Genomic DNA, 72089 nt, shown 5'->3' with positions numbered 1-72089 from the left:
GAAGGGAAGATAAAGAGTTTTCCAGACAAACAAAGGTTAAAGGAGTTCATCATCACTAAATAAGCCTTACAAGAAAGGTTGAAAAGAATTCATTGAGGGGAAATAAGCCATAATCAGAAGTAAGAAAATGATGAAAGGAAAAAGATTCATAAGTTAATGCAAACATAATAAAAGTAGTAGTTTAGTAACATAAAAACAGTATGAAGGTTAAAATACAAAGGGAGTAAAATCAATTATATCTATAAAAATCAGCCAAGGGATTTACAAAATAAGAATATATAAAGTATGACATTATATACATAAAATGTGAGGGGGGAATAAAAATTCAGTACTTTTGGAATGGGTTTGAACCTCAGCAGCCATCAACTTAATATAGACTGCTAATATGCATAAGGTGATATTTATAAACCTAAAGGTACCCACAAATCAAAAACCTGTAAGAGATACACAAAAATAAGGGAGAAAGGAATCCAAGCATACCACTAAAGAAAGCCATCAAACCACAAAGGAAGAGAGCAAGAGAAGAAAGGGACAGAGAACTACAAAAACAACCCTAGAAAAGTAACAATGGCAATAATTACTTGGAATGTAAGTGGACTAAATATTGTAATCAAAAGACAGAATGACTGAAAGTATAAAAAGCCAAACTTATCTATATGCTCCCTTTAAGAGAATTACTTGAGACACAAAGACACATGCAGATTGAAAGTGAAGGACGGGGAAAATATTTACCATGCAAATGGAAGCAAAAAGAAAGCTGGGGTAGCAATACTTATATTGGACAAAATAGACTTCAAAGCAAAGACTGTAACAAGAAACAATGAAGGACATTACATAATGATAAAGGAATCAATACAACATGGAAACAAACATTGTAAGCAATACAATAATAGCAGGGGACTTTAATACCCACTTACATCAATGGATAGATCATCAAGACAAAAAATCAAAAGAAACAGTGGCTTTGAATGATACACTGGACCAGAGAGATTTATTATTTTTTTAAATTTAAGTTTGAGTTGGTTAACATACAGTGCAATGTTGGTTTCTGGAGTAGAATTCAGTGATTCATCACTTATGTACAACATCCAGTGCTCATCACAAAAAGTCCCCTCTTTAATACCCATCATCCATGTAGCCCCTTCCCTCCCCCTTCCCGACCTCCATCCATCAACACTCAGTTTGTTTTCTATGGACCAGATCTATTTTACAGATACATTCAAAATATTCTGTGCAAAACAATGGAATACATATTATTTTCTCTTTTTTTGTTCTTATTTTTTATTTTTTGTAATTTAATTTAATTTTATTATGTTATGTTAGTCATCATACGATAAGTTATTAGTTTTTGATGTAGTGATCGATGCTTCATTGTTTTCGAATAATTTTATTATGTTATGCTAGTCACCATATGATAAATTATTAGTTTTTGATGTAATGATCGACTCTTCATTGTTTTCAAATAACACCCAGTGCTCCATGCAGTACGTGCACTCCTTAGTACTTATCACCAGGCTAACCCATCCCCTCACTTTCCTCCCCTCTAAAACCTTCAGTTTGTTTCTCGGAGTCCACAGTCTCTCATGGTTCATCTCTCCCTCTGATTCCCCCCCTTTATTTTTCCCTTCCTTCTCCTAATGTCTTCCATGCTATTCCTTATGTTCCACAAATAAGTGAAACCATATGATAATTGACTTTCTCTGCTTGACTTATTTCACTTAGCATAATCTCCTCCAGTCCCATCCATGTTGATGTGAAAGTTGGGTATTCATCCTTTCTGATGGCTGAGTAATATTCCATTGTATATATGGACCACATCTTCTTTATCCATTCATCTGTTAAAGGGCATCTTGGCTCTTTCCACAGTTTGGCTATTGCTTTCAAGTGCACATGAAACATTCTCCAGATTAGAGCACACATTAGTCCACAAAGCAAGTCTTGATAAATTTTAAAAGACTGAAATCATATCACACATGTATTCTGACCATAATGGTATAAAATTAGAAATCAATCACACACACACACACACACACACACACACACACACACACACACACCTGGAAAGAACACAAATACATGGCCGCTAAATGACATGGTACTACACAATGAATGGATCAACCAAAAAATCAAAAAATCAAACAGGAAATCAAAAAATACAAGGAGATAAATGAAAATGAAAAGACAATGTTCCAACATGTTTCAGATGCAGCAAAAGCTATTTTAAGATGTAAGATTATAGTGGCATGATATATCCAAAGTACTGAATGGGAAAAATCTGTAGGCAATACTCTATCCAGCAAGGCTATCATTCAGAACAGAAGAAGAGATGAAGACTTTCCTCGACAAACAAAAACTAAAGGAGTTGGGGAGGGAGGCAAGATGGAGGAAGAGTAGGAGAACACATGTCACCTGGTCCCCCGAATTTAGACAGATTAGAACCTTTAAAATTTGTTCCAGTGAGAGACATCCGAGCCTGAAAGGTGCTCAGGTGGTGAAGTGGGGCAGAATCCTAGATGGGACAGTGTGGTCTCAGAATTGCTGGGGTCACAAGAAGAATGAGGATACCTGAGCTGGCAGAGTTCCCAAGCATTGGAGCAGGGAAACCTTGAGGAGGCTCTCAGCTTGGGTCACCATAAACCACAAACAGCAGCATGATCAGGCAACAGCTCTCTGGGGGAGGGGTGCTGCAAAGGACAGAAAAGCAATGGCCCTCTGCCTTCACCTGGAAGGGGCAGCACTGGAGTGCACACAACTGGCAAGCAGTATGGGGGCCCTGCAAAGGACAGAAATGCAGGAACCCTCTACCTTCCCCTGGGAGCATCAGTGCAGGAGTCTGGAGAGTTTGGTACACACAAAAGTGAAGACTGCTTGTCCTGGAGGGTTTACTGAAGAGAGGGGACCACTGTCTCTTGGCTCTGGGGTGCAAATCGGGGTGTGGCCATTTTTTTTTTACTATTGTACTTATTTTGTTTTTTTTTTAATTTTTTATTGTTATGTTAATCACCATACATTACATCATTAGTTTTTGATGTAGTGTTTCATGATTCATCGTTTGTGCATAGGGGTGTGGCCATTTTTGTTTTCATCCTCTAGAGAGGCACAGAAGGCATGCAGGGAACAAAAGCCACATAGAGCAACCTGTAGTAGCTCACACTGAGCCAGGCCCCCTGACAAGGGCTGATGCAATGACACCCAGGCAAAGACATATGAGAATAAGTGATAGCAGGCCCCTCCCCCACAAGACCAGCTGAAACAACAGGGGAAACCAAGTTTAGAGCATACAGGACTGCAAAACTCCAGGGCTAGGGGAAAATAATATATATAATTTGAGGGTTTTTTCCTCATGATTCATTTATCTTTCAGTTTAAAATTTTCTTTTTCTTTTATTTATTTTCAACTAGTTTCTTATTTTATCACTCTTTGTTTTCAAGTCGTTTTGTTAACTAACATTTTTCACATTTACATTTCATAGACACATTCTTTGTTTTTGGCTTCCTTTCATTGCATTCGATTATATTTTTGTATGTATATATGTTTTGCTTTCTTTACAATTTTTGGATTTAATGTCTTCTAACAAACACACCAAAATACACCCAGGACCAAGTGGATCGCCCTGTTTGTCCACCTGGAAGATGATATTCTCTCTTTCCACCCCCACACCAACTTCTTTTTTTTAAATTTCTGGCTTCTGTGGATTTGTCTACTGTGTATTTCACTTGGGTTGTGGATGATATTTTGATTTTGTTCTCTCATCATCCATTCTTCTCTAGGCAAAAATGTCTAGAAGGAGGAATTCACAACAAAAGAATGAACATAAAAGACACTAGAGAATCTCTTAGTGCAAAAAAGAAATCTAAAGAAGTTGAAATTAAAAATGCTCTAACTATGAAGCAGTGTAAATTGGATGCTCTAACAGCTGAGGTAAATGTGGCAGAAGACAGAGTAAGTGACATAGAACACAAGTTGATGGAAAGGAAGGAAGGTGAGAAGAGAGAAGAACAACTAATGTACCATGAGGAGGGGCTTTGAGAAATCAGCAATGTCATAAAATGAAACAATATTAGAATTATTGGAGTCCTTGAGGGAGAAGAAAGAGAGAGACGTCTAGAAGGTATATTTGAGCAAATCATAGCTGAGAACTTCCTTAATTTGGGGAAGGAAACAGGCATCAAGTCCAAGAGGTAGAAAGGATCCCTCTCAAAATCAATAAAAACAGATCAACACCTCAACATATAATAGTGAAGCCTGCAAATTTCAGAGATAAAGAGGAAATCCTGAAAGCAACTTGTGACAAGAGGTTTTTAACCTACAATGCTAGAAACATTAGGATGGCAACAGACCTATCCACAGATACCTAGCAGTCCAGAAAGGGCTGGCATGTTACATTCAGGGTACTAAATGAGAAAAACATGCAGCCAAGAATACTTTATCCAGCAAGCTGTCATTCAGAATGGAAAGAAAGGTAAAGAGCTTTGAGGACAGATGGAAATTGAAAGAATATGTGACCAATAAACCAGCCCTGCAAGAAATATTAAGGGGGATCCAGTAAGCGAAGAGAGCTCAAAAGTAACATAAACCAGGAAGAAACAGAAACAGTCTACAGAAACAGGGACTTTACAGGTAATAAACTGGCACTAAGTTCATAACTTTCAACAGTTATTCTGAATGTAAATGAGCTAAATGTTCCAACCAAAAGACACAGGGTATCAAACTGGATAAAAAAGCAAGACCCATCCAAATGCTGTCTAAAAGAGACTCACTTTAGACCTAAAAACACCTCCAGATTGAAAGTAAGGGGGTGGAGAACCATTTGTCATATGAATGGACCTCAAAAGATAGCTGGGGTAGCGATCCTCATAACAGACAAATTAGATTTTATTTTTATATTTTAAACCAAAGATTGTAGTAAGGGATGAAGAGGGACACTATATCAAACTTAAAGGGTCTATTCAACAAGAAGATCTAATAATAATAAATATGTATGTTTCTAACTTGGGAGCAGCCATGTATATCATCCAATTAATATGCAAATTAAAGAAACACATTGATAACAATAAAATAATAGTAGGGGACTTCAACATCCCACTCACAACAATGGGCAGATCATCTAAGCAGAAGATCAACAAGGAAACAAGGGCTTTGAATGACACACTGGACTAGAAGGACTTCACAGATATATACAGAGCATTTCATCCTAAAGCAACAGAATACATATTCTTCTTGAATGCACATGGAACATTCTCCACAATAAATCAAAAACTGGGTCAAAAATCAGGTCTTAACTGATACCAAAAGATGGGGATCATACCCTGCATATTTTCAGACCATAGTGCTTTGAAACTTGAACCCAATCACAAGAGAAAATTTGGAAGGAACTCAAACACTTGGAGGTTAAGGAGCATCCTATTAAAGAATGAATGGGTCAACCAGGAAATTAAAGAAGAATTTTTAAAAGTCATATGAATTGATGAAAATAAATCACAGTTGTTCAAAATGTTTGGGATACAGAAAAGGCGGTCCTAAGAAGAAAGTACAGAGCAATACAAGTCTCTATCAAAAAATTGGAAAAGACTCAAATACATAAGCTAAACATTCACCCGAAGGAACTGGAAAAAGAACAGCAAATAAAGCAGGAGAAAAGAAATAATAAAGATTAGAGCAGAAATCAATGAAATAGAAACCAAAAGAACAGGAGAATAGATCAACAAAACTAGAAGCTGGTTTGTTGAAGGAATTAATAAGATCTATAAACCCATAGCCAGACTTATAAAAAAGAAAACAGAAAGGACCCAAATTAATACAATCATGAATGGAAGAGGAGAGATCATGACCAACACAAAGGAAATACAAACAATTTTAAGAACATATGATAACCAACTATATGCCAACAAAGTAGGCAATCTGGATGTAATGGATGCATTCGTAGAGATGTCTAAACTACCAAAACTGAACCAGGACAAATAGAAAACATGAACAGACCCATAACCAGGAAATTAATGGAAAGAGAAAATCTGGCAGAGGGCGGAGCAAGATGGCAGAGGAGTAGGAGACCTAGATTTCATCTGGTCTCAGGAATTCAGCTGAATAGGGATCAAACCATTCTGAACACCTACGAACTCAACAGGAGATCGGAGAGGAGAGTAGCAACAACTCTCTGAACAGAGAAGTGACCACTTACTGGAAGGTACGACGTGCGAAGTAAATCCGAGGCGATATTCGGGAGGATAGACGGCGGGGGAGGGGGCCTCCATTGGCTGCTTCTGGCAAGTGATAGAGCTGCGGAGCACAAAATCGGGAACTGTTAGAAGCCGGGTCCGCTGAGGGACATCGCTGCAGTGGCTAAGCGGGGGGTGGAATCCTCCCGGGACAGTGTGGTCTCAGGACCCTTGGGGTCACAGAAAGACTGGGGGTGCCTGAGTGTGGCAGAGCTCCCAGGTATCGGAGCAGGGAGGCCGCCTGCAGAGACGGAGCCGAGGCGCGGGCTCTCAGCTCGGGGTTGCCATAAACTGTGATCCGCGGCCCAGTCGGGCCACTGCTCCTCCAGCAGGGACCCAACAAGCGGCAGATCCGGGGAGACTCCCTTTCCTCCCCTGGGAAGAGCGGTGCGGGAACGCACCACAGGGATCTGCTGGGTTTGGAGACTCTACATGGGGCGGGTGCCAGAAATAGAAACGCTTGGTCACAGGCCAGGTGAGCACGGAGTGCGGCTGGAGACCGGGGACACGGGAGTGACTGCTTTTCCCTGGAGGCGCACTGAGGAGCGGGACCCCAAGTTCTCAGCTCCTCCGGGTGGAGATTGGGAGGCCACCATTTTCGCCCTGGTCCTCCGAAGCTGTACCGAGAGCTTGCAGGGAACAAAATCTCCTGAGAGCAAACCTGAGCAGATTGCTTAGCCCAGATGGACAAGGGCGGGGCAATTCAGCCCCTGGCAAAGACATTTGGGAACCACGGCAACAGGCCCCTCCCCCAGAAGATCAGCACGAACAGCCAGCAAGCCAAGACCAAGTTTACCGATCAAGGAGAACGAGAGAACTCCAGCGCTAGGGGAATACTGCACATAGAATTCATGGCTTTTTTTTTTACCATGATTCATTAGTTCACCAAAGCTAATTTTTTTAACTGTTTTTTTTTTATTTTTCTTTTTCCCTTTTTCAACCAACATCTTATAAATCCCTTTTTTAAAAAAAATTGTTTTATTTTTCATTTTTAGAGTCATATTTTATCCCTTCATAGTAGTTACCCTTATTTTTGGCATATATTTATGAGTTGTTCTCTCCTTAAAATTTTGAGATACAGTTTCTTCTAACAGATCAGAATATACCCTAAATCACTAGTGTATGGCTTTGTTCTAGTCTCCTGCCTGACCACATTCTCTCCCTTTTTTCTTTTTTTTATCTTCTTTCTTTTTTCAAACAACTTATCAATTCCTTTTATAAAATCTTTTATAATTTTCATCTTTACAGTCATCTTCCATCCCTTCATTGTATCGACCCTTATTTTGTACATATATGTCTTACTTCCTTTAAAATTTTAGGAGGCACTTTCTTCTAAAAGACCAAAATACTCCCAAAATCTAGTGTGTGGCACTGATCTATGCACTAGCCTGATGATATTCGATCATATTCTTTTTTTGTATTGTTCTGTTTTAGTTTTTATCTTTTTTTTCTTTTTTCTTTCTTTTTCTCTTTCTTTTTCCTTTCTTTCCCTTTCTTTTCCCCTGGTTTCAGGTCTTTTCTGATTTGTATACAGTATATTTGCTGGGGACGTTGTTAACCTGTTAGCATTTTGTTCTCTCATTCATCTATTCTCCTCTGGACAAAATGACAAGACGAAAGAAATCACCTCAGCAAAAAGAACAAGAGGTAGTACCGTCAGCCAGGGACCTACTCAATACGGACATTAGTACGATGTTGGACCTAGAGTTCAGAATCATGACTTTAAAGATACTAGCTGGGCTTGAAAAAAGCGTGGAAGTTATTAGAGAAACCCTTTCTGGAGAAATAAAAGAACTAAAATCTAACCAAGTCGAAATCAAAAAGGCTATTAATGAGGTGCAATCAAAAATGGGGGCACGAACTGCTAGGATAAATGAGGCAGAAGAGAGAATCAGCGATATAGAAGACCAAATGACGGAAAATAAAGAGGCTGAGAAAAAGAGAGAGAAACAACTACAGGATCACGAGGGCAGAATTCGAGAGATAAGTGATATGATAAGACGAAACAACATTAGAATAATTGGGATCCCAGAAGAAGAAGAGAGAGAGGGGCAGAAGGTATATTGGAGCAAATAATAGCAGAGAACTTCCCTAATGTGAAGAAGGAAACAGGTATCAAAATCCAGGAGGCACAGAGAATCCCTCTCAAAATCAATAATAATAGGTCAACACCCCGACATCTAATAGTAAAACTTACGAGTCTCAGAGGCAAAGAGAAAATCCTGAAAGCAGCTCGGGAGAAGAGATATGTAACCTACAATGGTAGAAATATTAGATTGACAACAGACCTATCCACAGAGACGTGGCAGGCCAGAAAGGACTGGCAAGATATCTTCAGAGCAATAAACGAGAAAAATATGCAGCCAAGAATACTATATCCAGCTAGGCTGTCATTGAAAATAGAAGGAGAGATAAAAACCTTCCAGGACAAACAAAAACTAAAGGAATTTGCAAACACGAAAGCAGCCCTCCAAGAAATATTGAAAGGGGTCCTCTAAGTAAAGAGAGAGCCTAAAAGCATCATATCAGAAAGGAACAGAGACAATATACAGTCACAGTCACCTTAAAGGCAATACAATGCACTAAATTCATACCTTTCAATAGTTACCCTGAATGTAAATGGGCTAAATGCCCCAAACAAAAGACACAGGCTATCAGATTGGATTAAAAAAACAAGACCCATCAATATGCTGTCTGCAAGAGACTCATTTTAGACCCAAAGTCACGCCCAGATTGAAAGTGAGGGGGTGGAAAACCATTTACCATGCTAATGGACACCAAAAGAAAGCTGGGTGGCAATCCTTATATCAGACAAATTAGATTTTAAAACAAAGACTGTAATAAGAGATGAGGAAGGACACTATATCCTACTTAAAGGGTCTATCCAACAAGAAGATCTAACAATTGTAAATATCTATGCCCCTAACATGGGAGCAGCCAATTATATAAGGCAATTAATAACAAAAGCGAAGAAACACATTGACGACAATACAATAATAGTGGGGGACTTTAACACCCCCCTGACTGAAATGGACAGATCATCTAAGCAAAAGATCAACAAGGAAATAAAGGCTTTAAATGACACACTGGACCAAATGGACTTCACAGACATATTCAGAACATTCCATCCCAAAGCAACGGAATACACATTCTTCTCTAGTGCCCATGGAACATTCTCCAGAATTGATCACATCCTAGGTCACAAATGAGATCTCAACTGGTACCAAAAGATTGGGATCATTCCCTGCATGTTTTCAGACCACAATGGTTTGAAACTAGAACTCAATCACAAGAGGAAAGTCGGAAAGAACTCAAATACATGGAGGCTAAAGATCATCTTATTAAAGAATGAATGGGCCATCCAGGAAATTAAAGAAGAATTTAAAAAATTCATGGAAACCAATGAAATTGAAAACACACCTGTTCAAAATCTTTGGGATACAGCAAAGGCAGTCCTGAGAAGAAAGTATATAGCAATACAAGCCTTTCTCAAGAAACAAGAAAGGTCTCAAATACACAACCTAAGCCTACACCTAAAGGAGCTGGAGAAAGAACAGCAAATAAAGCCTAAACCCAGCAGGAGAAGAGAAATAATAAAGATCAGAGCAGAAATCAATGAACTAGAAACCAAAAGAACAGTAGAACAGATCAACGAAACTAGGAGCTTGTTCTTTGAAAGAATTAACAAGATTGATAAACCCCTGGCCAGACTTATCAAAAAGAAAAGAGAAATGACCCAAATCAACAAAATCATGAAGGAAAGAGGAGAGATCACAACCAACACCAAAGAAATACAAACAATTATAAGAACATATTATGAGCAACTCTATGCCAGCAAATTAGATAACCTGGAAGAAATGGGTGCATTCCTAGAGATGTATCAACTACCAAAATTGAACCAGGAAGAAATAGAAAACCTGAACAGACCTATAGCCACTAAGGAAATTGAAGCAGTCATCAAAAATCTCCCAAGAAACAAAAGCCCAGGGCCAGATGGCTTCCCAGGGGAGTTCTATCAGACATTTAAAGAAGAATTAATACTTATTCTCCTGAAACTGTTCCAAAAAATAGAAATGGAAGGAAAACTTCCAAACTCATTTTATGAGGCCACCATTACCTTGATCCCAAAACCAAAGACCCCATCAAAAAGGAGAATTACAGACCAATATCCTTGATGAACATGGATGCAAAAATTCTCACCAAAATACTAGCCAATAGGGTCCAACAGTACATTAAAAGGATTATTCACCATGACCAAGTGGGATTTATCCCTGGGCTGCAAGGCTGGTTCAACATCCTCAGAACAATCAACATGATACAATACATTAACAAAAGAAAGAACAAGAATCATATGATCCTCTCAATAGATGCAGAAAAAGCATTTGACAAAGTACAGCATCCTTTCTTGATCAAAACTCTTCAGAGTATAGGGATAGAGGGTACATACCTCAATATCATAAAAGCCATCTATGAAAAACCTATAGCGAATATCATTCTCAATGGAGAAAAGCTGAGCGCTTTTCCCCTAAGGTCAGGAATGCGGCAGGGTTGTCCACTATCACCACTGCTATTCAACATAGTATTAGAAGTCCTAGTCACAGCAATCAGACAACAAAAAGAAATCAAAGGCATCCAAATCGGCAAAGAGGAAGTCAAACTCTCACTCTTTGCAGATGATATGATACTGCATGTGGAAAACCCAAAAGGCTCCACCCCAAAACTGCTAGAACTCATACAGGAATTCAGGAAGGTAGCAGGATATAAAATCAATGCACAGAAATCAGTGGCATTCCTATATTCCTAAGACAGAAGAGAGACAAATCAAAGAGTCGATCCTATTTACAATTGCACCCAAAACCATAAGATACCTAGGAATAAATCTAACCAAAGAGGCAAATGATCTGTACTCAGAAAACTGTAAAATACTCATGAAAGAAATTGAAGAAGACACAAAGAAATGGAAAAATGTTCCATGCTCATGGATTGGGAGAACCAACATTGTGAAGATGTCAATGCTACCTAGAGCAATCTACACATTCAATGCAATCCCCATCAAAATACCATCCACTTTTTTCAAAGAAATGGAACAAATAATCCTAAAACTTGTATGGAACCAGAAGAGACCCCGAATAGCCAGAGGAATATTGAAAAAGAAAAGCAAAGCTGGCGGCATCACAATTCTGGACTTCCAGCTCTATTACAAAGCTGTCATCATCAAGACAGTATGGTACTGGCACAAAAACAGACACATAGATCAATGGAACAGAATGGAGAGCCCAGAAATGGACCCTCAACTCTATGGTCAACTTATCTGACAGAGCAGGAAAGAATGTCCAATGGCAAAAAGACAGTCTCTTCAACAAATGGTGTTGGGAAAATTGGACAGCCACCTGCAGAAGAATGAAACTGGACCATTTCCTTACACCACACACAAAAATAGTCTCCAAATGGTTGAAAGACCTAAACGTGAGACAGGATTCCATCAAAATCCTAAAGGAGAACACAGGCAGCAACCTCTTCGACCTCAGTCACAGGAACTTCTTCCTAGAAACATCGCCAAAGGCAAGGGAAGCAAGGGCAAAAATGAACTATTGGGATTTCATCAAGATAAAAAGCTTTTGCACAGCAAGAGAAACAGTCCACAAAACCAAAAGACAACTGACAGAATGGGAGAAAATATTTGCAAATGACATATCAGATAAGGGGTAGTATCCAAAATCTATAAAGAACTTATCAAACGCAACACCCAAAGAACAAATAATCCAATCAAGAAATGGGCAGAAGACATGAACAGACAGTTTTCCAAAGAAGACATCCAAATGGCCAACAGAAACATGAAAAAGTGCTCAACATCGCTCGGCATCAGGGAAATCCAAATCAAAACCTCCATGAGGTACCACCTCACACCAGTCAGAATGGCTAAAATGAACAAGTCAGGAAACGACAGATGTTGGCGGGGATGAGGAGAAAGGGGAACCCTCCTACACTGTTAGTGGGAATGCAGGCTGGGGCAACCCCTCTGGAAAACAGTATGGAGGTTCCTCAAACAGTTGAAAATAGAGGTACCCTAAAATCCAGCAATTGCACTACTGGGTTTTTACCACAAAGATACAAATGTAGGGATCTGAAGGGGTACGTGCACCCCAATGTTTATAGCAGCAATTTCCACAATAGCCAAACTGTGGAAAGAGCCAAGATGTCCATCGACAGATGAATGGATAAAGAAGAAGTGGTATATATACACAATGGAATATTATGCAGCCATCAAAAGGAATGAGATCTTGCCATTTGCAACGACGTGGTTGGAACTGGAGGGTGTTATGCTGAGTGAAATAAGTCAATCAGAGAAAGACATGTATCATATGACCTCACTGATATGAGGAATTCTTAATCTCAGGAAACAAACTGAGTGTTGCTGGAGTGGTGGGGGTGGGAGAGATGGGGTGGCTGGGTGATAGACATTGGGGAGGGTATGTGCTATGGTGAGCGCTGTGAATTGTGCAAGACTGTTGAGTCGCAGATCTGTACTTCTGCGACAAATAATGCAACATATGTTAAGAAAAAAGTAAAAGAAGAAAATAGCAGGGTGGGAAGAATGAGGGGTAGTAAGTCAGAGGGTGAGAGGAACAATGAGAGACGATGGACTCTGAAAAACAAACTGAGGGTTCTAGAGGGGAGGAGGGTGGGGGGATGGGTTAGCGTGGTGATGGGTATTCAAGGGGGCACGTTCTGCATGGAGCACTGGGTGTTATGCACAATGAATCATGGAACACTTCATCAAAAACTAATGATGTAATATATGGTGATTAACATAACAATAAAAATTAAAATGTTAAAAAAAAAAGAGAAAATCTGGCAAACAAGAGGACTGGGTAGATGGCTTCCCAGGCGAATTTTACCAAACATTTAGAGAAGAAATAATGCCTATTCTTCAGAAGCTGTTTCAAAAAATAGAAATGGAAGGAAACCTTCTATACTTGTTCTATGAGCAATACCTTAACCCTAAAACCAGACAAAGATCCATCAAAAGGAAAATTACAGACCTATATCCCTGATGAACATGGATGTCAAAATTCTCACCAAGATAATAGCCAATAGGATCCAATGGTACATTAAAAGGATTATTCACCTCATCCAAGTGGGATTTATTCCTGGGATGCGAGGGTGGTTCAACATTTGCAAATCAATCAACGTGATACATCACATTAATAAAAGAAAGGATAAGAACCATATGATCCTCTCAATTGATGCAGAAAAAGCATTTGACAAAATACAGCATCCTTTCTTGATTAAACTTCTTCAAAGTATAGGGATAGAGGGACTATACCTCAATATCATAAAAGCCATCCATGAAAATCCCACAGCAAATATCATTCTCATTGGGGAAAAAGTTAGAGCTTTTCCCTTAAGGTCAGGAACACAACAGGAATGTCCACTCTCACCTCTGTTGTTCAACATAGTACTAGTAGTCCTAGCCTCAGCAATCAGACAAGAAAAAGAAACAAAAGGCCTTCAAATTGGCAAAGAAGAAGTCAAACTCTCTCTTTGCCAATGAAATGATACTTTATGTAGAAAACCCAAAAAACTCCACCCCAAAATTGCTAGAACTCATACAGCAATTCAGCAATGTAGCAGGATACAAAATCAATGCACAGAAATTAATTGCATCTTTAATTACATTAACACTGATACTAAAGAAAAAGACATTAAGGAATCAGTCCCATTTACAGTTGAACCAAAAATCATAAGTACCTAGGAATAAATCTAAAAAGGTAAAGGGTCTGTACTCTAAAAACTAGAGAACACTATGAAACAAATTGAGGAAGACAAAAAGAGATGGAAAAACATTCCATGCTCATGGATTGGAAGAATAAATATTGTAAAAATGTCTATGCTGCCCAGAGCAGTCTACACATTCGACACAATCCTTTTTAAAATACCATAGACATTTTTCACAGAGCTGGAACAAATAATCCTAAAATATATATGGAACAAAAAATACCCCAAATAGCCAGAGGAATGTTAAAAGAGAAAGCCAATGCTGGCGACATCACAATTCCGGACTTCAAGCTGTATTACAAAGCTGTAATCATCAAGACAGTATGATACTGGCACAAAAACAGACACACATATCAGTGGGACAGAATAGAGAACCCAGAAATGGATCTTTAGCTCTATGGTCAACAAATCTTTGACACAGCAGAAACGAATATCCAATGGAATAAAGATAGTGTCTTCAATAAATCATGCTGGGAAATTGGACAGCCACATGCAGAAGAATGAAACTGGACAATTCTTTTACACCATACACAAAAATAGACTCAAAATGGATAAAAGACCTAAATGTGAGATAGGAATCCATCACAATCCTAGAGAACACAGGCAGAAACCTCTTTGACCTCGGCCACAGCAACTTCTTGCTAGACATGTCTCCAGAGGCACAGGAAAGAAAAGCAAAACGAAATATGGCAACTTCATCAGGATGAAATGCTTTTGCTCAACAAAGGAAACAATCAAGAAAACTAAAAGGCAACCTACAGAAGGGAGAAAATATTCACAAGTGACATATCAGATAAAGGGCTATTATCCGAAATCTATAAAGAACTTATGAAACTGAACACCCCCAAAATAATAAATTCAGTCATGAAATGGGACTAAGACATGAGCAGACATTTCTCAAGAGAAGACATGCAAATGGCTAAGAGATGCATGAAAATATGCTCAACATCACTTGGCATCAGGAAAATACAGATCAAATCTATAATGAGATACTACTTCACATCTGTCCGCTAGAGTTGCTAGAGTTGACACCTCCAGAAAGAACAGATGTTGGCGAGGACGCAGAGGATGGGGAACCCTCTTACACTGTTAGTAGGAATGCAAACTGGTTGAGCCACTCTGGAAGACAGTATGGAGGTTCCTTAAAAATTAAAAATAGAACTACCCTATGACACAGCATTTGCGGTACTAGGTACTTATCCAAAGGGTATATAATGATTTGAAGGGGCACACAAATCACAATGTTTATAGCAGCAATGTCTACACTAGTCAAAACATGGAAAGAACTCAGTTATCCATCAACAGATGAATGGATATAATGTGGTATATATATATGCAATGAAATATTACTCATCATCAAAAAGAATGAAATCTTGTTATTTGCAACAATGTGGATGGAACTATGCTATGTGAAATAAGCCAATCAGAGAAACACAAATACCATATGATTTTATGCATATGTGGAATTTAAGAAAAAAAAGAGATGAATGGAGGGGAAGGAAAGAATAAAATGAAATAAGTTAAAAACAGAGAGGAAGGTAAACCATATGAGACTCTTAACTATAGGGAACAAACTGAGGGCTGTTGGAGGGGAGGTGGGTGGGAAGATGGAATAAATGGGCAATGGGCATTAAGGAGGTCACTTGATGTAATAAGCATTGGGTGTTATATGCAAGTGATGAATCATTAATTCTACCCCTGAAAGTAATCATATACTATGTATTAATTAAATTGAATTTAAATTAAAGAAATCAATATAAGATTAAAAGTGCAAAAAACTAGATTGGAAACAGGCTTGATGCAATGAAGAGCAGGCTGGAAGAAGGAAAGTAATTAATTAATGACCTGGAAGACAAATAATAGAAAGAAATGAAGCTGAACAAAATAGAGAAAGAAGAACCATGCAAGAGGAGAATAGACTGAGTTCCCTCAGGGCGTCATCAAATGTAATAACATCCATATTATAGGAGTCCCAGAAGAAGAAGAGATATGGGGGCAGAAAACTTATTTGCAGAAGTAAAAGCTAAAAACTTCCCAAATCTGGGGAAGGAAACAGATATCCTGATCTAGGAGGTACAGAGAATGCCCATTAAAATCAAAAGCAAGTCAACACCAGTCATATTTTAATTAAATTTGCAAAATACAGTGATACAGAGTAAAAAAATCTTAAAAGTTGCAAGACAAAAGATGTCTTTCACATACAAGGGAAAACCCATAAGGCCAACTGGAGATCTTTCAACAGAAACTGGTAAGCCAGATGGGAGTGGCATGATATATTCAAACTGCTAAATGGGAATATATGCAGCCAAGAATACTTTATACAGCAAGGCTATCATTCAGAATAGAAGGAGAAATAAAGAATTTCCCATACAAACAAAATCTAAGGTGGTTCATGACCACTAAGCCAGCCCTACAAGAAATATTAAAGGGGACTTTTTGAGTGCAAAGGAGAGACCAAAGCTGAGAAAGACAAGAAAGGATTAGAGAAAATCTCCAGGAACAACAAATAATAAAATGACAATAAATATATATTGACTAATAATTACTTTGAACATAAGTGGATTAAATGCTCCAATTTAAGAGACATAGGGTATCAGAATGGATAAAAAACAAGAACCATTGATATGCCACCTAGGAGAGACACATTTTAGACCTAATGATACCTGCATTTTGAAAGTGAGTGTGTGTGTGGGGGATAAACATTTATCATGCAAATGAATGTCAAAGAAAGGTAGAGTAGCAATACTTATACTGATCAAACTAAACTTTAAAACAAAAACTGTAAGAAGAAAAAGAGGACACTATATAATAATAATAAAGGGGGCAATGCAATAAGAAGACCTAAAAATTATAAATATCTTTCCACCCAACATGGGAGCACCCAACTATATAAAACAATTAATACAATTAATAAAGAACATAAAGGAACATAAATGATAATAATAGTAGGGGACTTTAACACCCCACTTACATCAATGGACAAATCATTTAAACAAAATCAACAAACAATGGCTTTGAATGACACACTGGACCAAATGGGCTTAACAGATATATTCAGAATATTCCTTCCTAAAACAGCTGCATACATGTTCTTTTCAAGTTCACATGGGACATTGTGCAGAATAGATCACACATTAGGTCATAAAACAGGCCTCATGAAATACAAAAACATTGAAGTCATGCTATGCATCTTTTCTGACCATAATGCTAGAAAGCAGAAGTCAACCACAAGAAAAATCAGGAAAGGCCACAAATGCAAGGAATTTAAACAACATGCTATTCAACAACGAATGGAAATCAAAGAAGAAATAAAAAAGTACATGGAAACGAATGAAAATGAAAACATTACACTCTAGAACCTTTGGGATCCAGCAAAAATGACCCTATGAGGGAAGTATATAGCAATATAAGCGTGAGCCAAGAAGTAAGAACAATCTCAAATAAACAACCAAACATTACACCTAAAGGAGCTCGAAAAGAACACCAAATGAAGCCTAAACCCAGCGTAGGAAAGGAAATAATAAATGAGCAGAAATAAATGATATAGAAACTAAAAACAAAACAAAAACAAAAACGATAGATCAATGAAGCCAGGAGCTGATTCTTTGAACAAAAAATAATAAAACTGATAAACCTCAAGGTAGACTTATCAAACAGAAAAGTGACAGGGCACAAATAAATAAGATCACAAATGAGAGAAGAGAAATAACATCCAACACCATAGAAATACAAAAAATTATAAGAGAATATTATGTATAACCCTATGACACGTAATTGGACCATCTAGAAGAGATGGATAAATTCCTAGAAATGTATAAACTACCAAAACTGAAAGAGGATCAATAGAAAACTTGAACAGACTGATAACCAGCAAATAAATTGAAGCAGTAATCAAAAAAAAATGTTCCAACAAAGTCCAGGGCCAGATGGCTTCACAGGTGAATTCTACCAAACACTTAAAGAAAAGTTAATACCAATTCTTTCCAAACTATTCCAAAAAATAGACTAGGAAGGAAAATTTCCATTTTTCAAATTTCCATTAATTCCATGAGGCCAGCATTACCCTGATACAAAAAGCAGATAAAGACTCCACTAAAAAAGAGAACTACAGGCAAATATCCTTGATGAACATGGATTCAAAAATTCTCAGTAAAATACTAGCATGCTGAATTCAACAATACATTTAAAAAATTGTCACAGGAGGGAGGCAAGATGGTCGAGTAGTAGGGGACCCCCTTTCAACTGTTGCCCTGAATTTAGCTGGATATCTATCAAACCATTTTGAACACCCATGAAATCAGCCTGAGGATGTAAGAATATATATCTGTATATCTACAAGCAGAAAAGCAACTATCTTTTGCAAGGTAGGACGTGCAGAGTTGTGAATCTGTGGGGAGATATCAGAACATAAACAGAAGGGGGAAGAAGCCTCCTAATAGCTGGCTCGTGGAAAGTGATATAACACTGGAGTGCAAAATCAGAACCCTTAGAAATCTGCTCTAGTGAGAGACATCCCTCTCTGAAAGGGGCTCTGGAAATGAAAAGGCAGATTTCTAGGTGGGGCATTGTGGTCTTGGGATCCGAAGAGTCACTGAGTGAATGGGGGTGCCTGAACCACTAGAGTGTCTAAACAGTGGAGTGCAGAAGCAGGTTATGGTCAGCAAGCCCAGGAGTGGACTCTCAACTAGGGTCAACATAAACCACGAGGCAGGCCCCTCAGGAATCACTCCTTTACCTCTTTGGTTAGGTTTATTCCTATGTATCTCATGTTTTTTGATGTTATTGCAAATGGAATCGATTCTCTAATTTCTCTTTCTACAGTTACATTGTTAGTGCATATAAAAGCAACTGATTTTTGTGCATTGATTTTGTATCCTGCCACATTACTGAATTTCTGTAGGAGTTCTAGTAATTTGAGGGTGGAGTCTTCTGGGTTTTCCACATAAAGTATGTGTCATCTATGACATCTATGAAGAGAGTTTGACTTCTTTGCCAATTTGAATGCCTTCTTTTCTTTTTTGTTGTCTGATTTCTGATGCTAGGACTTCTAGTAATATGTTGAACAACAGTGGTGAGAGTGGGCATCCTTGTCGTGTTCCTGATCTTAAGGGAAAGGCTCTCTGCTTTTCCCCATTGAAAATGATATTCGCTGTAGGCTTTTCATAGATGGTTTTTATAAAATTGATGAATGTTGACTCTATCCCTACACTCTGAAAAATTTTAAACAGTAAAGGATGCTGTATTTTGTCAAATGCTTTTTCTGCATCAATTGAGAGGATCATCTGGTTCTTGTCTCTAATTAATATGTTCTATCACATTGATTGATTTGTGAATGTTAAACCATCCTTGCATACCAGGAATAAATCCCAGCCAGCCAAGATGGATGCTTTTAATGTGCTGTTGGATCCTATTGGCTAGGATCTTGTTGAGAATTTTGGCATCCCTATTCATCAGGGAAATTGGTCTGTAATTCTCCTTTTTGATGGGATCTTTGCGTGGTTTTGGGATCAAGGTAGAGCTGGGCTCATAGAATGAGTTTGGAAGTTTTCCTTCTATTTATATTTTTTGAAACAGCTTTAGGAGAATAGGTATTATTTCTTTTTTAAATGTTTGATAGAATTCCCCTGGGAAGCCATCTGACCTTGGACTCTTGTTTTTTGGGAGGTTTTTGATTGACACTTCAATTTTGTTACTGGTTATTGGTCTATTCAGATTGTCTATTTCTTCCTGTTTCAGTCTTGGTAGTTTATAAGTTTCCCAGAAGGCATCCCATTTCTTCCAGGTTGCTTAATTTATTGGCATATAGTTGCTGATAATAATTTCTATAATTGTTTCTATTACCTTGGTGTTAGTCGTGATATCTCCCATTTCATTCATAATTTTATTAATTTGGGTCCTTTCTCTTTTCTTTTGGATAAATCTGGCCAGAGGTTTATTGATCTCATTAATCCTTTCAAGAACCAGCTTCTAGTTTCATTGATCTGCTCTACTGTTTTTGTTTCCATTTCATTGATCTCTGCTCTAATCTTTATTATTTCTCTTCTCCTGCTTGGTTTAGGTTTTATTTGCTGTACTTTCTCCAGTTCTTTTAGGTGTAAGGTTAGGTTGTCCATTCGGGATTTTTCCACTTTTTTGAGAGAGACTTGGATGACTATGTATTTCCCCTTTAGGACTGCCTTTGCCATATCCCATAGGTTTTGGACCAACGTGTTTTTGTTCTCATTCATTTCCATGAATTGTTTAAGTTCCTTTTTAATTTCCTGGTTGACCCAAACATTCCTTAGTGCAATGGTCTTTAGCTTCCAAGTGTTTGAATTCCTTCCAAATTTTCTTCTTGTGATTGAGTTCCAGTTTCAAAGCATTGTGGTCTGAAAATATGCAGGGAATAATCTCAATCTTTGAGTATTGGTTGAGACCTGATTTGTGACCCAGTATGTGGTCTATTCTGGAGAAAGTTCCATGTGCATTCGAGAAGAATGAGTATTCCATTGTTTTAGGGTGGAATGTTCTGTATATCTATGAAGTCCATCTGGTCCAGTGTGTCATTCAAAGCTCATTTCTTTGTTGATTTGCTTAGATGATCTATTGCTGAGTGTGGAGTGTTGAGGTCTCCTATTAAAGTATTATTATCAATATGATTCTTTATTTTGGTTAACAGTGGGCTTATGTAGTTGGCTGCTCTCATGTTGGGGGCATAGATATTTACAACCGTTAGCTCTTCTTGTTGGATAGACCCTTAAGAATGATATAGTGTCCCTCTGTATCTCTTACTACAGTCTTAGCTTAAAATCTAATTTGTCTGATACTAGAATTGATACCCCAGCTTTCTTCTGAGGTCTGTTGGCATGAAAAATGGTTCTCCATCCCCTCACTTTCAGTCTGGATGTAACTTTAGGTTCAAGATTAGTCTCTTGGTGACAGCCAAGATGGGTCCTTTTTATCCAATCTGCAACTCTGTGCCGTTTCATGGGAGCATTTAGGCCATTCACGTTGAGAGTTACTATTAAAAGATATGATTTTAGTGCCATCATGTTGCCTGTGAAGTCCCTGTTTCTATAGATTGTCTCTGCACATTTCTGGTCTACATTACTCTTGGGGTCTTTCTTCTTTTATAGAAACTCCCCTTAATATTTCTTGCAGGGTCGGCTTGGTGGTCACATATTCTTTCAGGTTCTGCCGGTCCTGGAGGCTCCTTCTCTCTCCATCCATTCTGAATGACAGTCTTTCTGTATAAAGTATCCTTGGCTGCCTGTTATTCTCATTCCATACCCTGAATGTCTTGCCAGCCCTTTCTGGCTTGCCAGGTCTCTGTGGATGGGTCTGACATTATTCTGATGTTTTTCCCTCTGTAGGTAAGAAATCTCTTCCCCCTAGCTGCTTTCAGGATTGCTTACTTGGTTCTAAGATTTGCAGGTTTACTATTATATGTCAGGGTACTGGTCTGTTCTCATTGATCTTGGGATCTATTCTCATTGATCTTGGGATCTATTCTCATTGATCTCTGCCCATTAGACAAGAATGCTTTTTTCCTTTCCCGTATTAGGGAAGTTCTCAGCTATGATTTGCTCAAATATATCTTCTAGACCTCTCTCTCCACCCCCTCAGGGATCCCAATAATTCTGACATTGGAACGTTTCATGGCGTCATTAATTTCTCTCAGTCTAGTATCTTGGGCTTTAAGCCTTTCTCCCCCAGGCCTCCTTGGTTTCCTTCGTTTCTATCATCTTATCTTCTAGCTCACTAATTCATTTTTCTGCCTTGTTTACCCTGGCTGTTAGGGTATCCAGTTTAGACTGCTTCATTCATAGCACTTTTAAGTTCTGCCTGATTATATCTCATTTCTGCCCTTAGAGATTCTATATTGGCGCTAATATTTTTCTCAAGCCTAGATACCAACTTCATAATTGCTACTCTGAAGTCTGACATCTTGCTTATATCCATATCCATTAGGTCTGTGGCAGAGGCCACAGTCTCTGATTCTTTTCTTTGTTGGGAGTTCCTCCTCTTAGTCATTCTGTTAGGGGGTGGTTGAAGGAATGTACAGAGTCCAAAGTATTAACCACGACCCAAGTAAGATGCACTCGTTTTATAGAGAACCTAGGGTTGTTGTCCTCTTGTTCTTCCAGCCTGTCTTCTGGGGGAGGGGCCTGCCACACTCTTACTTATGCAATCCTGCTGAGCAGAATTGCCCTGCCCTTGTTGGGGGCAGGGTGGGTGGTGGGTTCAGTGGAAACCAGTTTTTTTGAGTTTTGTTCTCTGGGGGCTTTCTGTGTCTCTTCCCACTGCACCCAAACCTCTGACCCAGAGCAGAGAAATCATAGTCTGCTCTTCACTGAGCTCTTCAGGACACACAGTCTCTGTTGCTAAAAACCGCAGCCTCCCCAGTGTTGTGCCTCACAGCAATTCTCCCAGAGGTTGATCCCAGGGCTGGGTGTATCTCTGCCCTTTGTGCTTCCAAAACTGCGAGCTGCCCCTGGTTCAAACACATGCACCCACAGCTCCTGGATCCTGTCTGGGGCTGCACTAAAGTCTTTTCCCTGCCGCTATCGCTTTGTGGTCTGTGCCTGGTCCCCAGCGCAGGACGCTTTTGTGCTCTGGTATTATATCACCTTCCTGATACCAGCTTATGGTGGCTCCCTCCCCCTTCTGTTTATCTTCCAATATCTGCCCACAGAATCATGGCTTTGCCCTTCCTACCTCATGACCGCCAGAGATTTTCTGCTTGTAGAGATCCAGATATATATATTCTTACATCTCAGGCTGATTTTGTGGGTGTTCAGAATGGGTTGGTAGATATCCAGCTAAATTGGAGACTGGTTGAAATAGGATTCCTTACTCCTCTATCTTCCATGCTCTTCCTAAAACACGTCTTGAAAAATATTTTAATACTACTTGACTAGCATAATGAAGGCATGTCCCATTAGGTGTAATGGAATATATAAATTAACTATTTCTGGACTACAGAGAAAGACGACTTACATCTCATAAATCCTATCTCTTTTCCCTCAACTTTTTATTCATTCCTTCCCCAATTGCATCCTGGAAGAGACTTTTCAACACATCTCAGGCCTACATTAGTGCCACAGCTTCCCCAACTGCCACCAGTCAGCCCAGACAGTTTAGGTTAACTTTCTTTCAAAATCCCTTTCACATAATTCCCCTTTTCAAAAGCTTATAATGCTTTCCTATTTCTTACCACATTATATCTAAACTCTTCTACCTAACATTAAGGCTATAATCTGGCTCCATCTTTCCTATCCAACTTTAATCTGTAATATTTCCCAACCAGCAGATCCTCTCCCCCTAGGATAACTGTGAAATTCATTTGCTCTTAGGGAAAAGCTGAAGAAACAAGGAAAAGAAAAACAGACACTGAAATCCCTAACAGCAAACGTTTATTTATAGTTGAAGTAAAGTAATATTTTTAATGCATGCTGAGAAAACAGTAATATTCCAAACTTACAGGTTACTATCTGATAGGGAATACAAGATGATGTTGGGAAAGGCTTTGGCATACACAACTATTAGAACCAGATTATCAGAACACACACTATTAGAATCTTATCAGAACACTTACATATCACATAATTCTATGCACATCAAGTCCATGAACAGCTCATCTTCTAACTTCTTACTGGCTATTTTAGTAAACAGCATTCAAGGTTAAACATTAAGACTAGAGAGTAGGAAGGAAATATAGAAGTGGTAAGCATCACATTTCAGAGCCTACATATATGAATACCTTAAGGTTAATTAAGACAGTATTTCAAAATTTTTTGAAACAACACTTGGCAATGTTTAGCGCATGAGAAGACACTGCTTTGGTCCATCCACCCTTTCCAGCTTTTCAAAGTGTTTTCTGGCATTGCGGATGTTGATCAGAGTAGCTGCAGAAGCTGAGGGTAGGGGTGGAGGAAATAGCCAACAGAATAAGTACAGGCAGCCAAAGGAATGTATGACTAATAAAAACAAATAAACAAAAGAGAGCCAAATCTCTCAACATATGTCACAGAGAACATACAGGAATAGGAAGTCCCAAGTTAACCGGGACTTAATTTTTCTGAATAAGTAGATTTGTTTATATTCTAAATACTACATTTCCAAAATAAAATTTCAAAATCTTTTGGTTTGGTTTACTTTTAGAATAAAACCCATTATCTTATGTTGTATTTTAATATTAACCGAAGGTAGGAAAAGCGAGTGGATCAGAGATAACTTAAACTTCTGCGAACATCCTAAAAATACTCAACTAATGAATCAATGAACGTTATATCAAAAACTAATTAGCCAAGGTATACTATACCTTAGCTATTACAAAAAAGAAAAGAAATACTGCTAGAACCTTTATTACAGTGGTTATGATGGATATGGCTATTATGGCATGGAAATACCAAACACCTACTTCCCTTTATGCCCATAACACAAATATGGGAATATGGTACTTAGGAATATACATTAAAATGGTTTAACATTTAGTAGTTCAGAATTTAGATTGATCAGTCTTTTTAAAATTGTTTACTATATGAAGCATTAAATCATACATTTGGATTCTCTTTTCTTCAAAATCCCTAGATTTAGTAACTTGATTTTTGAAATACCATGAAGAAAAAACAAAATACCCTACTCTAAATTATTTTTAAGCTTCAAAATGTAAGTCTATGAAACAAAAAAACTATTTACCACTAGTATGAAAATAGCCTTTTCATTGTGGTCAATAATACATAACAAAAAATTACCATTTTAACCACTTCAAAATATATAAGTCAGTGGCATTAAGTATATTCATACTGCTATGCAGCCATCCCCACTACAAAATTTTTTTTATTACCTAATAAAGTACTACCTCTAGGGCAATTAGTTTAAAGAATGTGCCTTTAAACCTATGTCAGCTAAGTTTAAACTTACGAATGGATGGATCAGACATCACCACCATCACATAAGTGTTGGATGTAAAGATGTCAATGAAAGCAGCAAAGTTAGAATTCCTGACTTCCATGCTCTGAAAAGAAGCAGCTAGTTTGCTATAGGAGAAATGAGAAAAAGAAGTAAAGAATATAAAATAATATCAATATAAAACATTCTTACCTTTTATGCTAAACCTTTTATACCATTATACCTTGATTCATCACTTCATTAAGACAGTTAATCACTAACCTCCCTTTGTTTTCCAAGGAAACTCTAATGCTGAATTTAGTATATTTTGTAAAGTGACTTAGAAAGTGCAGTAGGACTTGATATTGACTGTGAAATGGGCTTAGACCAAGATCCATGTTAAAATATCATGTTACAAAAGATTTCTCAAATATTTAAGAAGCTTAAGTTGAAATTTTCCTTTCATTGTGATTAATAAGTGTATTTTTTGAATGTCAGTTATATTGAAATTCAAGAAATGATCCCATTTCTTCAAAAACAAACAAGGTAATTACATTTGTACATCATTTGCTATTTCTTCCTAAAAATGTAGGCATAAACATGCCAGTAAGTCTCAGAGAGTACAAAGGCATAAAAAGAGTAAACTTATACCTGTACTTATACCTATTCTATTGTCTGGGCATCAAAATTTTACTAGGATAAGAATTTTGCTGATTAGATCTTTACTAAATTATAATGTTCTACCATTCTTTCTTCCTACATTCACAATGTTATGATTCAAACTGTATTTTATCAAAGGTGAGACAACATGATTAGGCATTTCTAGAATCTATTCTGTACTATTCCTGAATCATTACATTGTTATTTTAATTACTATAGTTTTATAGTAAATCTTTTATTTGTTAGGGTAAATTCTCCTTTCTTCTTTTTCAAAACTCTCTTGGACATTTTCTGTTTATTTCTTCCTAAATAGTATCAAGTATCTCGAAAGGCTTTTTTGCTTATTTTGCACATGCTTCTTCTCTATCAGTTGAATTTGCATTAAAGGACAATGACTTTCACCTTAGTCAACTCTAGGTTCCCTTAGAGGTTAGCTTTCTTTTTGATTAAACGAACTTTTATGAATACAGAAGTGCAGTCTACTATAGTTATTTGAACCCCTCAAAAATGACAATAATTTCTTTCTAGACATAAATAAATCACACAGATCTCTTACCTGCAGCTCAGCTTAAACTGCTTAATAATGTTGCTGATTTTCTCAAATCTGTGGGCATCACGCTGCTTTTTACACTGATAGTGAGAAATCACCTATGAAAAAGAGCAATGCCTTTAAATATGCAAGGTAGTCATATCACCCTCTGCTACTTACTCCTCAAGGCAGACCTCTGTCAGTCTCTTGGTCACCCTATTTTCAGGGTAGACTTGGCACCTGGTTTATTGTTTCTTTTTTCCCATATCATGCCAATGTTCTGCATAATTTCAACATCCCTATGGATAACCCATATAGTAGTGTTTGGTTATAATTTTATTAGAGCATTAAAGTATTATCTATTTTGGTTCAGTGCTGTTCTTCCTCACTTAATTTAATCATTAAATGTTCATCTTATTTCAATATTTCACAGTATGTTTTTTGATTAAATAAGTACAAATTAAAAAGAAAAAAATATAAAATTTTTAACTGTTCTTCACAAGTACCTAATGTATTGATTTTTTTTAAAAGATTTTATTTATTTATTTGACAGAGAGAGAGCACAAGTAGGCAGAGTGGCAGGCAGAGGGAGAGGGAGAAGCAGGCTCTCCGCTGAGCAGGGAGCCGGATGTGGGGCTTGATCCCAGAACACCAGGATCATGACCTCAGCCGAAGGCAGCTGCTTAACTGACTGAGCCACCCAGGCGCACCTAATGTATTGATTTTAATGAAGGCTATAACTAAGTGGCTTTTGGTATTACATTTAAAAATCTTTTAAGATTTTATTTGAGAGAGAATGAGAGACAGAGAGCACGAGAGGGAAGAGGGTCAGAAGGAGGAGTAGACCCCCCACTGAGCAGGGAGCCCGATGTGGGACTCGATCTCAGGACTCCAGGATCATGACCTGAGCCGAAGGCAGTCGCTTAACCAACTGAGCCACCCAGGTGCCCCTACATTTAAAAATCTTAAGTATGCAGTGAAGCATGCCCCTCCCTGTCCCCACCTCTTTCTTATCAGCGCCCTCTCTATGCTCCTAGCTGAGTGTCCCATGGGGTCTGAAGCATTTACTTTGAAACATAGTGTTCAAAGCAGGACCATAAAGCATAAAGCAGGATTTTTTCCATAGCCGCCTGCATAGGCAGCTAGTAATAATGGAATAAGACCATGGTTCTATTTTGTTGGTTTTCAGAACCAACAAAATGACTGATTAAGAGGAATGGGCAGGGGCATTCATATTGCACTGCTACAGGTCTAATTCTTGGACTGACACAAGACAGACAAGAGTGAAAACATTTGCCAAGAATGTTTTCATTAATTAAGAATGAATGTCAGAGGTTCACTCATATGTGGAGGACCATAGGGGAAGGGAGGGAAATCTGAAGGGTGAGAAATCAGAGAGGGAGATGAACCATGAGAGACTATGGACCCTGGGAAACAAACTGAGGGTTTCAGAGGGGAGGGGGTGGAGGATGGGGTAACAGGGTGATGGGTATTAAGGAAGGCATGTGTTGTGATGAGCATTGGGTGTTATATGCAACTAATGAGTCATTGAACACTACATCAAAAACTAATGACATATTATACAGTGGTTAACTGAATATATATATATATATATATATATATATAAAATATATGAATGAATGAATGTCGGAGGTTCAAAGATAATTAGATACCACTGTAGTTCTACCACAAATGATGATGACTGATGATGCAGCAGCCTTATAACCATGATCTGTGAGGTAGCTTCCAGGAAACCAAAGTCTTTGGGTTCCAAAGGGAACCTTTGGGTTCAGAGGTTACAAAGCTGCAATTTAAAGGAATTGATGGAAGGGTACCACCCTTCCTAGAGCCTGTGGCTTAATCTGACTCAACACTGGAAACCTTACCCAGCCTGGACATGGACAGCATTGACATGGAAAGTTCTTTCCCGATTCTGTGCATGGTGGTGCATGGCTGTTCTTATTCAGTGAAGTAATTTGCCTGGTTAATTCCTATAATGAACAAGACTCTGGCATGCTCACTAGTTACATGACTCCCAAGCTAGGAGCACCCAAATACATAAAGCAGTTAATAACAAACATAAAAGAACTAAGCAATAATAATACAATAATAGTAGGGGATTTTATATCACACTTACATCAATGGACAGATGATCTAAACAGAAAATTGACAAGGAAACAATGACTTTCAAAGACATAATGGAACAGATGGATTTAATAGATGTATTCAGAACATTCCATCCCAAAACAACAGAATACACATTCTTCTCAAGTACAAACAAAACAATCTCCAGAAGAGATCACATATTAGCCCACAAAACAAACCTCAATAAATTCAAGAATATCAAAATCACACCATGCATATTTTCTCACCACAATGCTATGAAATTAGAAATCAACCAAAAGAAAAAAAATGGGAAAGACCACAAATATATGGAGGATAAATAACACACTACTAAACAATGAATGGGTCAACCAAGAAATCAAAGAATAAAAAGTACATGGAAACAAATGAAAATGAAAACAATGGTCCAAAACCTCTGGGATGCAGCAAAACCAGTTCTAAGAGGGAAGTTTACGGCATTACAAGACTATCTCAAGAAGCAAGAAAAATCTAAAATAAACAAGCTAACCCTACACCTAAAGGAGGTAGAAAAAGAACAACGGACAAAACCTAAGCCAGCAGAAGGAAGGAAATAATAAAAATTAGAGCAGAAAGAAATGATAAAGAAATTTAAAAACAAAAGAACAGATCAATGAAACCAGGAGCTGGTTCTTTGAAAAGTTAATAACATTGACAAACCTCTAAGCTGGATGTATTAAAAAAAAAAAAAAGAGAGAAAGGACCAAAATAAATAAAATCATAAATGAGAGAGGAGAAATAACAACCAACCATACAAGCAATCATAAGAGAGTATTATGAAAAACTATATGCCAACAAATTGGACAATCTAGAAGAAATGGATAAATCCCTAGAAACATATAAACTATCAACACTGAAACAGGAAGAAATAGAAACCTTGAACACACTGATAACCAGCAAAGAAATTGAATCAGAAATCAAAAATCTCCCAATAACAAAAGTCCAGGGCCAGATGGCTTCACAGGTGAATTCCACTAAACACTTAAAGAAGAGTTAATGCCTATTCTCACAATATTCCAAAATTAGAAAAGGAAGGAAAACTTCCATATTCATTCTAGGAGGCCAGTATTACCTGATAGTGAAACCATATAAAGACACCAATAAAAAAGAGAACTACAGGTCAATATCCCTGATGAACACAAATATAAAAATTACCAACAAATTACCAGCAAACAGAATTCAACAATGCATTAAAAAAAAACATTCACCGTGATCAAATGGGATTTATTCCTGGGTTACAAGAACAGTTCAATATTTGCAAATCAATCAACATGATACATCACATCAGTAAGAGAAGGGGTAAGAACTATATGATCATTTCAATAGATGCACACAAAGCATCTGACAAAGTACAACATCCATTCATTATCAAAATCCTCAACAAAAGTGTTTTTTAAAAAAATTTATTATGTTATGTTAGTCACCATACATTACAACATTAGTTTTTGATGTAGTGTTCCATGATTCATTGCTTGCGTATAACACCCAGTGCTCCATGTGCCCTCCTTAATACCCATCACCGGGCTGACCCATTCCCCAACCCCAATCCCCTCGAAAACCCTCATTTTGTTTCTCAGAGACCATAGTCTCTCATGGTTCATCCCCCCCTCCGATTTCCCCCTCTTCATTTTTTACTTCCTACTATCTTCTTTTTTTTTTTTTTAACATATAATATATTACTTGTTTCAGAGGTACAGGTCTGTGAATCATTAGTCTTACACAATTCACAGCACTCACCATAGCAATACACTACCCAATGTCCATCACCCAGCCACCCCATCCCTCTCACCCCCCACCACTTCAGCAACCCTCAGTTTGTTTCCTGAGATTAAGAGTCTCCTATGGTTTGTCTCCCTCTCTGGTTTCATCTTGATTCATTTTTTCCTCCCTTCCCCATGGTCCTCTGTCTTGTTTCTCAAATTCCTCATATCAGTGAGATCATATGATATCTTTCTCTGACTTATTTCACTTAGCATAATACCCCCTAGTTCCATTCATGTCATTGCAAATGGCAAGATTTCGGGGTTTTTTGACGGCTGCAGAATATTCCATTACACACACACACACACACACACACACACACACACACACACACAATCTCACATCTTTATCCATTCATCTGTTGATGGACTTTTGGCTCTTTCCATAGTTTGGATTTGTGGACACTGCTGCTATAAACATTAGGGTGCATGTACCCCATTGATCACTACATTTGTATCTTTGGGGTAAATACCCAGTAGTGCAATTGCTGGGTCATAGCATAACTCTATTCATAACATCTTGAGGAAACTCCATACTCTTTTCCAGAGTGGCTGTACCAGCTTCCATTCCCACCAACACTGTAGAAGGGTTCTCCCTTTCTCCACATCCTCACCAACATCTGCCATTTCCTGACTTGTTAATTTGAGCCATTCTGACTGCTGTGAGGTGGTATCTCATTGAGGTTTTGATTTGGATTTCCCTGATGCTGAGTGATGTTGAGCACTTTTTCATGTGTCTGTTGGCCATTTGGATGTCTTCTTTGCAGAAATGTCTGTTCACGTCTTTTGCCCATTTCTTGATTGGATTATTTGTTCTTTAGGTGTTGAGTTTGGTAAGTTCTTTACAGATTTTGGATACTAGCTCTTTATCTGATAATGTCATTTGCAAATATCTTCCCCCATTCTGTCAGCTGTCTTTTGGTTTTATTGAAAGTTTCCTGCGTTGTGCAAAAGCTTTTTAACTCGATGAAGTCCCAATAGTTCATTTTTGCTCTTGCTTCCCTTGCCTTTGGCGATGTTTCTAGGAAGAAGTTGCTGCGGCTGAGGTCGAAGAAGTTGCTGCCTGTGTTCTCCTTTAGGATTTTGATGGACTCCTGTCTCACGTTTAGGTCTTTCAACAATTTTGCATCTATTTTTGTGTGTGGTGTGAGGAAATGGTCCAGTTTCATTCTTCTGCATGTGGCTGTCCAATTTTCCCAACACCATTTGTTGAAGAGACTGTTTTTTTTTCCATTGGACATTCTTTCCTGCTTTGTCGAAGATTAGTTGACCATAGAGTTAAGGGTCCATTCCTGGGCTCTCTATTCTATTCCACTGATCTATGTGTCTGTTTTTGTGCCAGTACCATACTGTCTTGATGATTACAGCTTTGAAATAGAGCTGGAAATCCGGAATTGTGATGCCACTAGCTTTGCTTTTCTTTTTCAACATTCCTCTGGCTATTCGGGGTCTTTTCTGGTTCCATACAAATTTATTATTTGTTCCATTTCTTTGAAAAAGTGGATGGTATTTTGATAGGGATTGCATTAAATGTGTAGATTGCTCTAGGTAGCATAGACATTTTCACAATATTTGTTCTTCCAATCCATGAGCATGGAACGTTTTTCCATTTCTTTGTGTCTTCCTCAATTTCTTTCATGAGTATTCTATAATTTTCTGAGTACAGATCCTTTGCCTCTTTGGTAAGATTTATTCCTAGGTATCTTATGGTTTGGGGTGCAATTGTAAATGGGATTGAATCCTGAATTTCTCTTTCTTCGATCTTGTTGTTGGTGTATAAAATGCCACTGATTTCTAAGGATTTTATATCCTGCCACTTTACTGAATTCCTGTATGAGTTCTAGCAGTTTTGGGGTGGAGTCGTTAGGGTTTCCCACATCAAGTATATCATCTGCGAAGAGTGAGAGGTTGACTTCTTCTTTGCCAATTCGGATGTCTTTTCTTTTTGTTGTCTGATTCCTGTGGCTAGGACTTCTAATACTATGTTGAATAGCAGTGGTGATAGTGGACATCCCTGCCATATCCCTGACCTTAGGTGAAAAGCTCTGTTTTCCCCATTGAGAATATTTGCTGTGGGTTTATCATAGATGGCTTTTATGATATTGAGGTATGTACTCTCTATCCCTATACTCTGAAGAGTTTAATCAAGGAAGGATGCTGTACTTTGTCAAATTCTTTTTTTAAGTATTGAGAGGATCATACGGTTTTGTTCTTTTACTAATGTATTGTATCACATTGATTGATTTCGGATGTTGAACTAACCCTGCAGATCAGGAATAATTCCCACTTGTTTGTGGTAAATAATCCTTTTAATGTAGCGTTGGATCCTATTGGCTAGTATTTTGGTGAGAACTTTTGCATCCATGTTCATCGGGTATATTGGTTTGTAATTCCCCTTTTTCATGGGGTCTTTGTCTGGTTTGGGGATCAAGGTGATGCTGGCCTCATAAAACGAGTTTGGAAGTTTTCCTTCCATTTCTATTTTTTTGGAACAGTTTCAGAAGAGTAGGTATTAATTCTTCTTTAAATGCTCAGTAGAATTCCCCTGGGAAGCCATCTGGCCTGGCGCTCTTGTTTTTTGGGAGATTTTTGATTACTGCTTCAATTTCCTTACTGGTTATGGGTCTGTTCAGGTTTTCTATTTCTTCCTGGTTCAGTTTTGGTAGTTTATACTTCTCTAGGAATACACCCATTTCTTCCAGATTGTCTAATTTCCTGGCATATAATTGCTCATCATATGTTCTTATAATTGTTTGTGATCTCTCCTCTTTCATTCTTGATTTTATTTATTTGGGTCCTGTTTATTTTCTTTTTGTTAAGTTTGGCCAGGGGCTTATCAATCTTACTAATTCTTTCAAAGAATAAGCGCCTAGTTTTGTTGATCTGTTCTACTGTTCTTTTGGTTTCTATTTCCTTGATTTCTGTTCTGATCTTTATTATTTCTCTTCTTCTGTTGGGTTTAGGCTTTGTTTGCTCTTATTTCTCCAGCTCCTTTAGGTGTAGGGTTAGGTTGTATATTCAGACCTTTCATGTTTCTTGAGAAAGGCTTGTATTGCTATTTACTTTCCTCTTAGGACTGCCTTTGCTGCATCCCAAAGATTTTGAACAGTTGTGTTTTCATTTTCCTTTCCATGAATTTTTTTAATTCTTCTTTAATTTCCTGGTTGACCCATTCATTCCTTAGGATGCTCTTTAGCCTCCATGTATTTGAGTTCTTTCCGACTTTCCTCTTGTAACTGAGTTCTAGTTTCAAAGCATTGTGGTCTGAAAATATGCAGGAAATGATCCCAATCTTTTGGTACCAGTTGAGACCTGATTTGTGAGCTAGGATGTGATCTGTTCTGGAGAATGTTCCATGGGCACTAGAGAAGAATATGTATTCTGTTGCTTTCGGATGGAATGTTCTCAATATACCTGTGAAGTCCATTTGGTCCAAGGTGTCATTTAAAGCCTTTATTTCCTTGTTGATCCTTTGCTTAGATGATCTGTCCATTTCAGTGAGGGGGGTATTAAAGTCCCCTACTATTATTATATTGTTGTCGACGTGTTTCTTTGATTTTGTTATTAATTGGCTTATATAATTGGCTACTCTTATGCTAGGGACATAGATATTTACAATTGTTAGATCTTCTTTTTGGACAGACCTTTTAAGCAGGATATAGTATCCTCCCTCATCTATTATACTGTTTCACAGTCTAATTTGTCTGATATAAGGTTCGCCACCCTAGCTTTCTTTTGATATCCCTTAGCATGGTAAATGGTTTTCTACCCCCTCACTTTAAATCTGGAGGTGTCTTTGGGTCTAAAATGAGTCTCTTGCAGGCAGCATATCAATGGGTCTTGTTTTTTTTTTTTATCCAATCTGATACTCTGTGTCTTTTGATTGGGGCATTTGGCCCACTTACACTCAGGGTAACTGTTGCAAGATATGAATTTAGTGCCACTGTATTGACTGTAAGGTGACTATTACTGTATTTTGTCTCTATTCCTTTCTGGTCAATGTTACTTTTAGGCTCTGTCTTTGCTTAAAGGATCCTTTTAATATTTCTTGTAGAGCTGGGTTTGTGTTTGCAAATTCTTTTAGTTTTTGTTTGTCCTGGAAGCTTTTTAATCTCTCCTTCTATTTTCAGTGACAGCCTAGCTGGATATAGTATTCTTGGCTGCATATTTTTCTCATTTAGTGCTCTGAATATATCATGCTAGTCCCTTCTGGCCTGCCAGGTCTCTGTGGATAAGTCTGCTGCCAATCTAATGTTTCTACCATATTATATTACAGACCTCTTGTCCCAAGCTGCTTTCAGGATTTTCTGTCTCTGAGACTTGTAAGTTTTACTATTAGATATTGGGGTGTTGACCTATTTTTATTAATTTTGAGGGGGGTCTCTGTGCCTGCTGGATTTTGATGTGTATTTCCTTCCCTAAAATAGGTAAGTTCTCTGCTATTATTTGCTCCAATATACCTTCTGCCCCCCTCTCTTTCTTCTTCTTCTGGCATCCTACTTATTCTAGTACTATTTTGTCTTATGGTATCAGTTATCTCTCGAATTCTTCCCTCGTGATCCAGTAGTTGTTTATCTTTTTCTCTGCTTCTTTATCATCCATTACTTGGTCTTTTATCTCACTAATTCTCTCTTCTGCCTTATTTATCCTAGCAGTTAGAGCCTCCATTTTTTATTGCACCTCATTAATAGCCTTTTTGATTTCAACTTGGTTAGATTTTAGTTCTTTTATTTCTCTAGAAAGGAATTCTCTAGTATCTTCCATTCTTTTTTCAAGCCCAGCTAGTATCTTTATAATCATCACTCTGAACTCTAGTTCTGGTATCTTACTAATATCCATATTGATTAGGTCCCTGGCAGTCGGTGCTGCCACTTGTTCATTTTTTTTTGAGGTGAGTTTTTCCATCTTGTCATTTTGTCCAGAGGAGAGTATACGAATGAGAGAACAAAATGCTAAAAGGGTAACAATGACCCCAGAAAAATACACACTAAACAAATCAGAAGAGACCCAAAACTGGGGGAAAAGAAAGGATATGAAAGCAAAAAAAAAAGAATATGATCATATTGTGAATAGATCAGAGCCACACACTAGATTTTGGGCTTATTTTGGTTAGAGGAAAGTGCCTCCCAAAATTTTAAAGAAAGAAAAACTTACATATGTACAAAAATAAGTGTAAATACAATGAAGGGATGGAATATGACTGTAAAGATGAAAATTATAAAAGATTTTATAAAAGGAATTGATAAGTTGGTTGAAGAAAGAAGAAAAATTAAAGAAAAAAACAAAAAAAAAGAGAGGAGAGAATGTGATCAGGCAGGAGACTAGAACAAGCAATACACAAGAGAATTAGGGTATATTTTGGTCTGTTAGAAGAAACTGTATCCCAAAATTTTAAAGAGAGAAGAACATATATATATATATACAAAAAATGTTAACTACAATGAAGGGAGAGAATGACTCTAAAATGAAAATTAAAAAATATTTTAAAAGAGGGTAATAAGATGTTTGAAAAAGGGAAAAAAATAGAAAAAGAAAAAATTAAAGAAAATTTAAAAAATGAACTTCGAAAGACTAAAGAATCATGGGGAAAAAAAGCCATGAATTCTATGTGCTGTATTCCACTAGTGCTGGAGTTCTGCAGTTCTCATTGATTGGTAAACATGGTCTTGGCTGGCTGTTCTTGCTGATCTTCTGGGGGAGGGGCCTGTTGGAGTGATTCTCAAATGTCTTTGCCAGAGGCGGAATTGCACCACCTTTGTCAGGGGCCAGGCTAGGTATTCTGCTCGGGTGTGTTCTCTGTAGCTTTTGCTCCCTGCAAGCTTTCTGTACAGCTGTGGGGGACAAGAATGAAAATGGCGGCCTCCCAATCTCTGCTCCAGAGGAGCCAAGAACTCGGGGTCCCACTCCTCAGTGAGTCCCCAGAAAAAAGCAGTCAAACAGTCCTGTCTCCCCAGTCTCCAGACACACTCCATGCTCACCCGGCCTGTGACCGAGTATTTCTATCTCTGGCACACGACCCTGTTTGGAGTCTCCAAACCCAGCAGATTCCTGTGTTGCATTTCCATGCCACTCCTCCCAGGGGAGGAAGGGAAGTCTCCTCAGATCTGCCGCTTGTTGGGTCCCTGCTCGAAGAGTAGTGGCCAGATTGTGCCGTGAATCATGGTTTATGGCAACCCCGAGCTGAGAGCCCACTCTTCGGCTCCGTCTTTGCAGCCAGCTTCCCCGCTCTAATACCTGGGAGCTCTGCCGCCCTCAGGCATCCCCGGTCTTTTGTGACCCCAAGGGTCCTGAGACCATACTGTCCCAGCGAGGGTTCTTCCCCCCGCTTAGCCACTGGAGCAACGTCCCTCAGTGGAGCAGACTTCTAAAAGTTCCGATTTTGTGCTCTGCTGCTCTATCACTTGCTGGCAGCCCACTGAGGGAGGCTCCCTCCCCCCACGGTCTATCTTCCCAAATATCACCTTGGATTCACTTCTCCACATATCCTACCTTCCATAAAGTGGTCGCTTTTCTGTTCATAGAGTTGCTGCCATTCTTTTCTTCAATCTTCTGTTGAGTTTGTAGGTATTCAGAATAGTTTGATACCTATCTAGCTGAATTCCTGGGACCAGATGAAATTTAGGTTTCCTACTCCTCCGCCATCTTGCTCCTTCCCCTCAACAAAGTAGGTTTACAGAAAACATACCTCAACATAATAAAGGCCATATCATCCTTAATGTGGAAAAACAGAGCTTTCCCGCGAAGTCAGGAATAAGACAAGGATGTCCATTCACACTTTTATTCAACATAGCGCTGGAAGTCCTAGCCACAGCAATCAGACAGCAAAAAGAAAAAAAAAAAGGCATCCATATTGGTAAAGACGACGTAAAACACTGATGATTGGCAGAGGACATGATACTATATACAGATAACCCGAAAGACTGCACCAAAAAACTGCTATAACTGATAAATTCATTAAAGTCACAGGACTCAAAATCAGTGTACAGCAATCTCTTCCACATCTATATACCAATAATGAAGCAGCAAAAAGAGAAATTACAAAAGCCCCACCATTTATAATTGCAACAAAAATATGAAGAGGGCGCCTGGGTGGCTCAGATGGTTAAGCGTCTGCCTTCAGCTCAGGTCATGATCCCAGGGTCCTGGGATCAAGCCCCGCAGCTAGATAGGTATCAAACTATTCCTGGCTCAGTGGGGAGCCTGCTTCTCCCTCTCCCTCTGCCTCTCTCCCTGCTCATGCTCTATCTCTGTGTCTCAAATGAATAAATAAAATCTTAAAAGAAATAAAAAAAATATGAAAATACCTAGGAATAAACCTACCAAAGAGGTGAAAGACCTGTACCCCGAAAACAATGAAACACTGATAAAAGAAACTGAAGAGGACACAAAGAAATGGAAAAACACTGCACGCTCATGGACTGGAAAAGCAAATATTGTTAAAATGTTCATACTACCCAAAGCAATCTACACATTTAATGAAATCCCTATCAACAAACCAATAGAATTTTTCACAGAACTAGAAGAAACAATTTTAATATTTGCATGAAACCATAAAAGACCCTGAGTAGACAAAGTAATCTTGAAAAAGAAAAGCAATGCTGGAGGCATCACAGTTCTGGACTTCAAGTTATATTATAACGCTATAGTGATCAATATAGTATGGTAATGGCACAAAAACCGACACAGAGAGCAAAAGAACAGAATAGAAAATCCAGGAATAAATCTACAATTATATGGTCAGTTAATCTTTGACAAAGGAATAAAAAACATAATGGGAAAAAAACAGTCTCTTCAACAAATGGTGTTGGGAAAACTGGACAGCAACAACCAAAAGAATGAAACTGAACCACTTTTGTACACCATACACAAAATGATGAAAGACCTAAATGTGAAACCTGTAACCATAAAAATCCTAGAACAGAACACAAGCAGTAACTTCCTTGACATTGGTCACACAATCCTGTTGCTAGATATGTCTCCTGAAGCAAGGGAAACAAAAGCAAAAATAAACTACTGGGAGTACATCAAAATTAAAAGCTACACAGCAAAGGAAACAATCAAAAAAACTTTTAACAGGCAACCTATGGAATGGGAGAAGATATTCACAAATGACATAGCTGATAAAGGATTAATATCCCCAAAATATAGAGACTTATATAACTCAACACCCCAAAAATGAATAATCCAGTTAAAAAATGGGCAGAAGACATGAACAAACATTTCTCCAGACATACAGATGGGTAACAGACACATGAAAAGATGCTCAACATCATTCATTATCAGGAAAATACAAATCAAAACTACAATGAGATATCACCTCACACCTGTTAGAATGCCTAAAATGAACAACACAAGAAACAACAGGTGTTGGTGAGGATGTGGAGAAAAAGAACTTTCTTGCACTGTTGGTGGGAATGCAAACTGGTGCAGCCACTCAGGAAAACAGTATTGAGGTTCCTCAAAAAGTTAAAAATAGAACTACTTTATGATCCAGGAATTGTACTACTGGGTATTTATCCAAATAATACAAGAACACACCCACCCCTAAATTTATAGCAGCATTATTTACAATAGCTAAGATATAGAAGCAGCCCAAGTGTTCATTAACTGATGAATGGATAATAAGATGTTACACACACACACACATGCACATAAACACACACTGGAATATTACTCAGTCATAAAAAAGAATGAAATCTTGCCATTTGTAATCACATGGATGGAGCTGGAGAGTACTATACTGAGCGAAATAAGTCAGTCACAGAAAGACAAATACCGTATCATTTTACTCATATGTGGAATTTAAGAAACAAAACACACAAGCAAAGGGAAAAAATAAGAGTGACAAATCAAGAAACATGCTTTTAATTATAGAGAACAAATTGATGGTTACTAGAGGGCAGATGGGTGGGGGGATGGATTCAACAGATGATGGTAATTAAGGAGTGCAGTTGTGGTGATGAGCACAGTGTGATGTACGGAATTGTTGAATCACTATATTGTATACCTGAAACTAATGTAACATGTATGTTAACTGGAATTAAAATAAACATTTAAAAATTATAAATAAAATAAGCATAAAAAACAACAAAAATCTTAACTAAAGGATTCCCACCTCTGAGGATTTACTATTTATAAATGAACTTACTCATAATGGACACCCATATTAGCTAAAAATATTTCCCCTAATACTTTCAGATTTTAAGAAAACCATGTATTTCCTACAGGCTGAATATTCAGATATAAAGTTTCTAGTAGGAAGCAAAAGTGAGTTAGTTGCTCACCAGAAGAAAATTCACAGAACAATTTAATGAAACCATGTGAAACTTTCAAAAGGTAATTCCTAGACCAATGGTGGAAGAGGTTCCCCTTGCTTGACTTCAACCCCCTCAGTGAAAATGGTCCATCATAACTAATCTTGGTCTTCAAGGGAAACCAGAGCCACCTGTTACTGTTAGTGAGGAATAAGGAGCTTATATTAGGTTAACCTCTATGATCATCTGTGGTGGATAAGGCAGGATAATACGGCTGAAAACAGGATTCTGCCATGTTGTGTACACCAAGATGATCAGAATAGCTCACTTGTTTGTTGCTTTTTATATTATCAGCAAAAGAGGACGCAGGGTAGTATAATTGTAAGGAAGTGACCCCTCCAGTGGGCTGAGGCAGAAAGACACTTTAGTTAGGACTCCTTGCCACAGCTGTACCACTTAGAAGGAAGTAGACTCACAAACATGGCTACAGTTACAAATGTTTCCACAAAGGAAGGAGTAAAAATAACAGTCTGCATTCTCTGCCCTCTGTTTTAACAGCAAAAGGAACCAACATTTAATAGTTTGCCAACTATATGTTAAGCTTTGCATTAGGGCTTAACATTACATTGTCTCATTTTAACCCACACAATAAACTTATGATATAGATATATTATCTCCATTTTATAGAAGGGGAACCAAGCTCAGAGAGATTTAGAAATGTGTTTTAAAATGACGAGGCAATCAATCATCAAATCACCAGACATTGGTAAAGCTCAGAAATAAATTATTTACTGTGAGTTGCTCTTAGAGTTATATTTATTAAACTGATCAGGAATTACTTATGCAGTGCTTTGTGACATCTCAAATTAGTTTATTATTCTTTAAGATTTTACTTATAAATATAATATTATATCCCTCTCAGGGCCATATACATAGTAGGCTCTAAAGTTAAGCTGAATTTATGTAAGAAAAATAAAAATACCAAGGTGCCTCTTTCCCCTTCCCCCTCTCCATCTGAATTCTTAGTTATGTCACTGAGATGACCATTACACGTCTCCCATGTTTAAAAGTCTGCAAATCAGTCTTTTGGAGAAAGGAGTGGGATGAGAATTTTCTCAAAAGGAAAATACCCCTCATTTCACAATAAAAATCAATAGGAAATTAGGAATCCTTTAACACAAATGAATTATTAGCAAAAATAATCTAAACTCTATAGTAAGGCATACTTGTAAAAATCTAAGTTTTACTAACTACTAAAGAGTTACACAACAAGAACTTCTTTCATGTCACTTGCTAACAATACTACTTTGTAAATAAGGTTATACATGCTGATGTACTAACAAGAGGGAAAAAGGTTCTTCCTGAAAGTAGCAACATGTTCTCTGTCGCTAGACAGAAGAAGGTTAAGTGTAAAGTACATCTGCAGAGCAGAAATCTCTCACCAGAAAAGTAGCTCTTTCAAACAAAAGCACTTCATCAGCCTCGATAATTTCAGCAAAATTCCTTAGGTTCATTTCCAGCTGCTGAACATTGGGAATCAACTGATAAACAATGCTGGACCAAGCCTAACAGAACAGAAGTACAGTGTAATATTACTAACAGGTAGCCAGGTCTGGACCTTTGCAAATGAGTAAGTATGCTACAACATATCGACAGCAAAATATGGTAATAGTTGAGTCCCAAACAAATACTGGTAACAAATATAACACAAATAAAATGAGAAAATGAAGCTAATATTTGATTTTTATCCTTCAGTTGGAATTTCTTTTAAGTTTCAAACACTTATAAAATGCTGGAGAAACTTCTTTCCATTGATAATTAAAAAAATAATAATAATTTAATTTCACATCTGCCTTAGGAATAATTGAAAACTCTGATTTACTGGGCCAAATAAAAAGTTTCTAATCCAGCCATTCAACAAATATTTAAGTCCAATAATGCAGACTGCTTTAAAGATCAGAACTTAATAATGCTATATTTAACATAAATCTAAGAATCAATTTTGTAAAAATATCAGAATAACATGGAAAAATGGCCCCTCCCCTCAACGGGATAACATACAAAAGAAATTACAAGAGAAATTAGTGGCATTATCATTCCAAAAGGCTTAGTGTCAGCTATATAAATTATTGATCCAATTGAATTAAAAATGGTCCATTGGTGTGTTTCCCTAAAATAGACTTCATCCAGAGAAGTATGACTAATGTAAGGAGTTGGAATTAACCATACCCTCCCTCTAGTCTCTTAAGGCTCTTTTATTTGCATTTCCATTGTAATAATTCCTTCCAATTTGTCTAGTAAGCTGTACAATGTTCTTCTCTCCCCTACTAGAGGGCAGGAACCTGGTCTTAGTCATTTGTGTGTCCAAAAACATCAAGCAGATATGCAATGAGTGCTTGTAGAATAAAACAATATAAAAATTTAAGTCAGCTCTATGAAACATTGATGTAAGAGATAGTAGTGCTATGTCTCTGTTCCAATTAGTTTTATTACTTAAGCATGGGGGTTCAGGTTCCAAGTTCCCAGGTCGGTGTTAATGTCACTGCTGAATTTACCTTGGAGAAGGCACCAAAGCTAACCACAGCAGAGACATTGTCACTCACAGCAGTGTTGTGATTAGCCAATTGTCTTTGGTCGTGTTATGTATTGCCATCCTTCACACCGCAGTTGGTTCTTATCAGTGCGTCATGTCCATCCTTATTCACGGTTACCTGTTCTATGGGAATAAGGCTTTGAGAGAAATTCGGCCCAAATTAATCTAGCGCAGTATTTCCTAGACAGGTATCTCAAAATGATCTGTTATTAGAGTGAGGCTGGGTCAACATAATATTGGGAAAAAATGAATTAGTTCAAAAAATAAATCAATGGCTATTTTTAATGTCCATTGGTTTTTCTCCTTGGCAAATTGGGTTTCTGTGCTTCTCTGGTTGTAGATACTTGTCAGATGCAGTTGATACTGAGGCTGTTGCTACCAGTGACAGAGAAGGATGCTTTCCCACCCAGAGTCAGACTTGTCAATGTATACTAGCAGCAGTCTGAAGGAAAGGTCTGACCACGAAAGGACCCCAAAGAAGCCAGTCTTTCAAATTACTAGATCTCGTAGGAGAAAGAGAGGAAGCAGGACAAGGAGCCTATGTGCTAATAAGGTAATTTCAGCTTAGTTCATAACACAGCTACTGTTGTAACCTCTACAACTACTGCAAGCAGTATGGTATTCATTCCAGCAATGGAAACAATCCTGGTTGAAAGAATGCTAGTCCCCAATTTGGCATGAAAGTTGAAGCTACCATATTCTAGGCATAAAGTATCTCATTATAAGACTCCCTTCTCCAATCTCTTCCCTAAATGTTGTTATTCTAATGTCATCCAAACCGGGGCAAACTAGTTTATATCCTGAAGAGATACCTGAATATTAGATATAGCTCCAATCAGCATTGAGACCACAACAGGTCACAATGGATGATGGTCAATGAAACCTCTGCTGTCACAAACATCAGTATCAAATTAATCATCAGAAAACTGGCTAATTCAGTGTGACCTGGTAGGTATCTCAACACAATTTAAGATCAAAACCAAAATCTCTTTAAGTTTGATATTTTTCAAACAATTTATTGTAGATTATTTCTTTTTTAAATTCAACACATCTAAATAGGTATGACAGTTTAAAATCTTTTACTTTTGACAATACCCTTTTAGCTTTTTCTCATGTTCTTAAAATAAGGGAGCTCAGGGAAACATACACACCTTATAAAGAGTTTCATCCCAGATAGATGTTCGGAAACAAGAACATTCCAATGGGCGAGACAAACGCCTCAGATCTTCTTCTCGCTCTTTAAAAATCTGAATTAAAAAGTCCACATATAGATCAGCAATATAACAGTCTTTCACTGCAAAATCTGAGATGTAATTATTTCAGTGTATTTTAAACAGGAGCATTTCCTCTTTCCTCAGAGGAATTTTTCAGTGTGTATATTACTTCATGAACTAGGATGGCAAGAATTATTTCAGGTCAGGTCTAAAAGTACAACAGCTACTAGAATTCTTCAGGCCTCTGCTTCTTGTGCCGAGTACTCACTGAGAGCACTGTGTTGGGAAAAAAAAATTTACCATACAGAGGAATGTTAATAAAATATATCTAACATTCCAAATCACCTACTCTGTGTCATTTTTAGATAGTGATATTGTAAATTAAAATACTTTAACCTTTGTAGATATCTTTCACACAAATATATGCACACACTCATATATATTATTTCTGAATGGACTGTATTTATTTGGCTATATAGATATCACCCCCCCACACACACACACACAAACACAAATATCTATCTTGCACATATCTATCTATGTACATATACCCACATACACATTAAAGAATATCTATCTAATATATACAAATATATATCTACAGATATTTTCCATGACTGGGTGGATTTGTAGTGAGCGTGTGTACACACTGTGATAGTTAACTGTATGTATCAACATGGCTAGGCCACAGTACCCAGACACCAGTTTAGATCTTACTGTGAAGTGTTTTTAAATGAGATTAATATTTATGTCAGTAGACTAAAGCACATTCCCCTCCATAATGTGGGTTGGCTTTATGCAGTTAGTTGAAGGCCTTAAAAGAAAAAGACTGCCATCCCACAGGAAGGGGAAATTCTGCCTCCAGCCTGACTTCTATAACTTATGATACAACAATTACTCTTTCCTGGGTCTCCAGCCTACCAGCCTGCTCTGCAGATTTGGACTTGCCAGTCTCAATAACTGTAATAAGTCAACTCTTTAAAAATCAATCAATCAATCAATCAGTCAGTCAATCCCTCTCTTTCCACCCACACACACACTTACTGGTTCTGTTTATCTGGAGAACCCACACATACAGAGGGAAATATCTATCTTGAAATTGATATTTAGGGAAGCACTTTGCACTTTGACTTCAAGACTTGAAAGTTTTAATCTTTAATGAAATGGAGTATACTTTTATTAATTAAGCTTAGAATCCCACAAAGAACATTAATATATTTTGAGGATATATTATATAATATATATAATAATGAAACAAATAAGTTGATTAACAAATAATGAAAAGTAATTTAAAAAATCCATAAGGACCTCGTTTGTTGGAATGCTGTTTTTTTATTGCAAATTGGGCCAGGGAATGAAATGATTTTTAAAGGAAACAGAACAGAAAAGAAAACAACAGCAAGAATAACAATAACACAGCCCTCACAATCTCAAGACTCAACCTACATACAGGGTTTTCTGCTGAATTAAATGGAATTAATACTTAGTGAAAAAAAAAAAGGGAGAAGGAAAAAAGACTAGATACTCAAAAGTAGTTTTCAGAATCAAATACAGAATCCTGTCAAGTCATTTGTGAAAGCCTGTAAGCTTACTTAGAAACACCAAAACATGCCCACACTGAAAACACTGGAGGCAATCTTGTAACTAGTTATAGAAAAAAAGTATTTCTGACCACAGTTGTTACCAAAAAAATCCTTTAAATAAAGGGTATCCTTAGACTCCTAGACTCCAACCCAAAAAGGAACTGAATTCTTCTACATCACCAAAATATTCTAAAACTGCTTTTCTTACCATTATCCTTAGAGGATCTCTTTCAGCTTAGACTTTAAAATCAAATCCTCTTATTTTATACGGTATAAACTAAAGCTGGACTTACTTGTTACTTGCCAGTCTTGGGGTCTCATAGCTAGCTAGGAGTCTGCTCTTTCTACTGTGTCTTCTTTGGTTTAAATTTATGTGTACTAATCCCCATGCTAGAAAAGAAGGCAAAGATACCATACATTGCAATTAAAAGGGACTTGGCATTTAGCTTAACACAGTGTGATTGCACTTCCACTGGTGCATACATGTTTCCTAAATCAACCCAGTGATAGCTATAATCTTTCTTCATCTCACCATTGGTGGGTCTTCTAGCCTGGACAATAACTACTTATTGTGAAGGGCAATAAAACAGGGGCAGGAAACATAAAGATATATAAAGGAGAATGTAAATGGGGAAGATAGTGGAGTAGGAGGATACTAAGTTCATCTTGTCCCACAGACATGCATATAAAACAGCCACATCAGTACTACCAACCCAGAAAATGACCCAAAGACTGGCAAAACAGACTTTCCACAGCTAATCACAGAAAGGAGAATACACTGAAAAGGGTAGGAGGGGCAGAGATGTGGAGAACCAAACTCTCAGCCAGACTAACCACAAATGGGAAGGATACTACAAGAATGAAGAAGGAAGAGGAGCAGACCCCACACTAGGCACCCCAGACCTGGGTGCACTAGATGCACTAGGAAGATGAGTCCCCAAAACATTTGGCTTTGAAAACAAGCAGGGCTTAACTTTTTGAGCTTTTATAATCAGGGAGCTTAACTTCATGTACTTTAAAGTCAGCTGGCTCAGCTCTGGGAGAGCTAGAAGGCAATAGGGAACTAAGTCTTTAACCTCAAAGAACCAGCATACCAAATATCTCCACTGAGATACAGCACAGAAACAGCAGTGTGAAAAGTGCCTAGAGTACACATGAAAGAGATTTATTTACTAATCTCAGAACACATGAAAGAGGGCAAGGGATCTTTAGGAGACTTCTCCAAGAACAAAAGAACTGGTGGGCACCATTTCTCTCTGCACCCCCAGCCGAGATAGCTGGACACTTGCAGAAAACACCACAAACACTCTCCACTTTCCTTGCTAACATATGTACCTCACCACCACCATCTCCTGCAGATCCATCTTATCGAACCTGCTCCACACAGCAGGAGTCCCTCCAAAGCAGGTCCTGCATGTCTCATCCTGCAAGGAGCCCTGGCAGGGGCCAGCACCCTTCAAAGTTATTCCTGTCTCAGGGAGAAGGGAAGATAACAATAAACACAGCCCCAGCAGCCAAACCTTATAACTGGTAGTACAAAGAGGGTGCCCTGTCAAACAGTACATCTGCAGCCCCTGCAGGAATCTGGCCTTACTCCTGGCCCTACACACCAACAAAAACCTCTCAGGGAACAAGGCAGGGAGAGCACCCTGCAGTTTGGTGCTACTGTAGCTCCTGCAAACGTGCTGAGGGCAGGCATCTGGTCTGACTGTTGAAACCATCCAATGATAAGTCCACAGCAGCCTCAGACTGACCCCCAACAGCACTGGGACCAAATCCTACCCAGGGTGTGCACAACAGGCAAAGCAGGCCATTGTAGCATACTGATCTGAAGGCAAACACAGCTCAAACAGAAGAGTAGGGTGCACACAATCCACAGGTTCTGTTAAACAGGTGACATTGTGCTACAAGCCACAACAGAACCTTTTCTTCATTAGGCCATTACTTTTAATATCAGGAGACATAACCAATGTTCCCAATACATAGAAACAAACACAGAAAATTAGATAAAATGAGGAGACAGAGGAATATGTCCCAAATGAGAAAAAACAAAACAAAACAAAACAGGACAAAACAACAGCGAAACAGCTAAATGAAATGATGATAAGCAACATGTGTGATAAAGAACTCAAAGTGATGGTCATAAAGATACTCACTGGATTTCAGAAAAGAGTGGAGGATCTCAGTGAGACCCTCAACAAAGAGAAAGAAAAGCAAATAAGAAATGAAGAACTCAGTAATTGAAATTAAAAATACACAAGAGGGAATCAATAGATTAGAGGAGGCAGAAGAATGGATCAGATAGCTGGAAGACAGAGTAGTTAATAGAAAGCAACCAAACAAAAAAAAGAAGAATACAAAAATAAGAATAGGTTGAGGAAACTCAGTAACATAATCAAGTGTAATAACACTTATATTATAGGGATTCCAGAAGAGAGGAGGAGGCAGAAAATTTATTTGAAGAAATAATAGCTGAAAAATTCCCTAATCTGGAGAAAGAAACAGATATCCAGATCCAGGAGGCACAGAGAGCACCCAAAAAAATCAACCTGATGAAGTCCACACCAAGACACATAAAAATTAGAATGGCAAAAAGTAGTGATAAAGAGAGAATTTTAAAAGCAGGATAAGAAAGTTAGACACAAAGGAAATCCCATAAAGATATCCACTGCTTTTTCAGCAGAAACTTGGCAGACCAGAAGGCAGTGGCAGGACATATTCAAAGTACTAAAAGGAAAAAAATCTACAACCAAGAATACTTTATCCAGGAAGGCTATCATTTAGAATAGAAGAAGACAAAGAGTTTCTTAGACAAACAAAAGTTAAAGGAGTTCACCACCACTAAACCAGCCTTACAATAAAAGTTAAAGGGAATTCTTTGAGGGGAAAGAAAAGGCCATAATCAGGAGAAAGAAAATTATGAAAGGAAAACATTTCATAGGTAAATAAAAACATAATGGAAGTAGTACTAGACTAATCACTTACAAAACCAGTATGGAGGTTAAACACAAAAGGAGTAAAATCAATTATATCTACAAAAATCAGTCTACGGATTCACAAAATAAAAAGATACAAATTATGACATTATACATATAAAACATTGTTGGAGGAGAGTAAAAATTTAGTACTTTTAGAATGGGTTCAAATAATATAGACTGCTATATGCATCAGATGTTATATATGAGCTTAATGGTAACCACAAATCAAAAATCTGTAATAGATAACCAAGAAAAAAAGGAGAAAGGAATCCAATCATATCATTAAGGAAAGCCATCAAACCATAAAGGAAGAGAACAAGAAAAGAAGAAGAAAACACAGGAAAAGTACAAAAACTGTAAAACAAATAACAAAATGACATTAAGTACATATCCATAATTACACTGAATTTAAATGGACTAAATGCTCCAATCAAAAGACACAGGGTGACTGAACGTATAAAAAGCTAGACCCATCCATATGCTGCCTACAAGAGACTCACTTCACACCTCAAGACACATGCAGGTTGAACATGAAGGGATGGAAAAACATTTACCATGCAAATGGAAGTGAAAACAAAGATGGGACAGCAATGCTTATAGAAGACAAAATAGACTTTAAAACAAACACTGTAACAAGAGACAAGGAAGCACACTACATGATGATAAAGGGAATGATCCAACAAGAGGACAGAACAATTATAAATATGCACTCAACATGGGAGTACCTAAATACATAGAGAAACATAAACACAGGGGTGCCTGGGTAGCTCAGTGGGGTGAGTGTCCAACTCTTTGTTTCAGCTCAGGTCATGATCTCAGGGTTGTGAGATTGAGCCCTGTGCTCAGGCTCCACATAGAGTCTACTTGGGATTCTCTCTCTCTCCCTCTCCCTCTGCACCCACCCAACCCACTCAAGCTCTTGCTCTCTCTTTAAAAAAAAAAAAGAAACAAAAGAAATATAAACACATAAACCCAAACATAAAGACAAGCAATGAGAGTAATAAAATAATAGTAGGGGACTTTAACATCCCCACTTACATCAATGGATAGATAATCCAGATATAAAATCACCAAAAAACAGTGGACATTGGACCAGATATAACTAAGATATATTCAGAACATTCCATCTCCAAACAGCAGAATACACTCTTTTAAAGTACACATGGAATATTTTCCAGAATAGATGATATGCCACAAAACAAGTCTCAATAAATTAAAGAAGAGTGAAAGCATACCATGCATGTTTTCTGACCACAACGGTACAAAACTAGAAATCAATCACAAGAAATCTGGAAAGAACCCAAATACATGGAGACTAAATGACATGGTACCTAACAATGAATGGGTCAACCAAGAAATAAAAGAGGAAATCAAAAAAACTACATGGAGATAAATGAAAACACAATGATCCAAAATATTTGGAATGCAGGAAAAGCTATTATAAGAGGGAAGATAAAAGCAACAAAGGCCTATCTCAAGAAACAGGAAAAAGCTTAATAAACAACCAAACCTTATACCTACAGGAACTAGAGAGGTGCAGGGTGGCTCAGTTGGTTGAGCATCCAACTCTTGGCTTCAGCTCAGGTTGTGATCTCAGGGATAAGGGATCGAGTCCCACAACAGACTCCGCACTCAGTGCAGAGTCTGCTTGAGATTCTTTCCCCTCCTCCCTCTCCCTCTTCTCCTCCCCCTGCTTGTACGCTCTCTAAAATAAATAAATAAAATCTAAAAAGATTGACAAAGGAACTAGAAAAAAAATGCTCAAAGGCAATTAGAAGAAAATAATAAAGATTAGAGCAGAAATAAATGAAATAGAGACACAAAAAAATAAAGTACAGGTCAATGAAACCAGGAGCGAGTTCTTTGAAAAGCTCAACAAAATTAATAAAATTTTAGCCAGACTTATCCAGAAAAAAAAAAAGGACTCAAATAAAATCACCAACGAAAGAGGAGAAATAACAACCAGCACCACAGAAATACAAAGGATTATAAGACACTATTATGAGAATTTATATGCGGACAGACTGGACAACCCAGAAGAAATGGATAAATTCCAAGAAATATATAACCTCACAAAACTCAATCAGGAAGAAGTAGAAAATATGAATAGACCAATTAGTAGCAATGCAACTGAATCCATAATCAATTAAAATCCCCCCCAAAAAAGTGCAGGATGAGATGCTTCACAGGTGAATTCTACCAAACATTTAAAGAAGAGTTAATATCTATTCTTCTCAAACTATTCCAAAAAAACAGATGAGGAAGGAAAGCTTCCAAATTCATTCTATAAGGCCAGCATTACCCTGATAGTAAAAACACTACAGAAAAGAAAACTACAGGCAAAATCACTGACGAACACAGATGGAAAAATCCTCAACAAAATATTAACAAACTGAATTTAACAATATATTAAAAAAAAACATTCACCGGGATGCCTGGGTGGCTCATTCGGTTAAGCATCTGCCTTTGGCTCGAGTTATGATCCCAGGGTCCTGGGATCGAGTCCTGCACCAGGCTCCTTGCTCAGCAGAGAGCCTGCTTCTCCCTCTGCCTGCTCCCCCTACTTATGCTTTCTCTCTTCTCCCTGACAAATAAATAAAATCTTAAAAAAATCATTCACCATGATCAAGTAGCATTTATTTCCGGGATGCAAGGGTGGTTTAATATATGCAAATCAATCAACATGATACATCACATTAGCAAGAGAAACGATAAAAACCATATGATCATTTCAACAGATGCAAGTGAGGGCATCTGACAAAATACAGTATCAATTCATGATAAAAACTCTCAACAAAGTAGATTTAGAGGGAACATACCTCAACATAATAAAGGCCATACATGAAATACCCACAGCTAACATCATTCTCAATGATGCAAAACTGAGAGCTTTCCTCTACGATCAGGAACATGACAAGGATGTGCACTCTCACCACTGTTATTCAACATAGTATTGGAAGTCCTAGCCAAAGCAATCAAACAAGAAAAATAAATAAAAGGCATCCCTATTGGTAAAGAAGTAAAACTTTCACTGCTGATGACATGATACTATATAGTGAAAACCTAAAAGAATCCACAAAAAAACTACTAGAATTGATAAGTGAATTCAGTGAAGTTGCAGGATACAAAATTAATATACAGAAATCTATTGCACTTCTATACACTAATAATGAAGTACAAGAACGAGAAATTAAGAAAATAATCCCATTTATATTTGCACCAAAAAGAAAAAAATACATAGGAATAAACTTAACCAAGGAGGTGAAAGACCTGTACTCTGAAAACTGAAGATGACACTAACAAACGGAAAAGATATCCCACGCTCATGGATTGGAAGAACAAATATTGTTGAAATGTCCATACTACCAAAACAATCTACAGATTTAATGCAATCCTATCAAAATACCAACACGATTTTTAACAAAACTAGAAAAAATAATTCTAAAATTTGCATGGAACCACAGAAAACCTCAAAAAGCCAAAGCAATCTTGTAAAAGAAGAACGAAACTGGAGGTATCAGAATCCCAGATTTCAAGATATACTACAAAGCTGTAGTAACCAAAACAGTATGGTACTAGCACAAAAACAGACACACAGATCCATGGAACAGAATAGAGCACAAATACACCCATGCTTATATGATCAATTAATCTACCATAACAGAGGCAAGAATATACAATAGGAAAGTCTCTTCAACATACGTTGTTGAGAAAACTGGGCAACAACATGCAAAAGAAGAAAACTGGACCACTTTCTTCCACAATACGCAAAAATGAACTCAAAATGGGTTAAAGACCTAAATGTGAGACCTGAAACCATAAAATTCTGAGAAGAAAACATGGACAGTGATTTCTTTGACATTGGCCATAGAAACATTTTTCTAGATATGTCTGTTCTGGCAAGAGAAACAAAAGCAAAATCAAACTATTGGGACTACACAAGATAAAAAGCTTTTGCATAGTACAGGAAACCATCAACAAAACAAAAAGGCAACCTACCAAATGGGAGAAAATATTTGCAAATAATATATCTAATAAGGGGTTAATATCCAAAATATATAAAGAACTTAAACAATTCAAGCCCTTCAAAAAACAAATAATCCAATTTAAGGAATGGGTGGAGGATCTGAATAAACATTTTTCCAAAGAAGACATACAGATGGTCAACACACATGAAAAGATGTTCAACATCACGAATCATAAGGAAAGTGCAAATTAAAACCAGAACACAGTATCACTTTACACCTCTCAGAATGGGTAAGCTAAAAAAACAAGACATAACAAGTGTTGACGAGGATGTGGAGAAAAAGGGACTCTCATGCACTGTTGGTAGAATGCAAATTGGTGAAGGCACTGTGGAAAACAGTATGGAGGTTCCTCAAAAATTAAAAATAGAATTACCATAGGATCCAGTAATTCCACTACTGGGTATTTACCCAAAGAAAAGGAAAATACGAAAGCAAAATGATACATGGGTCCCTATGTTGCAGCATTATTTACAATGGCCAAGATATCAACCCAAGTGTGCTTCCATAGATGAATGGATAAATGTTATGTATTATATACATACATTATATATATATATACATATTATGTACATATATGTGTGTATATATATACACATACACACATGTATGTGCATATATGCAGTATTATACAGCCATAAAATGAATGAAATCTTGCCATTTTCAAGAATATTGATCAACCTAGAGAGTATAATGCTAAAGTGAAATAAGTTAGTCAGAGAAAGATATATACCATATGACTTCACTCATTTGTGGAATTGAAGAAACAAAGCAACGAACAGAGAAAAAAAGAGACAAACAAGAAAACAGACTCTTAAATACAGATAATAAACTCCTGGTTGACAGAGGGGAAGGGTAGGGAAATAGATGAAATCGATAAAAGGGATTAAGAGCACACTTATCTTGATGAGCAGTGAGAAATGTATAGAATTGGTGAATCATTATATTGTACATCTGAAATATAACACTATATGTTAATTTTACTTGAATAAAAAATACATAAAGGCTGCTTAATGATATCACACTGACAAGTTCCTTACCTAAATCTGAAAATTATTTGCCAAATGGATATTACAGTTCCCTTACCATGGAAAGTTTGTTTATGAATGTTTTTAAAAACCTGACAGAACTTTGAGCGCTTAAGTTGAAATTTATTCTTCCTGAAAATAATCATACTACTTATCTATTTCTCTATAATAGAAGTTTAGAAAGCATGTCAACCATTTCATGCAGCATCCTTTGGGCTTCTTACCAGGTCCCGTTGATCCTCCTGTACCAGATCCATTTTGTGTACCAAGCAAAAGATTTTGGCATCTGGAGAATTCTGCAGAATGGCCTCTAGGCATGATTGGTAATAGTGCATGTCTTTTTCCAGTTCACGGCTTTCCACATCAAACACATATATCAGAACCTCCACATTTCGGAAGATGTTATCTCGTTGGCTAGTGAAATAATTTTCCATGAAGGTATCCTGTCTAGTAGGAAAAAAAACATCTAGGTAATAAGCAAGTCCTCAGTTTAGTCACTCCTACTTACAATTTATTTTTGTTGGTTTAATTAATGTGAAATATAATAAGGCTTCAAATTAATAGGCAAATAATAGTAAACTGGTAAGGCTTTACCTTTAGTTGAGCCACACCTTGCACCATCCTTTGCCCCTTTCCTTGTGTTCCAAATACACTTTGACCTTCCCTCAGTTCCAATGGCCTTTACACATGCTATTTACTCTGTTTCACATGATATTCCCCTATCTGTACATCTAATTAACTCCTACTTGTCCCTTTAGATTTTAGTCCAATCCTATTTCCTCACAGAAACCATTCCTGACCTCCCTGTCTTGAGCAAATCCATCACCATCGGCCCTAATACAATTACATTGTTTTTATTTTTAACACTTAACCACAGTGTGATACTGCATGTGTTTGTGTGTGTTTTTAATTAATGGAATTCACTTCCCTAGAGTCTAAGTTCCATGAAGGCAAGGACCATGTCTGTTATTGCCTACTATTATTTCCCAGCTTTAAGCAAAGAGCCTTCCATAGAGTAGGTGCTCAGTGAATATTTATTGAATGAATAACTAACTAGTCAAATACTCTAAATTATATGAAAATATAATTTGTATTTGAGTATTTGACAAGATAGCTTTTTAGCAGTTTTGTTCTTTGATCCTTAGGCTGTGTGCTGCTTCCCAGTTCTCAAATACCAAGCATCCAGCAAAAAAACAGTAGTTTTGTTGGAATTTAAGAAACAAAACAAATGAACAAAGGAAAAAAAGAGAAAGAGAGAGATACAGAGAGACAAACCAAGAAATAGACTCTTAACTACTGGAAACAAACTGATGGGGGAGGGGAGGCAGATGGAGGGATTGGGTGATATAGGTGATGGGGACTAAGGAGTGCACTTGTCATGATGAGCACCAGGTATTGTATGGAATTGTTGAGTCACTATACTGCACACCTGAAATTAACGTAACATTGTATATTAACTATACTGGAATTAAAATAAAATAAATAAAAAAAACCCAGCAGAGTTTGGTTATGGGAAAAAAAAAAGACATGAACCTAGCTTTCAGTCTTGTACTTTGCTATTATTTAGCTGTGTGACCTTGGGGGATTCTTAATATCACTGTATTTCAGCTGCCTTATCTGCAAAATTAATGATAACATCTTAGGGCCTAAAAGCAAGGAATCTGGACTAATCTCTTGAAAGAGATTACAGAATTAGAAGAATGATAAGGAGAAAGGATTTGTATGGAAAGAGCTCTACAGCATTAAGTGATCCATCTGCTAGCAACTATGGGAGTCATTTTCTTATAGAATATTTGGCTATTTCATTATTCTTTCAACAAATAACTCATTGAGCACCTGTTCCATGGTTGGTTCTATGCTTGAGCTGATAAACACTGAGCTAACAATAATGTCTATTTATTTTGTGAGGAACTTTAATCATCAAAACAACCCTATGATTTAGTACCATCATTGTCCCTATTGTACAGATGAAGAAACTGGCTTAGAGAGTTCAAATGATCTACCCAAAATAACATAGGTAACAGAGCTGTGCTACAAACCCCAATCTAACTCCAGAGCCTAGGCTCCTAACCACTGTGTACTACACACTGCTGCTGCAGCATGGAGATGCAAATGGCCATAGGGTAAGGAGCAATACCTACATATAAGCACAGTGAACAAGCATTTGTGATGGAATATTCTGGAAGTACCTCAGCCATAACAGGAAAAACTGTTTCCTACTCCTCCAACAGTTGGTAGCTCAGCTGGAGAATATGTGCTTAGGGCTGATCTACAGTGCTTAGACTGCCTGGAGATTGAAATAATAAAGAATGAGGTGGTATGGTATGATGGGTAAGAGCTCAGCATTGGTATTATGCCACCTGAGATAAAAACCTAATTTCTTCAACCTGCAAAAGAGGGGGATAATCTATCCCATACTCTAGATCCCTAGACACAGCTTGTGTTAGTGCTGATTAAATACGTCACAGAGAGAGGGCATTTTCACAGTTACATAAAAGTCAGAAATCTTTATTTAATCAACTGCCAATTCTGAAGCAATTTCTATCAAATGTATCTATTACAAATGATAGTTACTGTAATGTATTTTCCATGCTGATTACACTAGGTGCCATGATTACTGCTGCTGGCCCCACAAACAGGCAGATGGTACTCACCCACCACAGTCCCACAGGTTCAATACCAGGTTTCCCAGAAATCGAACATGAGAATGTTCTACATCAACTGGAAGACAAATACAACAACTCTAGTAACTGTAGCATGAATGAGGTGAAATTAAAAATAAGCAAAGAACTAACCCATGTAATTTAGAAGGACCAAAGTGGAGTGAAATGCTCAAAGCTACAACAAGAAGGTGATTTTCAGCTTAGTAATGTGGTTGGTTTAGTGGCAAGGTGGGCACCTAAACTACTCTGAGCTACAAAACTGGCTCTCAATGTAAGTAATTTTACTTTTTAGTAGTTTAGTGCTTAGAGCAGAAACAATCTCCAATTATAATATTAATGTTAAAATTTCAACATATAAGACAGAGACATATACCATTTAATAGCTCTTCACTGACCCACGAACACCCTCCACAAAAAAAAAAAAATTTAAAAAATGACAACAAACACCAAATACAAAACAAGCATAAAACATAACCCAACTTGTTCCCTCTATTGGTTTCCCTATTTCAGTTAGTGACCCTATCATTGTCCCATTTCAGGGGAGGTGGTCATTGTTGACTCCTCTGTCCACATTCATTGCTATTTCTTTGTAATTTCTCGATTCCACTCCTTGTTTTACAACCTGCCACTAACAATAAGGAAGGCCCTTACCTTCTCAAGCCTACACAACTACAATAGCTCCATAATTACCTCCCACCAGGAAGCCTTACCCACTTTACTTCATCCTACAGGCTACTGTCAGATTCATCTTCTTAACACTACTTTGAACATGTCACTCCCCATTCAAAAAACTTTCAATAGTTCCTCCATGCCTACAGGGGGGCATTCAAGGTCCTTCAAATTTGGCTTCCAATCTACCTTTATATTTCCCAGTGCGTCACACTAATAAAGACTTTTGTTCCAGTCCAATTTGGTTTATTCATAGTCCTCCCCAACCCCACTACCTCCCCAAACCCCAACATACCTTACATCAGGGGTCGCAAACTTGCTAATATGGGCCAGGCCAGTAAATGTACAAAAGCAAAGATGATCATGTAATGGAGAGTAAACATGCACCCAAGAGGATGATAGAGTGGGTGGCAATTACTCAGCTCCAGCTCATTTGTCAGGCAGGAATATGGGATCAAGATGATCATATCCTTACATTTTTCAGTATTAGTGGGAAACCAGATTTTTATGGAAACTTTTACATATTAATAACTAGTTCCAATTTTTCTAAAACATTGTACCGGCCAAACAAAACATATCTATAGGCCTTATCCAGCTTAAAGACTGCCTGTTTGCGACCTCTGCCTTACACTTCCCTCCCCACTCTATACTTTGCCTACTCTGTTCATCTGCCTAGAAAGTCCTCCCCACATTTCTTTCAGTTATATTCATCTATTACGACCCAGCTTAAATTCACATTCTTTAAAAGCCCTACCTGGCCACCCCCACTTACTATCATCACTCCCTCTGAATTCATTCAAACATTTATTAAGCATCTACTCCCTGCCAGGCACCAAAAATCACAAGGAGGAATAATGAAAGTTCTTATCCTGAAAATTTCTTAAAGTCTACCAATTATAATTTTTACAATTTATGTGACAATCAATCACACAGTGGTGTTTCTTCTATGACTATCTTGAATCTATTGCTTATATTGACTGCTATCTAACTTTTGTACAATTTTATCTCCTTATAACCTAGATTAAAAGCGGCAAAGCATTAAAACATGGGCATTAAAAAAAACATGGGCATTGGAGTCAAACAGTTCTTAGTTCAAATACCAACTGTACCTCTCTGTGTGACCTTGCGCAAGTCACTTAACCTCTGAGTATTAGTTTCCTTTTGTAATACAAAAGGTAGAAGGCATGCTATTACCTCACAGGATTGTTGTGAGGATTAAAGGAGTTATCATACATAAAGTGCCTGGCACGTAGTAGGTGCTCAAACTACTTCCCTTCTCCCCCTTACTTCCCCCTCCTTGGAAAAGGAATCGTATCTTACATGTCTTTGTATTTCCAACAGAGTCTACGAGAGAGTAGGTGCTCAAACTGCTATTAATTTGAAGACTATGTAAACGGTCTAGTACTAAAAAAAAATGGAAAGAAGTGCTACTGAGAAAGGGAAAGACAATAATAAAAGAAGTGACAGGATTCAGTGACTGTTTAGATATGAAGCACATGGGATAGAAATCTGGTTTCTACTCCCATATCATAGAAATTGTTCTCATCAAGTGACCGATGGCCCCATTACCAAATCCAGTGGACTTTTTAGTCCTTGTCATACTTCCTGTAGCATGACACTGTTGACTACTCTCTTCTCAAAAAATTCTCTTCTCTTGGCCTCTGATTATCATACCTATAACTTCTCTGGTATATCTTCCTATTCTTCTTTCTGTCTCTTAAATGTTGGAGCTCTTCAGGATTTCACCTTTGACTACCTACTTTCCCCCAGGCAAGCTAATCTATTCAAGTTATTTTATGTACCATTTGGATACTGATAACTTCTAAGTGTGTATCTCTAACACACATGTCTCTCTCCCTTTCTGAAACATATACTGGACATCTTCACTTGAATAATGCATAAGTATCCCAAACTCAGTATATCCAAATATAACTCATCTCCCCATTTTTTCCTACAAAATCTGTTCTTTCAGTCTTCTCCATCTCAGTGAATTTAACCAGTTGCCTAAGCCAAAACCTTAATTTCATCCTTGAGTCCACTCTCTTCCACTATTCCAACCAAACCTATCAACAAGTCCTATTGACTCTATCTCTTAAATATATCCCAAATGCATTTGCTTCTCATTATATCCACTACCACTACCCTAACCCAAGTTAAGGGTTATCTCTTACCTGGTCTACTAAAAAAGTTTCCTAATCTGTCAACCTGTTTCTACCCTTGCCTCCCTCCAATCTATCCTCCATATTAGATATAATGGTCTCTTCAAAATGCAGATTTTACTCCATTATTCTTTTAAAAGAAAAAAAAAAAGTCTCTGTGTATATATGATTATATATACCCAGAAAAAAAAAAGGTCTAAAGGACAATCTCAAACTACTAATGGTGGTTGTCCCCAGGAAGCAGGCGTGAGAATGAGGGAAGGAGTAGACTTTCTATACTTCTGCAATATCTGAATTTTTCACAAGTATTACTTTTGTAATTAAAATTGAGAATTAAAAATAATAAAATCTGATGTTACTCTTTAGTTTAAAACTCTCTATGGGCTGCCCTCTACCCTCAGTTCAAACTACCTGACTTGGTTTATAAGGCACTTTATGATCCAACCCCCACATTCTGCCTTCCATTTTAGTCTCATGTCTCTTATATGGCCCTCTGGCTCTCCTAGTCTTCCTATTCTGCTGTCATAAGAGCAACTGAAAAGAACTAGAACAGAGCTTTAGGAAATCACATACATTTATGGGGCAGAAAGAAGAAAATATTTTTTAAAGGTGTAGGGATGGTTAAAGATAAGGGAAGAAAACCAGGGTAATAAAGCATTAAATAAAAGCCAAGGGAACAGAGAATTTTGAAAAGGTAGGAAATCTTGGAGCTGTCAACAGTGTTTTTGACTAAAATACTTTATAATCTTTTTTTTATTGACAAGTTTACTATTCCAACAAACACATTTTAACAGCCCACAAATAAATTAATTATATCACCATTCTGTAACCTTACCACGAATTTTAAAACACAGTAGGCTCTAAGTTTAACAAAATAAAATTGGATTTTTTTTCAGCAATGATACACTAGAAAAACACTAAAACATTAAAGGTGATATAGTATTTTAGAAGTACTTTTGCTACTGTTAAATAAAATCAGCAACTTTATAAAAAGGAACAGTAAGTAAAAATCAATGCACTATATGTATTTTCAAGTAGTCTATAAGTTTAGCAGTAGAACCCAGACCTTTCTTTAGCAATGACAAATTAGGTAATGATACATTAAAGCATTAAATCCAACATAATATTTTAAAGTATACTTCTACTACCTTTAAGGAAATACAGTAATTGCTAACAAAGTATATCAATAAAGGTCCCGTTTGAGACAAAAGCCCTATCCCAATCACAGTGCCTAGCACACAGGACGGTCCAGAAAAGCACTTACTGAATAAATGGGACTGCTTAAATGTATAGTGTACATGTAATTTGCAACATTCTGTTCGTAATTTTTAATGATGCTGCTAGATCACTTCAAAACTATTTCAAGTAGCTTGAATAGTTCTAAAATTTGGGTTGTATGACTATTCACTAGACTTAGGGGAGTAAATCAACTCTGCTGATCAGCTAAAAACAAAAATATTAATTGACTAGAAAATTGACCACTGCTTCAATAAAATGTACAGAACTTAAAACACACAAAGAAAGAAATCCTCCAGAAATGGTGGGTGTGGCACAATGGATAGAGCAGGAGCATAGATGACATTCCAGCTCTAATGTTTGCTAGTTGAGTAAGCTCAACTTCTAGGTCATCTATCAAAATGAAGTTAATATAAAAACTAAAGTAAATAAAAAAGCATATAATAAACAGAAGCTTCCTCTAATCTACTGAAACTATATGATTATTAGGTCCAGATCTTTAACTTGGGAGAATAGAAAAAAATTAAAATCTACCAAATCAAGACACAAAAAAGTCTGGACAGGTCCTTTCTAGAAGGAAGTCTTTCAAGGCATGACAGGCCATAGGACCCTGTCCTGACCAAAATTTTTGATGAATGACTTAGACGAAAACTAGATGAGATGCTTATCAAATGTACAAAATGCACAAAGCTAGGAAGAATACCTAACATATTAGATGAGATAATAAGCACCTAAAATGAAAACAGATCTAATCATTTTTCTACAGATAAGGAAACTACAGCCCTGAGAAATGATGAGTTGTCCTGGACTTCACAGTTAACAAACAGTGGATACAAGAACATAGGTGCTAAAACAAACAAAACTGAATATTTTAATCGAGTAAGAATTTAGATTCAAAATATTAGCTGTACAAGAAGCAGAAAGATGATATGTTTTAATAACAATGTATGTGAGAAGGAACTGTTTTTTTTTAGTATGACTCAGTATAATGAAAGCCACTCCACAAAATAAGAGTAGGGGACTAGACTGTGCTAACAGCAGTGTGAGGCCCAAAATAAGAGATATAATAGTCCTACTCTGCCCTGATCAGATCACATCTATGTTCAAGTCTTAGCACTTTAAGAAAAACATAGACACATGCAAAAAAGTCCTTAAAAATGTTTCAAAATGATGTCACATGAGGAATAGATGGAGGAACTTGACATGTTTAACTTAAGGAAGATAAGTTTTGGGAAGCAAGGGTGGCTAGGATAGATTGAGACATTAATCATACTCAAATATTTGTAGAGACTCAAAGGAACAGAAAAGGGGACCAGCTAACAGAAATAAAGAGAAACAGACTCAGGGTTCTAAGACATAGCTTTCTAACCATTAAAACTGCCCCAATTATGAGAGTATATATACTCCAAGCACTTTATGAAGAAAAATGAGGTTTCCTTCTTTATATCCTAGGGTCTGGAACATAAGTTGTTTTAAAACTGTTTGTTTTTTCTTGGAATCAGAGTGAGATACCTTACGAACTAGTGGGTGACTTGTCCGTAAGTGTTCAAGATGCTAAAAACTCAGATCAGGAATCTGTGAAAGCCAGGTTGGGCAATGCCTTCATCACTGAGAGGCCAAGGACCATGGCAGAATCCAGAAATGCCTGGATGCTGCAAAACAAAATGGCATTACACTCTAGAGACAGAAGAGGTCTCCCAGAAGCATAAGATCCACTGAACTGGCAGCCAAGGCAGTTCAGCTAGCCCTTATTAAGAAGCCAGATTTAACATTCAAATTATAAAGGGCAATGAAACATTTCTCAAGTCAGAGCTGGAACTCCAATGAGAACATCTATGTTATATACAGGAAGAGAAGCAGCAGAGTACACATCAGGTTAACCTTCCCCCACAACCCCCCCCACTCAGAATTTACCTTTTAATGAAGACTAGGACTAATTATAGCTTTAAAAAAAAATCTTACGAGATTTTATTGTTATGCTTGTTAATACCTATCAATTAATTTCCCTTTATATAATAAATTAAAAACAACCTCCCACAAAAAAAACAAATAAGCAAACAAAAGGGTCCCTATGTTTATTTAATAAAGAGCAGGATAAAAAAACAAGTTGGACAAGGGTATCCCATTTGGTAAGCAACCTAGAAAGAACCTCTCCAAGACAGCAAGCAGTAATAACCAGAATTAGGTCACATCCCTTTGAGAAGGAATGAAAAAACAAGGAAAACATGCTCCAAAACAAATCTCTCAACCTCTGCATCCCTAAGTTACTGCAACAAGTGTGTTATGCAGATTATTAATAGTTAATATCACCTGATTTCACAATAAGATAAAACATCTTACTTGTTGCACCAAGGCGACGTGTGTCTCTGGCAATATAATTTGCAAAGATAATAGACCTCATGCTGGTCTTACCAGACCCACTTTTACCCATCAACAGCACCTAAGGACAAAGTCAGAAAAAACAACAAAGTTAGAAATCTAGAGCAAATCAAGTCGAAAAGGATCTATTTCTCTCCTATACTTGATGTTTTACTGAAGTGACAGTACCAATAACCTATTGCAGATACTTATAACTTAGTTCCCTGACCAATGGTAAATGCAGAGATACCTAAAATTCCAGGAGCCAGGTACTTACCTGTCATGCGTCACACATCCTCTTAGCAATAAAATCACGTGAATTTATTATGCTACCATTATACACTATCATTCATTCAGAACTATGTTAGAGAAATAACAACTTGAGGAAATCGAACCCTCATCTCTCATAATCTAATGCTTTATGCACTGAACTACCTGGCAGGGGATTTCATTATAACTGAAAGTTCTTTCCCCTGCTCAAGGTCAACCTTTCCACCTCTGCCCTTGATCTCATCCCTTCTACCTACTCTATGATTTTATTCATTAATTACTCTGAATCTTTTTTTTTTAAGTGTCCCATAGCCTACAGGTTCAAGTCCTTAAACTACATTTAAGACCTTCCTTGATCTGGCTTATCTATTCCTCTGCCCTTACCTCCTGGGATAGAACTTTTAGAGTCCAGCCATAATGAACTGAACTAAACCTCTTTACAGTCCCTCTGACTGCTCCCAGAATTCCAGGGAGCCCAGTTCCACGTCTTTGTTTCATGCTGTACTCTCTGCCAGTAACTTTCCATTCCTTTTTCTTTCGTCATCTAAGCTCTGCTCATCCCTCTAGACTTGGTTCAGTAACCATCTCCCCGAGAAGCTTCCCTGACCCCAATGCCCTAGGTTGGCTTAGGTGTGTCTCACCTCTTTCCTCCCATGGCACTCCTATAGCACTGCAAAGACCACAATGCACTGCAGTTATCTATTTTTTTGTTTGTTTTTGTTTTTTTTTTGTTTTTGTCTGCTTCTCACAAGACTGTGAGTTCTTAAACGGCAGGGAGAATCCCCTTTGTATCTCCAGTGCCTATCATAACAGATGCTTAGAATATGTTCATCAAAAGAATGAACAAGCTATCTAAACAAAGATATAAGACAAGTGAGTTTATAATGATGAGAACTGTCCAATGGAAAAGGTGACCTTATGAAGGTCACCTTCATGTCAATGTCAGCACCTTCAAAGTCATGACATTGACCTTCATGTCAATGTCAGCACCTAACAAAGACAGAAAAACACCTATCAAAGATACTGTTGATTCTTGCACTAGGAGGGAATTGGGTAAGGTGACTTTTCAGAGTTTTTTCAAACTTTAATATTTATGGACTATAGTTCCAATTACCTTGCTTTTCAAATGAAGGGGTTACAGGTTGTATCTTCAAACCCAAGAAATTAAAAAAAAATGTCTAATTACAAATACAGGGAATATTAATGAAAGTATACAGCACTCAGGCTCAATTTAATCTAGCTATTTAGCTATGTAACTTTATCTCACTAAGAAAATGTTACTGACAAGTCAGTCTAAAGAGTTATGATTTTTTTTGTTTTATTCTTAATCATGTAGAAATTTCTGGTATTTTCAGCCATCCTTGTTGATAGCAACTTTAGACAGGCTCATCAAGAACATTCCTTTAAGAAATTGAGTTATATAACTGAATTGTTAGATGAAGTTAAGGGTAAATATGGTGTATTTTTTTTGTTTTTTACTTAAGAAATCTTCAACTGCTTATGAAAGACTAACCAAGGATAACTGTGTTAGGTACTAACCTAAGTGTTCCACATGCATTTACTCATTTAAACTTCATAACGACCCTATGAGATAGGTAATATATTATCACCATTTTACGAATGAAGAAACTAAAAGCCCGAAAGGTTCAGAAATTTACTCCAGAACTCGCCCTTATTGATTCAGCCTAAACCCCAAGGCGGGGCACAGTACCATAAGAGCACAAGGGAAAGAATGCTCAATTCCACCAGGAAAACTCATATAAAGACCTTATATAGGTAACATTTAAGCTGGGTTCCACATAAATGTGCAGGAAGAAGCCTGTGTAGTGTTTGTGTATGGCTTGCACAAAATGCAAATTAATTTGTAAATTTGGAGAAAAACAGATTCTGTACGGCTATAATAGGGTGGTACAGGTATGGCAGGTCAGTTTAGTCAGGAATAGATTTTTAAATGGCATTCTAAACAATGAAATCATTTGGATTTTATTCTATGGGTTTTGGGAAGTTATGAAAAGGTCTTAAGTATGTGAATGACCCAATTAGATTTAAATATTAGAAAAATTAAATCTGATAGCAAAGAAGAGGACGAGTCAAAGAGCACACAGAAGATTCCTGCAATGGTCCAGGAAGATGGTATATATACACAAATATATTTCCTGAATTGTAACTTACCTTTACTTTCATGTATTTGATGTACCTAATATATCTTACCTTTTTCTTCATGGCTGTATTTGGTAGCACCCACCTGCAGATATAAACCAAAAGACAGTTTCCAGGATCCATTGCCTTAGATATTGGAATTTAAAAAATACAAATAAATGTGGAGGTGCAAAAGAACATGTTTAGCACAACAGCTGAGTACAGCTGTGTGTAGGAACTCAGTGAAAGAAGCCTTTGTTTTCTTAAACTGTAAAACTGGGTTCAAGCTCCCTAATTACAGTACTCAGGAGATGGGTCCTAAGAAGACTGACTTAGTAATATAAATGAGCAATAAAATTCAAGATGCAATTTTTTATCATCTTAAAAAATGCACCAAAGCAACATATACAAGTGCTTTAGTAAATCAAACAATATTGTCTTATTTGAATGTCCTCTATTATTTTTAAGTTAGGCTATTTTCAAAATCTGTAAGTATGTTTAGCCAGCTGTCCTTCCAAGTCAGATTTCTCTCATTACAGGTACAAAGTATACACAATACAAATCTCAAATTCAGGTACAAAAAGGCACTGAAAGCACTTTTTAAGCCACTGATGTCTGCCCCAGAAATATCAACCTTCTCCCTAGTCTTCTTATCCTCAACACGACGTTAAATCTGTTTTACTGATAATTCAAAGCAACTCAGAACTACCTTCTCAGTTAGAACACCCCCCCCCAAACCTCAGAACTGGTATCAGGCCCATCCCAAGGGCTGTTTCTACCCAGTTAACAACCAACCAGTCCTCTTGACAGTTTATCCTGTCACCAAAACCTTGATACCAATCAATCTTACTGGTAAATCAAAGCAATTTATCATAGGTGGGGTGTTCTAATTCACAATATTTTCTTAGAACCCCACCACCACCTTCCAGGTTTGACATAATAAACTTCACCCACCCAAGCGATCCTTCCGGTTCCCCTATGGGAGGATCCATTCTTGGCCCCAGATTCTCTTTCTCCATCTTTCTCTCAGAGTCAGATTCTTCCATCGTGCAACAAGTCCTTTCCAGTCCTTTCTAAACCGCAGTACTCTTTTCCTTTTTTTTTTTTTTTCTTTTTCCTTGTTCACACCCTCAGTCGCCTATTTTTGTTGCCTGTGGCCGCTAGGCCTGCTCTATTCTTGCCTCCGCCTTTGTCCACTGGGGGGCTGTTTTCCCCACGGTTACCTTAACCACCTCAAACTTGGCCTCAAGGCACAGCCGAGTTGGTCAGCTCAAAGGCTAAATGATGTGGTGGTGCAAAGGAAGAGACTGAGAATTAGTGGGAAGAGGGGTGGCTGGGGTTCGTGTCGAGTTTGGGCCTCAGGCCCTAAAGTCTCGAAACGCAAAGGTGACTTCACCCGCAAAGAGCTGGGGACGGCGGAGGTGGCAGAAAGAGCAGACCCGTGCGGTAGGCACTAAGTGGCAAAAGCTTCCGCCGGCTTATTGTTACCGAGCCTGGTCGCACGAGAGCGTCCGCCGTTAGCAGCAGTTATGATCTAACCGCCCGCCCTTCAGGAGCCCAGGTACCTCACCGCAGGCACAGACTGCAGGCCAGGATCACGTGGGCACCTGCCGTAAACCCGGAGCCCGTCACGTGACTGCTGCTACCCGAGGGGCGGGTGGACGAGGAAGAATACCATAGAGACTGAGCCGAGAAAGACAGAGTGCCGCCCGTCGCCGTCACGTGCCCCGGCTCTCCCTCTTCCTTGAGCCCGGTAAGGAGCTGCCAGTTTGTAGATGCTTCTCTTGTGGGCTTCGCTGGCCCGACCCGTCCAGCACACAGAATTAAAGGAGACGTTTTCAATTTCAGTGCTTCAATGCTAGCCCCTGTGTGTGTGTGTTGTTGTTGTTGTTGTTTTAAACTATTTCACCCTTAACGTTTTTTGGTGAGGAAGGCCAAGCATTGTTTTTTGTCTTCCTGTTTTTTATTACTAGTCCCCTGTAACCGGGCTTGTAATGAAATGAATTAATACATCCAAAGCTATTACAGCTATGTCTTCCACATGGTGAGCACACAATGAGTTATTATTGCTGGAACCAGGGATTCATTGGGAATTTTAGGACCACATACTCATCTCCCCGCTTGTTTAAAACTGGAAGTAAGGGAAATAAATTCTCATAGACCATAGTAAGAAGTCAGAGTCTAGAATTGATAACTGAAGAGCTATTGACATGTATTTATAGACTATATTTAGATATAGAGACCTCCAGATAAAATGGCCAAAAGAGTTCAAAGGGGTTGCTTCTGGAGAGGAGGCAGGGGATAGGAAGTGAGAGGACTGATGCTTTTCATCTTAAACCCCTTTGTACTATATCTATCTATCATCTATCTATCATCTATCTATCATCTATCTGTAGATAGATAGATATATCCTACTTAATAAGAAAGGAAAGGAAGGAAAGAATGACAGGAGGAAGGGAGGAAGAAAAGTAGGAAGGAAAGGGAAACGATAGAACCAGGGTGCTATCCAGATTTCCCCAACTGCTGTTCTATATGATCCCTCATCACAACTGCCTTGCCTCAAGAAAAATTTATTTTACTCTGATCACAGCTTCCTTAGCCCTATCTCTCCCTACAATTCTCTCCTCCCCACCAACTCCCCCCCCCCCCAAACAAGCCCTTGTTCTAGTTTTTCTTGTGTGGTGAAAGATTATGAGCCCCAATCCAGGAAGTCACTTTAGATTCATTGCCTTCCATACCAGATAGTGATAAACAAATTCTGAGTTAAAGCAGTGAAAGCAGACTTTATTCAATAACTACTGACAGTAGTGGGGAAAGCTGAGCTCCATTCCAATATGTGCAGAGGTAATTAGGCCTTTTATTTTTTGTAAAGATTTTATTTATTTATTTATTTATTTATTTATTTATTTATTTATTTATCTTACAGAGAGAGAAAGAATGTGTGTGTGTGTGCACGCACGCATAGGGGGAGAAACAGAGGGAGAGGGACAAGCAGATTCCGTGCTGAGCACGGAACCCCACACCAGACTCCATCTCATGATCCCAAGATTAGGACCTGAGCTGAAATCAAGAGTTGGATGCTTAACTGACTGAGCCACTCAGGAGCCCCAGTTGGGCCTTTTTTTTTTTTTAAAGATTTTATTTATTTATTCATGAGAGACAGAGGAGGAGAGAGAGAGAGGGAGAGAGAGAGAGAGAGAGAGAGAGAGAGAGAAGCAGGCTCCCAAGGAGCAGGGAGCCCGATGCGGGACTCGATCCCAGGACCCTGGGATCATGACCTGAGCCGAAGGCAGACGCTTAACCATCTGAGCCACCCAGGCGCCCCCAGTTGGGCCTTTTAAAGGGACAATGAGGGAGGGGAAGAACTAGGCCTCATTTGAGTCAGAGAAGTGAAAAATTTTAAAAGGTTGGTCAGTATAAATGTAATTAAGTTGTTAGCTGGCAGTTATCAAAGTTAGGAATCTATTTTGCCACAGAGACTTGAAAACAAAAGCCCTATCCTTCCTGATGATTACATTCCAATGGGATGGCTCTCAAGTCCTTGAAAAAGACTTCTGAGTTTTAAGAGATACCTATTCACCATTGTAGGCCTTTATAGTAAATGATCTGAGAAAAGTAGGTCAGGGGTCTACCATCAGGCTAGAACAAACAGTAAATTATCTTTGCTGTGTTGAGCTTTCTCAGTCAGGCATTTTAATGGAGCATTGGGATCAACAGAGTTGGGGGCCATCCTGGGGGCATGGCAAGTCTCTTGGTGCAGGGGTTTGGACAGAGTTCTGTGCTGAGAGGTCTGCTGTTCTCATTAGTCCATTTTCTACAACCTATCTGCTCCTCCCTATCTGCTTCTGCCATTTTTGTTCCAGCTATTATAATATCTAGTCTGGATAATTGTAAGTGATTTTCCTATGGTATCAGCTCCAAAGTTGTTAGGAGTGGGTGGAAAAATCTTCATCAATTATCTCACCCCCAAAAGCATTCAATAGAAGTAATACGTGCATGTTTTATGTAAAGGCAGCTTTCAAACATATCCTCCAACCTCCGCTACCACAAGGCATCACCAGACAAATTATTCCCTTACACTGTTCTATTATAGAAATTCACTGCCTCCCTGTTGCCAGTCTCCCTCTCCACCCCACCAAACCATCACATTTATCTACCCTCAAGGTCCATGAAGAACAGATGAAGAAAGGGAAGAGAAGAGATGAAGAAGAAAAACGGGGGGCAGCTGAGTGGCTCAGTCAGGTAAGTGTCTGCCTTTGCCTCTGGTCATGATCCCAGGACCCTGGGATCTAGCCCCACATAGGGCTCCCTGCTCAGCGGGGAGCCTGCTTCTCCCTCTCCTCCTGGCTTCTGCTCTCTCTCACTACTTCTCTCTCTCTCTCACTACTTCTCTCTCTCTCTCTCTCAAATACATACATACATACATACACACATAAATAAATAAATATGAATAACATAAATAAATAAATATGAATAAAATCTTAAAGCTGGGGAAGAAGTGAGGAGAGGAGAAAGGAGAAGAGGAAAGAGGAGAAAAGGGAGTAGGAGGATGGGAGTGGAAGAAAGGGATTTGACAAAAGATTGAAGAAATAAGCCAAATTAAGAGTTCATTCCAAAGAAGTTGAGTAAGACTGTTGATACAGTGCATTCCTATATGGTCTAGAGGTTGAGATTCTGATTTCCACCCAGGCAACCTGGGCTGCTCATTTTTACATTTTCACTGAAGAATCTTACAGAGATAAAAGACAAACCTTTTTCTGTCAAATTAATTTTTAACTTTTAATTATACATACTTTTCAAAAAGTGTTGATTAAGCTCTGCAGAATTATTCATGCATCAATTTGGCAAATATTTATTGAGCAGCCATTCAGTTCCAGAAACTATATTAGATACTAGATATGCAAACATTTCTCTATTTCTGGTCCTATTGCATGTCAGATGCTTTTGTCTGATACCTCAGCTCCACCATACTCACATACTCATATACACACACATACAAACACATTAGCATTCTGTCTATCCAGATCCCACACCACATTTTTTCAAACATCCATCTCAGCAAGAAAAAATAATAGACCCCTAAGATCCAATAAGATATGTTTCCTTATACTCCTTAAATTCATTCCAGTCACTTTTTTATCCTCGACCACATCCATGGGTCTCCAATTCCCAAACTGTCCCTCATAACTTCCTGCCCTTCTTTTTCTCCACCCCCTCTTCTTCCTCTGTTCCCAAAGCTCACTGATATTTCCCAGAGCCCCATAAGGTTATTCCTACGTCTTTATGGCAGCTCTTTCTTTTCCATTCCCACGGCTTTGCTTGAAATATCAGGAAATAATCTTCCAGATAACTAGACTTAAGGATTTGATGAATGAAATTCTAATGGAGGGACTTCTGGTTTCATACCCTACATGTAAGGACCTTAGGAGTTGCCACTCTATACTAACAACAAGTAAAAGCCTGAACAAGCTGAAAAATCAACAAATCTTAGATGTATCAGAGAAATGAAGTCACAGGACAAACTGCTGTCCCTAAAACTGGAGAGAAAAACACGTGGATACAGAGAATGGTAACCCTCTAGAGCAGAATCCTCCCCCTCCAGAAACATCTGTAGGAACCACTATCAGGGTAGAAAAACCTAAATTGTAATTGACAATTTGTTGGAGGCTCAATCTGGATGTCTGAGAGTTAAAAACTCCAGGGCAGCCCAGAGAGGTCTCCACACTTTTGTGAATTTAAAATCCAGGAACTCTACTAGGTCTTCACAGTAAGTATCAGAGAAAATTATCTTCCTACTACTGGACGTGAGAGGTGAAAAGTAACCATTTTGAAATAAACTAAAATTTTCTGTTCTTCTTAACAAGGCTGGCCCTCAGAAGAAACTGTTTTACTATAGCCTAACTTGCTAGGGTTTTATAAGTGCATAGGCTACCTGAGGAAAGGGAAATACCCAACTCCAGCCCACTTTAGACATCCTGTCCCACCCAGAGGAAGAAAAACTTGAGACACACTGGTGAAGATGACAGTTTAGAGACACAGGTTCAGCAAAGATAGCCCCTCAAATGCACACATATACTCATACCACCACACTACCAAAAACCTATTTGCCAAAGTTCCTTTCACCTCTACATTATGTCCACCTATCAACAAAAACTTATGTCATACAAAAAGGCAAAAAACACAGATTGAAGAGACAGAAAAAGGATCATAACCAGATAATGGCAGAAATGTTAGAAAACCCAACTGTGAATTTAAAATGATTAATATGCTAAGGACTCTAATGGAAAAATGCAGATAACATGAAATAACTGATAAGTGATGTAAGCAGAGAGGTGGAAATTCTAAGAAAGAATAAAAAAGAAATGCATGAAATAAACAGTGTAATAGAAATGAATGCTTTGGTTGGACTCATTAGTAGACTAGACACAGCAAGGGGAAAAAAATCTCTGACCTTGAGGATATATAAAAGAAACTTCCAAAACTGAAAAGCAAATATTAAAAAGACTGAAAAAAAACCCAGAAATATATATAAGGACTGTAGGATAACAACAAAAAGGTAGCATATGCATAATGGGAATACCAGAAGGAGAAGAAAAAGAGAAATGAACAGAAACAATATTTGAATTAATGATGACTGAGAATTTCCCCCAACTTAATGTCAGACATCAAATCACAGATTCAGGAAGCTCAGAGAACATGAAACAGGATAAATGCCAAAACTGCACCTAAGTACATCATTTTCAAATTACAGAAAATCAAATATCAAGAAAAAAATCTTGAAATAAGCCAGAAAAAACCCACACCATTTCCATAGTGGAGCATAAGATAAGAATTACATCTCACATCTTCTCAGAAACCATGAAAGCAAGAACATAGTGATATGAAACATTTAAAGTGTTGAAAGAAAAAACCCAACAACCTAGAACTCTGTACTCTATAAAATTATTCTTCAAAAATGAAGAAGAAATAAAGACTTTTGAGACAAACAAAAACTGAGGAAATTTGTGACCAACAGACTTGCCTTGAAAGAAATGTTTAAAAAAAAGATCTTCAGGAAGAAGGAAAATTATATAGGTCAGGAATCCAGATCTAAATAAAGGAAGAAAATTTGAGAAGGAAAAGTGAAGATTTATATTTCTTATTCTTAATTGATTTAAGAGATAACAATTTATTCAAAATAATAATAGCAGCAAAGATAGCAGAGTAGTAGGAGGATCCTAGGCTTGCCTGGTCACTTGACCACAGCTACATAAATATTAACTCATTATGAATACCCAAGAGATTAATCCAAGGACTGAAAAAAAAAATAAACAGCACAACTAGAGGGAGAGAAGAGGCCATATCATGGAAGTTAGGAGGTGCAGAGACATGATTTGGGGGAAAAATGGATCATGGATGCTGCAGAGGGGAGGGACCCCTGGTCATAGAGATAGGAGAGAGGGCAGGGGGAACACACAGGAGATCACACAAGGAAAGCACCTCCCCAAAGTGGGGAAATGAGTGCACACTGGGAAAATGAGAGGGGCTGATTTTTATGAAGTTTTACAACCAGTGGGGCTCAAAGACTGGAGTTTTAGAGGTCCATCGGCATGACTGATGTGGAGCCCGGAGGGCACTGCAGTGCTCCTGGTGAGAAGGAAGGCAGAAGCTTAAGAGCAGACAGCTGACCTGAGGTTCCCTTGGGATGCACTGGGAGAGATGGTTCCCCCTTCTTGGGCACATCTGGGAGAGGTGGCATTGTCTCTCTTGGGACAAAAGAGCCAGTGGGCACCATTACCCTCCCCCATCCCTTATCATAGATGCAGAGACACCTGCTGAGGGCAGCTAACTTGGACAGCAGCTTCTTGCTACACTTTTCTCCAAACCCCAAGCCCCTGCCCTTTGGTGTGACTGCCCTTCTGGGTCAAACCTGCATCAATCCCAGTGCAAACAGACACTACCCTAGAGGACCAGTGCAGGTCCA

General features: G+C 37.9%; 1 protein-coding gene across 3 annotated transcripts; it reads right to left on the bottom strand.

Moving 5' to 3' along the window:
- Positions 1-23385: 23385 nt before the first annotated feature.
- RRAGB (Ras related GTP binding B) lies at positions 23386-65712 on the bottom strand. Of its 3 annotated transcripts, none has more exons than XM_028093095.1 (11): positions 65081-65712; positions 64199-64232; positions 61700-61799; positions 57285-57368; positions 55287-55353; positions 52857-53079; positions 42956-43051; positions 40654-40776; positions 26083-26174; positions 24900-25015; positions 23386-23890 (listed from the first exon to the last, which is right to left on the bottom strand). In XM_028093095.1, exons 1-11 carry the CDS (start codon positions 65170-65172, stop codon positions 23793-23795), a joined length of 1125 nt encoding a protein of 374 aa, XP_027948896.1. In that variant the 5' UTR covers positions 65173-65712; the 3' UTR covers positions 23386-23792. The 3 variants fall into 3 exon arrangements, with proteins under 3 accessions (XP_027948896.1, XP_027948899.1, XP_027948898.1); XM_028093098.2 differs by having other exon boundaries at positions 65615-65712; XM_028093097.2 differs by lacking the exon at positions 57285-57368.
- Between the last annotated feature and the right edge of the window lie 6377 nt (positions 65713-72089).

The sequence above is a fragment of the Eumetopias jubatus genome, unplaced genomic scaffold (genome assembly GCF_037043125.1).
Source record: "Eumetopias jubatus isolate StellerSeaLion01/CBP00866 unplaced genomic scaffold, mEumJub1_p1.0 scaffold_11, whole genome shotgun sequence".
Classification (NCBI taxonomy): domain Eukaryota; kingdom Metazoa; phylum Chordata; class Mammalia; order Carnivora; family Otariidae; genus Eumetopias; species Eumetopias jubatus.
Note: the sequence above shows the minus strand (reverse complement) of the source record. Positions and strands in the feature narration are given on the sequence as shown.

What these genes read in the sequence shown, in the direction of transcription:
- RRAGB (XM_028093095.1), bottom strand. Translation starts at nt 65,172, where the DNA reads ATGGAAGAATCTGACTCTGAGAGAAAGATGGAGAAAGAGAATCTGGGG. An exon ending in ATACAGCCATGAAGAAAAAG is followed by an intron (nt 61,800 to 64,198) that starts GTAAGATATATT and finishes CTTTGTCCTTAG; the next exon opens with GTGCTGTTGATGGGTAAAAG. An exon ending in AACCTGTGGGACTGTGGTGG is followed by an intron (nt 53,080 to 55,286) that starts GTGAGTACCATC and finishes TTTTCCTACTAG; the next exon opens with ACAGGATACCTTCATGGAAA.